The sequence below is a fragment of the Pleurodeles waltl genome, chromosome 1_1, assembly GCF_031143425.1.
Source record: "Pleurodeles waltl isolate 20211129_DDA chromosome 1_1, aPleWal1.hap1.20221129, whole genome shotgun sequence".
Classification (NCBI taxonomy): domain Eukaryota; kingdom Metazoa; phylum Chordata; class Amphibia; order Caudata; family Salamandridae; genus Pleurodeles; species Pleurodeles waltl.
In genome coordinates, this window is record NC_090436.1 from 574,889,904 (window position 1) to 574,961,992 (window position 72,089).

Below are 72,089 nucleotides of genomic sequence, written 5' to 3' on the forward strand. Positions count from 1 at the left end.
ACCCAAGGATGGAGGGACCCACCCCAGGGACATTAAGGTAAGTCCAGGTAGGTATTATTATTATTTTTTTTGTGGCATAGGGGGGCCTGATTTGTGCCCCCCTACATGCCACTATGCCCAATGACCATGCCCAGGGGACAGAAGTCCCCTGGGCATGGCCATTGGGCAAGGGGGCATTACTCCTGTCTTTGCTAAGACAGGATTCATTTCTATGGGGGATGGGCATCGTAAAAAAATGGCGCAAATCGGGTTAAGACGATCTTTTTGCCTCAGCCTGACTTGCCCCATTTGTGGACGCCCAAACACCATTTTTCCCTACGCCGGCGCTGCCTGGTGTACGTGTTTTTTTTTCACGCACACCAGGCAGCGCCGGTCGGCTAACGCCGGCTAACGCCGGCTAACGCCATTCAATAAATACGGCGCCCGCATGGCGCTTCAGAATGGCGTTAGCCGGCGCTAATTTCTTTGGCGCAAAACTGCGTTAGCGCAGTTTTGCATCAAAAAGTATAAATATGGGCCATAATACATTGATCTAAAATTGTGAAATATACAAGAAATAATTATAGGAATTTATTTTGGCCATTTCAGCATTTCATGGGGCGAGTAAGCACATGTTTCAAGCAGGATTTGTCAGTGTGTCTAGCAGAATGTCAGTTAATGAAGATGGTGCGACTTTTTTATGTTTTGAATTGTTGCACGTTGAAGTAGCAAGTTTAATATAACTAGAGTGCCTGCTATGTAATAGTTTATTCTATCATAGATGCCTCTATTTATAACCGAATTGTAGGAACCACTTTTATGCCATGACACTGCACTAACCTGTTCCTGCCATAGCCACTGGTGGGACAATTACAGTATCACCTCGACTGTGGTAGGAGAATGGCGACGTGGTGAAATATATCAGCATGTCAGTGCTTTAATGCTCAGTCTACGTGTATCAACAGGTGGATCCATCTTGCATAGCAGAGAACTGGTAGATACCATTTGGTTGTGACCACCTGGGTACCAGAATCTCCTCAAACTGTTGTGTTTGTAATCCGATTGCCTAGGGGCTACCATCCCTGGGACGTGCAAGCACACACATCAAAGAGAGAAATGCTGGTGTTCTGCTACTATTACCATGCCTAATTCCCTTCACATTCTTGTGTACACAAGGAAAGGCCAACCTAGGTATTACTGAAGTGTCCCAGAGAGTTGAGGTGACAGGCCTAGGGTCCTCCACAGCAGCATTCAGGCAGTCACCAGGGACAGCAACCCTTGGAGTGGGGTGCAGCGCATGAAGCCGACTGAGACTGATGCTAGGGCCTTGGCATGGTCTGGTGATTTAACCACTCCACTACATTTGTGCAATTTTCATCAGGATAAGCTAATGATTGTGAATCATTTATGAGGAAGCACTGTTCACACAATCCTCTGTATCCGTAATTACACCAATACAGCGTTAGGCATGAGTTAATGAACGTGGACAGTATATATTATGTGTAAATTGGCGCCCATTGTTGCCCGTTATTACTACTGCATTTTATTCTGTGATTTGTTTATGCTTCTTAAATGTTTTAATTCCTGTTTAATTTATACCTTTGTTGAAAGTTCTATTAAAGAATTATTTATTTTCTAAACAGAAAGAACGCTGACGTGATACCCTATCTTTGTCACAGCTGTAATAACAGTTTAATAATGTATCTGAGGACCTTAGAGTTTGAAGGAGAGGGTACCCTGTCCACCAAATTTTGGCCCATATTTATACTTTTTGACGCAAAACTGCGCCGGCGCAGTTTTGCGTCAAAAATATTACCGCCGACTACGCCATTTTGGTGCACCGTGTGGGCGTCATATTTATACTTTTACGACACCGCAAACCGGATATGGGCAGTTTTTTTTAAAGCAATAGAATAAAAAAAAACAGCGAACACAGCCATTTCACCAGAGGAGAGCCAAAATGGATCCCAGATGCCACTACAGACCCCAGGAAGATGACAGCAGACCAGGAACCAGCCAGGAGGACCCACACAAGAACCAGGACACTTTTAAGAAGAAAAGAAAGTGTTGCTTTAGTGCAGAGGAGCAGGAAATTCTGGTTAAAGAGGTGACGGAACACCAGCACCAACTGTTTGTCACATCAAAGTTGCCAATCAGTAGGAGAGAGGCCATATGGCAACAAATTGTCGACAAGATTAACAGTGTGGCTGAAGTACGCAGAACAGTCATCGAGTGAAAGAAAAGCTGGCATGACTGCAAGCGCAGGACCAAGGAAAAGATGGCCAGGAACAGGAAGGCAGCACTGCAGACTGGAGGGGGGAGTCCAGCACACCAGGAGGCCCTGGACCACATGGAGGAGATGGTCGCAGCCGTCATCCCTGAGGAGATCGTCACAGGGATTCAAGGACAGGAGAGCGCAGACTACCAGGAGACAACGCACATGCAGGGTAAATCGCATGGGGAATTAAAATGCAATAATGTCATCTACAACCGGGGGGGGGGGAATACCGACCACTAAATGCATGGAAGTCATCTAATACATGGAGTGGCATGGGTAAAGGGGCACGGCAGGGGGGCATGGCCCATTCTGAGAAGACCTGGGGCACACCATTACACAACACCAACAACAGTCCCATGGGGGCATGCTGTCATGCCAACGATGGAGCAAAGGGAAAGCCACGCAAGGAGGGAAGGCCACTACGTCAAACTGACATCCCGGCACACGTCAGCCAACATACCCCCTACATTAACTAGGGCCCTATTAGCAATCCTCTAGCCATACCGACAACTGGAATGTAACTGCGACAACAGTTGCCACTACCACCTCTGCTCTGTGTGCAGCTCAAGTAGCCAATGGCAGTAACCTCCCCATGGATCATACACACCTAAATTAGGGGGTGAGGATGACAACTGCAACAATCCCCAGAAACAAGACAAAGGCCCCAGTACTCTCAAATGTCAATGCCCATAGTTGTCGCAAACATCAGCCAATGTAAACAACAATAGGATCTACACAGCACTGAGGACACACCCATGCTGCATATGTCAGGGTCCATCCTGTGCCTGGGTAACAATGCAACATCCCAAATGTCATACTGCTCAGGCAACAGCATTGACGAGGGGACACATGTAGCTGGTCACTGAAATACACCTGCACAGTCAAAGGATGAAATAGGACACTGATACGATAATCAGGGCAATCCAATGTAACACACATTCCCCAACATAAGCAGGACACATTAACAATGTCAACATCCATATCGGATCATAGCATTGCCATGCATAGGATATGCCACATGTCAATTACATTTAAGTGGATGTGAAAGATCAGCGATTGGGGCAGGTCCAGATTGTTAAGTGTGCGGCCAGGGCCATCAGTACACCCACAGCCAGTGAAAGGTCTCACCATGAGAATGGATGTACACGGAGGGTCGAGTAGGAAAAGAAGGTGGCAATTCTCTATTTGGCATAAATCAACACCTAGAGGCGATGAGGCTGACAAGTCTGATAACTCAATAACATACATGTGACACAGGTGGGCCATAGGCCTGGAAGAATGCCCATCTGAAGGACTGGAGAAATTAACACAAAACAAGATCACAAAGTGAATTCATCAAAAGGCAGGCACGTCACATCAAAATTGCCACAACACATACACACTAATTGTACCCTGTTTCATTGCAGAGGAAGATGGATCTCCTGCCGATATGCCTGTCCCAGATTTCCCTGATGACATGGATGACGAGCCGATAAACATTCCCCAGGAGACTATCCTAAAGGTCCTTGAAACCCTCCAGACCCCACCTTCAGTCACAAGGAGGAGCACAGAACAAGCAGCCATCGCAGAGGATCCACCCACCACCCCAATTGTAAGACCTGCCAGCTCCAATACAGCTGAGGACTCAGACAACACTGGCACCAGCTTTGAGAGAACTGTAGTTGGAGTACAGCTGGAGCTGGCCAAGGAGGTGCGGGTGGGGATGCAAACTATGGCAGCCAGCCTTGAGGGGGTGCGTTCGTGCATGATGTCATCTGCAGATCAGGCAGCAGCTATGCAAGCCCTAACATCCATACTGCAAGGACTACAAGAAACTGTCAAGGAATTCACCACTGCAGTAAGGGAGTTGCCACAACACCTCGCACCCCAAACCTTCCACTGCATGGACGAATGCAATCATGACTCCCTCAGGGCCGACCTGGCTGCTTACCATCGTGATGTGGCTGCTATTCTCAAGAACCAGCTGACCCTCCTTGCTGCAGTACTGCCCTTAAGACCTTCACAGGGAGCAGCGACCGGGATGTCTGACTCCATGTCTTCTAACACTGAGGTGTGTGTTGCCCCTTCACAACCAACAACAACAAGGACAAAGCAGGCAACACACACATCAGAAGAAGAAGACATGGAACAGATCACATTCACAAGGAAAATGACCTGGAAGCACTAGTCCCTGCCACATGGCCCACATTTACAAAGGTCCTGCGCATTGTAACTTGCCAGTCTAGCAACAACTTTACTCGAGCACTGTTCTACAAACCACTGTATATCTTGTCACCCAGCCCAGTGATTGTCCCTCTCCTACTCATTGCCAAATCCTGTCCCTCTGCACTGTCTGAAACATCAACCCCAGCATGTCAAAAGCATTTCCGTAAACCCTTGTGTTGGATCCCAATTTAAAATGTCACTATAATGGACTCACAATCATGGACAATGTACAGATAGCACTACAGCACGTTTCAATAAATAGCACTTACACATCAAATCTGTCACTGGGTAATGTGACATATCAACTGTGAAGTAGATAACTGAAATGTGCCTACTGTCAAATTACATAGCTTGTCAATACACCTGTCCTGATAATATGTAGTCAGAAAATTCTGCACAGTGCCCATGATTGCATCATACTCTGCCCTTCCTGAGGGACAAATCTGATGAAGTGAGAAACCATACACCACCATGCTGTGTTGGACAGAAGAATGCTTCTGCACGGGGAAAACTAAGTCATGAAATAGTGGTCGCAAAATGTTGCAAACATGCAAAAATAACACAATAAACATGCCACACTAATCTAAGTAAACACTAAAAAAACTGCACAAATGAAGGTGTCTGAGTTAACATACAAATAGGTAATCATGCCGAACTGTGTCACAAATGATGTATGAGGGTCATGGAGACAAGAATACAACATTGCCAATGAGAACTCATCTTATAAGGGTGTGCATGATCATCACACTGCAGTCAGACCTAAAACTGTTTCCCCAATATCAAGTCTGGAAGCACTGTTAGTGACTTTCAAAACACACTGATCAACAGAAACACATTGGGATCCATATTAACTGTGATTGGTGGTTGCAACAAAGGGTCGACACTTTGCAAGGTAGCTCTGGGCTAGCTGCCAATCGTACAGCTCAGTTGGGATTTGTTTGTAGCATAGGACACAGATGTTATAGTACCAAATTGATGTACACTGAATCCAAACCCACGATCAAGTACCATTCAACACATACTATTAAGGGGTAACCAAATATTTATTAAATGCTAACCACAGATGAGGAAACTGAGGGAAAAATCTTACCTACCCTAATCTACCCTGACTACTCATTACCCACAACTGTCCCTAACTAACCTAAGCTGCACTTACTTATCACATGTAACGAAACGTTCTAAACATCTACCCCCCACCCCCCTTATGAGACGGGACACATGGAGGACAACACATACTAACCTAAACACATACTATACTATCCTATACAAATATATATATATATATATTTTTTTTTTTTTTAACACACAAGAACCCCAACATAGCCCCCCACCCACCCACCCACACACTTAGTAAGTAAAAATATAAAGAATGAGGACCCCCCACCCACTAACACTAACTAAACTAACAGCCTATACTAACCTCACACTAAGCCCCCTAAGCCCACTAACTATAAGAACAAGGAAAGAGGAGGGAGGGGAGGGACTCATGTCCATCAAAGAAAGTGTCTAGAGGTTGGCCCTCCGGAGGGTCCTCTTAATGGACTTGACCCGCCGGTTACTGTGCTGCACGTCCCGGCTCAGGTGGCTCAACTTGCGCAGCACTTTGTCCATCTTATGTTCCATTCTGTTGAAGGCTGCAGGGTCAACAGATGGAGCAGTGGCAGTCTGGATACCAGTGGAGGAGGTCTGTGTGGGTGTGGTGCCAGGCCTAGTGGGCTGTCCTGCACCGGTGGCAATGCTGGGGCCAGGAAGTCCAGCAGATGTTGGACCAACAGTGGCAGCTGTGGGTGGGGCCACCTGGCTCGTATTGGTGGTTGTGCTGGTGGTGGCTTTGGTGGCCAAAGTAGGCCCACCCTGTGGGAAGGCTCTCCATGCCCCGGAGGCCCGTTCATGGCTGCATTGTGTGAAATGGCACAGCAAGTTAATCAGACATTACATCTACTGTACTTGTAACAGCTCATATCACAATACAGAGCATTGAATGTCCCTGAGGAAGTATGTGGCAGGCCAGACTACAAAGGTCACATCACACAAAGCACATCCATAACCTACAAGATGGGTAATAACTGGCTTTGACTTGCAATCTGAGTTCTGCCAGTTATCATCTAAGAATCATGCTGCATATCCTCCGCCAAGACCTGGGCTACAAATGTCAGTGTACGGAAAGCAAAACTAAAGCCACATGGTCTGCAAGTTGTAACTGGACTTGCCAGTATAGTACCAAGTGCCAAACCTGAGTGTGTATACTAGTATGCAACCAAACCGTCACTTATTCACATGTATGTGTAAAATACTCGTAGCATCAGTACTAGGTACCCCATTCACAAACCCATGGCCGTGTTTGAGGGGGGGCGGTGGATACACAACTATAATTTGCCAACAACATGTACACCGAGGAGTGTATAGGAAACTCCACACATGTTTGTCTCTACAGACACACAACAGGTAAGGTCTATCTACAATTAGGAGTCAGCAAACCCTAGAGCACTCATAGGGTCAGACATGTCAGGAAAAGCAGAAGTTGGTACACAACATATACTTCCAGTGAGGCCTGACTTACATCAGACACAGAGTTGCTAGAACACCCATGATCATGAATTGCATACACACCTAGGCCATTGCACTCAAGTTCCACATACTTCTTGCACTACATGTGGAAGTACATGCTGCTAGGAGGTTCTACCTACTGTTTCAAAATAACGTAGGTAAATAGGGAAGCAGATGTCTATTGGAAAGCTATTTGCTGTACCAATCTTAGAGAATGTGGGTCTGACAGGTTGACTAAATTGGGGCTGACTTCCAGTGCGACTCTTGGTGATACAAGTGTCATACACATGACTCTCCCCTGTACTCACAGTGGGGCCTACAGGGATGTCCTACAATCCCTACATGATACCATTGGATACGCATTGGCAAACTCAAAACATGTGAGAACTGCATTCCCACTCATGGAACAAGAGAAAAGCTTGCCCAACGCATCACACCTTGCTATGCGTCTAACTCACACAAGTCCATAACCAGCAAATACAACACATAACAGACATATCAACACTTACTGGAGTGGTCGGGGTCCTCAAATGTCGCCACCTCTCCCACAGTGTAGGGTGCCGGTCCACCTGTAAGGTATGGAAGGAAGAAATGTGCTCAAAATCTGTGCACAGTGCAACAATTTCATAAACATTTACAATGTGTAGGCTTAACAATGAAATGGCAGCCATTCAGACATGATGGTACTGCATCTGATATATCACGGCCAACTTGTACATAGCATGGGTCTCCTGTGACAGTTACACACATATCTGCACACATACATTGGCCCTAACTATCATGTGGTTGCAAACATGCCCCATAATTGGTGAGCACTAAAAAATATGGAGTGTAATCGTCTCATCATGTGCATCCAAGAGAGACATCCAACGCCTGGCTACTTGAGGACTGCATTACCAGTCAAACATGCCTTGTGGCCATGACACATTTATTGCACATAGGCCCAATGTACAGAGGGAGGGGTAGGGACTTTTGTAAGCCATCCTGTTGTTACAGTATAGTCAATTGATGTGGCCCAGCTATGGTGATTTGCACCAACCATGGAGATATGAGGCCATGTGCATACACTTGGACTGCCATCCATATTTGGATTGTGGCTCAACTAATTCCAACAAACATCTTAAGATGTTAGCTGAGGGCACCTTACACCTTTTCACGATGTTTTCAAATCAAGAACTGACATGTATCCAAAAAGATCAAGGAACACAATAATCCCACACATTCATAGTACTTCTGTGAACGCTTTCCTTCCACACTCACCAGACTCACATGAGACATATGTCTGAGCCACTTTGCTATTATCAATTGACGTGAAGGCAGCACTCATTTTCAGCATCATGTAGTGATTCTAAAGTCAGTCTAGCAATTGCATCAACACAGTTGGCCTAAATGTTGGTACATCTGTACTTCTCTGTCAATAGTACCCTATATAGACATGATTGGCTCGTATTTTGTTAGCTGTTCTGACAAAAAGGCCGCACCAATTTCCTTCATGGAAAAGTAACCTGTAAGTTTGCTGAGCACGTGCTACCTGACAGCTAGCAATTGTGATCCTTGCCATAGTGCATCAATGATCCCCTTATATTTCCCCAGCATTACACACAGTCAGCAAGTTAGCTGGCAGACATTGCACTAATCCCCTGATGTCACTACAGAACATTTAATCGTGCACATTAACATAATTTGTACTCACCAACAGTGCCACCAATCATGATTCCCAGGTGGTCCAAGAGATCCTGCTCCCTGGTGATGAGGTCAGCCCACCGGTGCTTCAGCTTGTGGTCACTCCTCTGGCTGGCATACACACGCTGCAGGTGATGCAGCACCTTTCCCCACCGGATTCTGCGCACCTCTGTCGGATACCCCCGTATCACCCTGCCCCCTGCCTGGATCATGAGCGGCAAGAAATGTGTCACCAGCCAGATGAAGCCCCCCAACTCCTCTTCCCCCATCCAGCCAAGACGTGGCCTACCAGACATACTTATAAGTGATATGGAATAGGGGTAAAAGAAATAGAAAGGGGAAAAGGGGAAAAGGGGAAAAGGGGGAAAGTAGGGGTAGAAAGACAGAACAAAAGTAAACCTAAACACTAAAAGAGCCCAACTATCCCCAAACTAACACTACCCACAAGAGACTCCCACAAACAAGAAAAACACAAGATAAATGGACAAATGTAGACAAAACACAGTAGTACAGTATACACCAACAATATTTATTTCACAAATTGACAAAATAGATAGCACACAGGACAAAACAGCACAAAATCTCAGGACAACACTCTCTACACAGCCACACAGTCTAGATGGATCATAGACTGCAAAGTGAAAGTGAAAGTACACCCACTGTACATGATCTGTAAACAGGATATCCTATTACATCACTTCCTGTATGAAAAGTCCCGCCTTTTTCGCATTATGCGTCATTTTTTGTTTACCAAAACTGTATTTGCGTCATTTTTTTTGACGCACAGACATGAATATTAACCCGCATCCACATAATGATACATGGACTGTACAAATATCTGGATGCAGGCTAAATTTCACTCCTGCGCATCCCAAAAAATGACGCAAATACAGTTTTGGTTGTCACAAAATGACGCACAACGCTAGGGACGTCAAAATTACAGTGCATTAACTGGTTTGGGGCATTTTTACTTGTTTTTTGGTTATTTTACATTTGGAACACATCAGAGATTGGCCAATTGAAGACGGTATGGTGTTGATGGTGTATGTTCACATGTGTGACATCATACTGCAGCGGAACATGATCCACTACTCCCTTCACAGTATTTTAACAGTTGGCTGACGCAATAGATGGTCATAAGTGTGGCCTACATATATGTGTTGCACAAATTGTGCATGTTTGGCATAAGGAGAGGATAGCAATGTGACGCACATATGTACAATACCTAAATGCCTTTGGCTCAAATTGTGTGCTTTGACAACTAATGTGTTGGTTGACCAAGTGTGTGTGTGTGTATCACATGAAGCATAATTGTACATATGATTGTATGAATGTGACGTCCATGGGTCCAATCCTTAGATGCAAGTCATATTGGAAATGAGCGAGGGCATGTGTCAGTCATACAAGTAACAACACCCGTAAAGTGTACTTCCAAGTTTTAGGGTCACGTAGACACCACATGTGACATAGCATGCACCAGATGGATGGCAGACGCTTGTTCATGTCAATGGTCCACATTTTCTACATCCTATGTCCTAGAGTATTGGTAAGAGCTTCCTAGGCACTCGTTGGTGAATCCCACAGTGAGTCATACACATGCATTGAGGAAGTGGGTACCATGTTGTTTGCACAGACAGACAAGGGTGAATCTCATATGTATGATGACACCACAGTTGAGGCCATAGAAGTGAGCCCCAACTATCAAGTGGCTGTGGTGGACCAGCATACAAGACAGCATGTGTCCACTTATTTCCAGTGATCAATTGCACATAGGTGTCTTGTTCATGTGTGTGGTCCAATGATGATCCTGTAGATTGTTGGGGTGTTATTTGTCACAGTTCGGTCCAGGACTCATCATGAGTCAGTGGCAGCTATTCCTGTATCTACTGAGTATCCTTGGTTGATCAATGTGAGTAAAGTAGATGTGGACATGTGAACCAACATGTGGATGGTCCCACCCTGTCACTAAAGACGTGTAATGAGACAGTCAACAGGGCAACCTTGGTGTGCTGAGTGAGATAATGTCTCAGGTGTCATGTTCCGGCAGGTGTCATTACAACATTTGTACACAGGTTGTCCTCTGCACTTCCCACCGCATCTGGGAACATCATAGCCTCTGTGCTGATTATTCTCGCAGCTGTTCACCACACACGGCCCATCACTATGTTGTGTGCACTGTGATGCTGTGTGTGAACTGTCAGGGTCCTGACATTTGTGTATTATATATGGACATTATCAGAGGTTGCTGGTTGTGCTGAAAGCCCCGTACCCAATCCCTGCCTACAGCCCTGGGACACTGTCACACTTTGTCATTCATGCATAAATGCAACCCATACAAGGGATGGGCCATGAATTTTGGTTTTCCAAGAGGATGTAACTCAAATGGTACAGTTAAAAGGCAGATGATGCTATACAATGTATTTGGGTATGCATGGAAGAAGCCCATGCCCAATGCCCCCTGATGAATGAGAGGTTTGCTAACGCAAGTGTGGTACATATGTAGACACAGGGATACTTTAGTGTGACGCACAGACAGTTGCCAGTCAGGCTGACAGAATGCAAGGTGATTCAGGATCCAGTTACTTGACAAGTTACGTAATCAGTGGTCTGACTGAGACTGTTTTGAGGACAAACTAGACAGTTGACATGTCAAACTGTGTACGTCCTGTGTTTTTGAAGGTGACAAATGAACCCAAGGGCTGTGTTACACGGCTTAATTAGTATCAATGCTTGACGGTGTATTTGACATAATGGCAACTCCTATGCTGTTCCAGGCATCATCAGGGGCAGTGCTTTTTGAAATGGGTGTTATGCATGGAGGTGATCACAGGTGTGGGCTGCATCTGTTTCTCACCAGTCCTGTAGGTGAGACTTGCATTCTAAGGAACAACAGACATTTTCACAAGGGGAAGCAATCTACATGTGCTAACAGGGCTTTGAAACTAGAAGACAGTGTATAAATTGACCTGACGTCCTTGCAGTCAGATGTTCTATGACTATGGCATACCAGTAGAGGAGGTAATATCAGGGTACACATCTTAGTATTCCAGGGACCTCTTCCGACAGGTGGGTTGTGACCAGGTGCATGGGTGTGTCAGGAGTTAGGAAATGGGCTGACATGTATATGGAATGTCATGTGCGCAATGCTTGTCATATGTGTGGCACTTGTGCTGTCTATGTCCTGCTTCTAGGGAACTCTAGTCACAGATATTCCTTGCAAATATTGGATGCAGTTGGACTTACTGCTGTCAAGGGTCTGGTCAGGCATTCCTGTTACTGATGCCAAAGCACATTGACTGCCTCATGTATGAGGCTTGTTTTCCCCTTATTGAGTGATGGTGTCTTAGTTGTGTGCCATATGCTGCGTTGGACCTTGCTTTCAACATGTATGTGTGAAATAGTTGTGGTCTTCTGCTATTGGCCTTCAAAGGAGATATGTACATGATATATGTCATTAAGAGTGTGTGTGTATGTGACCATTGTATGTTTAGGCATCACATTAGCTCTGGGATGTTCTGTGTCCTACTCAGTATCTCAGCAATGCTCAATGAGGCAACACTCTTATTCTGATAAGTAGAGATGAAGGTGTGCAAAAAGGAATAGCCAGACCATGATATGGTGATTAGAATAGGTGTTTATTTAAATTCGTTAACTAAAGTGGTGAAGGTGATCATATTCAGAAGAAATTATTTACAATCTGTTGCCGCCTGCGTATACCAGCGGCCATGTTGTGTAGTTCCCCCTCCTGTTGCAGGCCAGCATCCTCCTCTTCCTCCTCTTCAGGCATGTGTGGCTCTGGTTCCAGGAGGGGAATGTTTCTTTTGATACAAATGTTGTGCAATATTGCACATGTGAGGATGATCCTACAGACCATCTCGGGGGAATATAGGAGGCTACCACCAGTGATGTCGAGGCAGCGGAACCTTGACTTGAGGATGCCAAAGGTCCGCTCGACAATGCTGCGTGTCCTCCTATGGGCGTCGTTGTAGGCATGCTCTGCAGCAGTACTTGGGTTACCAAATGGTGTCATAATCCATGGCTGGATGCCATACCCCTGATCAGCTGCAAGAGAAAATGATTGGGATCATGTTGATGTAGCTGGCACTATTGAAAAGACCTTTCTTGGCAGTAGTTGTCTTGTGTTGTCTGTGACTCTTTTGTGTACTAATGTGGCATCCTATGCTTGTAGGATGTACCATCTGCATTGTGTTGTTTCCTTGGCTGAACAAGTGTTTGTCTGCTAACCGTTTGTCAGCAGTATGTTTTGTGATTTGCAGTACAGTGTGCCCTCCCTAGCATTGTGACTTGTGATACAGGTGTCTTCACTGGGGGTGAGATGATAGTTCCATGCACAGTTAAAATTGAAAGTGTTGTTAACACGTTCATATCAATGTACCCTGGACCTCCCATACCTTGAAACTTATGCAATGGATTAATGTAAAGGTCATTGGGACACTTACAATTTGCAAGGTGACATTTAGGCAACCACACTCATTGATGTCTTAACATTAGGCTATACAGTAATATCCGATGTGTGACAGGTTCAATGGTGACTTAAGAAACATGGCTAGCGGTGTCACGACCTCAGTGTGTTCCTGTTCACATGTTGCTGTTGTGGTGTATGTGTTGTGTGTGCTAGAGGGTTGCTGTGCAGTGTGTATATAAGTAGGATTTTGTACTTACCAACAAGTAGTCCATTGCCATACCGTCCATCCTGGAAGTGTTCATTGATGGTGCAGTGACGGAAGGTGTATGAGTCATGTACACTCCCAGGATATTTAGCCACGATGTTGGTGATCAATCCCTGGTGATCGACTATGGCCTGCAAATTGATGGAATGTGTGTGCTTCCTGTTGCGGTAGAGGTGTTCAGTTGCAGCAGGTTGCACAAGGCGTACATGTGTGCAGTCGATTGCACCAGGGACGTGTGGGAAGCCACTGATGAGGTAGAACCCCTGTTTTGTTTCCTGCTGCTTCTGCAGTGTGTTAGGGAAGCAGATGTGGCAGGGTGTCAGTCGAATGATGGCATCCAGTACTTTGGGCAAAAAGGCGGAGAATGATGGTTGTGATATTCCACCAACCAGGGCACCAGTTGTTTGGAAAGAGCCACTTGCCAGCATATGAAGTACGGCAAGCAGCTTTGTTTCTTTTGGGATGGTGCGGGTGTCACCAAAGTGGGGGCCAACTGCTGTTCAATGTTGCGCAGCAGCTGCTGAATGGCCTGCCAGTTCAACCGGTACCTCTAGATGATGTCGTGTTCACTGAGGCCCTGAAGGGTGGTTCTTGGGTGGAATATCCTCTCCTGCCTTCTGCGCTGCCTTTGTGGTCCCTGCTGGTGTTGTTGTAGCTGCTGTTGTTGCTGCTGGGCTCTGCGTCTGCGTGCACGCTGGATTAGTATCACCTCCATAGCTCCCTGTTGCTGCTCTGCTGTTTGTTGTGTGTGTTCTGATTAAATACAGGTGTGTTTGCCCCATTTTAACGCCTGCCCGACCCAGGCGTTAATTTTTGACACAAATCGGGCTGTGCGTCATTTTCTGGCTCTGCCTCCCGGCAGTGCGTCATTTTTGCCCGAAAGCATAAATACGACGCACGGCCCTTTAAGCCATTTTTTGGACGGGAACGCCTACCTTGCATATAATTAACGCAAGGCGTGTTACTGCATCCAAAAAATGACGCACACAGTGGAATTTTTTCGTCCGCGGGCTGTGGGCGTCAAAGTTTAAATACGGGGCAATGTTTGCGCTGACTGTGCGTCAAAACTTTAGACGCACAATCGGCGCAGGCGGAGTATAAATTTGCCCCTATCTACCTGCCTGTTCTACTGTGAGTCGGGTGGACTGTCAGTTTTCCATAGGAGGCGGCCTGATTGGCTCTGTCGATGTAAAGTTTATTTCAGCAACCTGACGGAGTGCTGTCTGTCTGAGTTAGGGCGTCATACTGCCTGCTCTGCAGAGGCCAATGGTCTGATGTCATATTTTATCTGCTAGGAGGTGACAAAAAGAAAATGAAAATAATGACCACACACATCCATGGGAAAAAACTCCCTGGGTGTATGGGTCATTAATTATTTGTTTTTCAAAAACAAACTCTCATTCTGGGAGTTTGTTTTTGAAAAACAAAGGCCCATATTTAAGAAAAATGCCACACAACTGCCTGCCATTCCCTAGCACCATCTGTGTGCCATATTTATAAAATCACACACGATGGAGCTAAGGAATGGTCAGCGTAAAAAAAATGATGCTAACCTCTGCGACATGACATAAGTAATAATTGTGCAAAAGTGGTGTTAGAATGTTTTGCGGCACTTTTTTAGACACAAAGTTGAATAGCGCCATATTTAACAGCATTAGCATGAAAAAAAAATTGCAAGAAAGAAAAAAATATGGGAAGACAAGATGGAGAAGGTAGGCCAGGACAGACCCCAAGGCAATCATAATCTGTGAAGTACCAGCCAGGAGGGTCCAGAAAAGTCCCAGAAAAAGAAGAGGAAGCTGAAGTGTCGCTTTAGTGAGGAGAATGACATCTTGGTCAGAGAGGTGACAGAGCATCAACACCAGCTCTTCGTCAACTCCAAATTGCCAATAGGTAGGTGAGAGGCTATACAGCAGGCAATAGTAGACAAAGTCAACAGCATGGCAGAGGCGAAGAAGACTGTCACTGATTGCAAGAAGCACTGGCAGAACTGAGAAGACACTGGCAAGGAACCAAAAGGCAGCACTGTAAACTGGAGGTGGAAGTCCTGCACCCCAGGTGGACCTGGATGAGTTGGAGAAGATGGTGGCAGCGGTCATCCCAGAGTCACTGGAATCGCAGGACAGTGCAGACTGCCAAGAACCACCACAAATGCAGGGTACGTTGCAGGGAGGGAGTATCTAGAATCTCACAAATGGCAGAAGGGGGAGGTACATAGGACACACTGAATGCATGCAAAAGGGTTGCATCAGGACACATAGAGTGAGAATCTAAAGGTCCCATCTCCACCTGAGCCTCACTTTTGGTGATGCTCTGGTGGAGCTATGCACTCTAACATATACACAATGTGGTCTTAAGCCACTTACTGTGGCTTAACACCACTTTGTAAATATTGCCCCTACACATGCAGCACTTTGCCTGGAAGGGGCATACAATCAGTGTGGCTGTGCCACAACAACACCCATTGGATATTGTTGTTGCCCCAGATCCAAAACAACATGTTCACCAGAGACTGTGACTAAAGTCAACATCACCCCAGGAGTGGTGTCAGGATTGCACAACAAGACACAATGCTTTCCATCGTCCTCGTGTCATTGCCCTTCTAATGTGTGCTGCATCCTGCAGCACACATAAAAATGCCAATTTGCAATTATAGATTGTTTGTGTGCAGGAAGGGACACCTTCCTGCATACAAACAATCTATCCCCTCAACGCAGGCACCCTTGCCTTATGGTGCAAGGATGCCTGCGTTGGTGCATGGATTTCAAATCTGCCAGGTGCTGGGGGAAATGCATGGGTGTGCCGTATACCAGACAATATGGTGCATCCCTGCATTTCAAAAGTGGCACAGAGCACTGCAACTATTATTGCCACTGCACTAAGAAAAAATCAGGGCCTCAGTGTACAACATGTGGAAAGCAACCCGCACAGGGTAGGCCAACAACAACTCTCACACATCTCCATGCACCATTTGGGAATCAGCACAAAAGTGAACTCATACAACATATGGGGCATGTCTGTGATCATCATTTGTGCTGCTGTACAGTCGCTTCAATTTCACCAAGTAACAAGGTTGTCTGTGTTGCATGAATGGTTGGTGTCGTGCATAAAAGGACACCCTCATGCGTAAGAACAGGCACATGTGCCATCAATGTTGCACTATGGGCACAATGTAATTAGCCCGTTGTGCAACAGTAACATTATACAAATAGTTTCCCATGTGGGTCCAAGCTGCCTCTTCCTCTCGTGCCACATTAACAAAGTCTCAAAATGTATGCATTGATCCACATTGTACATCTTTACAACAACATATACCCTTGGCATAAGTACTGTATGCAAGGAAATGTCCCTAATGTAGGGAGGGCAAACTAATAGGGCTGACAATCCATAACGGTTGCACTGTGCCATCCAATTAGCACATGTGTGAGACCTGTTCAAAGCAGATGACAAAGTAACACAAGCATTGTAAGCAATGGACCTCCCTGTGCTTTGCTGCACTAGTGCCATCATTCATGGTGCCAATGCAGTAAAGCACCAAAATAGTGCCAACACTCATTACACTACTGGTGAATAGGAAGGTTAATGGCATGCTACCATGGTGTCAGTGGCTGGGACAAGGGGCATGCTAGGAATATGATGGTGTAGGACCAATGCACAAAATTCCTTGAAAGGTTGCCCGATGTGTGATGCACATTGAAACACATAATTAACAACTACAACCTGGGGTCTGTAACATGTCACTGAGCCTCCAGTAGCAAGTAAATGAGGAGCCATGTCAATGACTGACATTTCACTATCCCATTGCAGAGGATGATGCCTTACCTCCTGCTGACCTGCCTGCCTGGATTTTACAGATGACATGGATGACCAGCTGCCCACCATCAATGAAGATACTCTCAAGGATGTCCTAGGTTCCCTCCAGACACACCTCCAGTCACAGGGAGGACACACAGCATTGCAGGTCTTCACATGACTCACTCAACTACTAACACACAGCACCAATTAGTCCTGCCACAGCCCAGGACTCCAAGCACCCAGACATCACCTTTCAGAGGACAGTGGTAGAAGTCCAGCAGGAGCTGGCCAAGCATGTACGGGTGGGGATAGAGACCATGGCAGGCAGCCTAGAGGGAATGCAGAGGTGCCTCAGTCCAAATAGGGACAACTCAGCTGCCATCAGCATCACACATTCCCCGCTACATGTACTTCAGCAGTATACCTGGCTAACATGGCTGCTGTCATGAGGCAGAGGCCTCAACAATAACCCTCCCAAAGTGGAGGCAGAATGATAGATAACAGGCTGGGGGCTATACAAAATACCCTGGAGCCCATACAGTGGGAAGTGGCCTCCCTCAGGGAAAACATGGCTGCCTACCACCGTGATGTAGCTGTGGTGCTGAGAAATCAGCAGTTCCTCCTTGCTGCAGTGATGCCTTATGTGTTCCCACAAATGATAGCTATCTGGACCTTTAATTCCACATCGTAATCCCCTGATATGTGTGTAGACCCCTCAACTTCAACAACAGCACCATCCATGTCACAGAAGGCACTACACACGTCAGAGGATGAAGATGTTGAAGAAACAACATTCACACAGAAAACCACTGGTATTACCAGTCTGTGCCACATGGACATTATCTCCTTAGTTCTGGTGCTTAAGATCATTCCAGTGTTGTGACAGCTGGCGATGTGCCCTCTTCCCTCAACCACTGTTGACCTTTCTGCTATAGAATATCATATCTCAATTCCAATATATTGTCAATTTGGACACCTCCTCACTAATGCTTACTTCTCCTACCCATGTCTCATGACATGTCCCCCCCCCCCTTGGACTCTGAATGCACAACAAATGGCTCAGGATCTCTCATGGGGTCTGTGACCTGGACATTGTATTGCACAGGAAAATACACTTGCACAAGTAAATAAATCTCCATATTCACATGTATCATGTCATCTTTTACTGTGATCCATCAACTCATCTAAATGTATGCATTGTATGAAGCTATATCAATGAGAACAGAACCTAATTACATGTGTAGCTTACTGTCAGACACAAAGCCATGCACTAGGACCCTTACATGAAAAAGGTGACTGATGGTGTTGTGGGCTACAACCAACTTACAGAGCCTTAAAAGTATGTATTGAACAGATATCCATGCAAGTTGACATAAGGCATGTATGGGTTGGAACCAAGTGTCTGGAATTTTCCCTGATGAGAGTACCAGTACAACTAACATGTGTAAAACAAAAACCGCAAAATTGATACAAAATTGATCAGTGACGGGCAGCTGTCAGTGTGCCAGGATACATACCCCAATTAAGTTTAAGTAATTTGTGCCACACTTTACAAGATTATTTCTGACAGACCTCAGCGATGACAGTTGAAGTCCCATACTTACCTGTCAAAGATCCCATATACATACACAATGTGATTGTCAGGAACTGGGGATGACAAATGTTTTGAGTAGCTGATGTCATATTGCAGCCAATCTGACAGCTTCTTGGTCATGGGGGATACATATAGTCATAAATGTAAATCAATACAGAAAGCATACCCTAAGGCATTCCTCTAACTTGGCCAGTGAACACATGAGAACTCCCAGACACTCAATCAACATGGGCGCCTAATCATCTAAAACTAACAGGATTTATTGGAACTTAAAAACAACAATTTATTAAAACCTAACTTAAACACTATCCTACACTAAACTAACCTATACTAACTTATCTAAACATATCCCTACAGCTATATATCCTAATCTAAACTTATCTTAAACATTTAACACCACACACTCAACTTGTCCCTCCCCCCCTTAAGAGACAAGATATGAGTAGGAAAACATTAACTAAAGCTACACATATACGAACATAACCTATATCCTAAACAAATATATATTTTCTGTACTTTTGTTATGGATTTTTTCATTTTTCATTTTATTTTTTATTTTTATAAACATAGAGCCCTATACATAACCCCCAATACAATCCACTAAAACAAACAAACAAACAAAAAACAATACTAGAACCCACCCCCAACTAAACTTACTCTATTCTACAACTAACCTAATCTATTTAACTAACCTATCACTACTCACCTAAAACCCACTAAAACTGATTACAATATACAACAGGAGAAGGGAAGGAACTGGGAGGCTGTGCATTAACGTCCTGCTCAAGTTTGTCCTCGCCATAATGGCTGCCATGTCCCTTCTCATATCTACCTCAAAGTTTGAGGATGTGGATGCTGCAGCTGGCTGTTGCGGTGGCTGTGTAGGCATAAATGCTGTTGATGTGGAGGGGGTTGGACCAACAAAGGCACCCCTGGCCCCTGATGTCGTGGCCGATGTGCCCTACGCAGTTGCACCTGTCTTGTGGTCCCCCATATGGAAAGGCAAGCCAAGTCCCCAAAGATTTTTCCTGCTAATATCTCCTGGCCATCTTCCGGAACCCTGGCTGTACCTCCATGATGTGGCAGAAACAATCTGCCCTCGTATCAAAAGCACGCTTCTGTGCAGTGGTCATATTGGTCATATTGGCAGCTAAAACATGAGGAGAACATGGTATAAAATACTGATTGGGTATAGGGAGAAACAAACATGCAATGTACACAGCATTCACAGGTGACACAACAATGTAAATTACCAATTCAAGACTAAACTTCCTACCAGCCATCAACTGTATCATGTGCATGTCACTGGGTTAACAGCTATCCATTGTTGACCATTAGGGCCCAGAGGTAAGTGAACTAGTGCCTCCTTGCGTAACATTTGTGTCATCATACTTGTGAGGATCAAGTGGCCCAGCAAGTCCTAATTCCCTGTGCCATAGTCACAAAGTGGCATTCCACCACTTTGACACCTCTTGTTCTACATTAAGCCTTGGCAGGGCATCTTGGATGCAAGGTTGGGTTCGCTTGGCATGGGGACAGGAAAAATGGCACCTGGAATTCTAAGGAATGTCAATACATCATTCATGTGTCCTTGGGTTAACACCTGCTCAGAGCAGGCGTTAGAAGGGGGCACACCATTGCTTACAATGGGCCCCCATGTTCAGTTCAGGGTTAGTGACAATATTGTTTGTCCTAAGCCTGAACAGTACATCTATATTGCCTACATAATTTGTACCTATTGCCCCCTACCCTGTGGCATGGTGTGCAAAATGTCTTATGAGGTGCACATATTATGGCTATATGGGTGCCCTAAGGGGCACAGGAAGAGTGCACTGCACTGGGTGCAGCAACAGTATTCCTTCTTATTGAACTATCTGTTCACATGCATGTTTAACATCTCCTAAGTGCTAGGTAGACATTCAGTGTCCACATTCTATACACACGTGATGTGACCAAGCTCACTCATGATTATCATGATGGGTAGATCATGTTGGTAAATCTGCACACATCTAGTTTTTCTACAATCGGTAGACATGTCCCATATCTATCATGAGCAAAGTTGTAGTCTCATTTCGTACTCATCTGACTGCTGCCAAGCACAATAAGGCTCCTTGCACGGCTGCTGCCTCACTTAATTTCTGAAGAGTAGTGAGGCACCGGTGGTGCAAGTGTCTCCTTCATAAACCCCCTAGAGACCTCAACACATGTACATCATTTGGACCATGTACTGAGCAACTTAAAGCAATGTGTGGCACACAGTGCTGCAAAATGTGCTGTGACAAATGTGTTGGCAACAGGCATGCTAATCAGATAAACAGCACCTCTGACACATATCTTGACTGACATCACTGGGTATGTGGGCATGTTTTCTTTTTCCTAACACCCACAATTCCATAGCAGCACAGGTTGGCACTTGCTCAATAGTCAACTTAATCTACATCCTCAACATTCCTTCAGACACGATGTCAATACCCTAGCTCAGATGATGTTCTCTTATTGGTCACACATGCCATTTCAACATTGCATTGCACACATTATAACATCTCACACAAAACCCTGGAATGACACTTGTGTAGCACAAAGTGGCACTTACTGGCTGCATCGGGGTCTTCAAGCTGGGACACCTCTATAATTGTGTAGGGTGGAGGTCTACCTGCAAGACATGACAGGAACACATAGCATAATGATTTTTTTAATTGATGGACATGGATAACTGTTACACGTTCAACTAGTTAAGCTGAGTAACCAAGTCAACTTTGTGTTAGGACTGAACAACTGCCAGCCATTATATTTCTGTCTGTAAGGCAAAGGGCCAGATTAAAGAGGCCCTGACTCCACCAGAGCTTTCCCTGATGCTCCTGTGGTGCTTTTCACTGCACTATATGCACAAGGATCTGTTATGCAGATTTTTGTAGCATAATACTGACCTGTAATCAACCAGCCTTAGGCAGATATATAAGTTGACTCCAATAAAGGAACAGTGTGACCAAGTTGATGTTAAGGCTATAGTTTTTTGGGTGCCACCATCAGCAGAAATACATAACTTCCATTCCTTGGGCCTGGTTCTGCCGTCATGTGGCACCAGCCTTTCACACAGACACAATGCTTGCACTTGTCAAAGTTTTGACATATGGTTAGGTAGTAGATGCACCATTGGCAACATTAACTTTAAAAATATTTAGACACAGATGTAGCATCATGAGGCAATCACTCCTGCTTACATTTGTGTAACTGTCATGTGACTCTGCACATACATGACTGACAATACTCCTGTGTCATGTTTCCCATCACTTCAACTTTACTTACCCCATTTACACAGTTATAATGACCGTGAGGGACATGTACTTTTGTGGTTATGAAACACGTACCCATGCATCATTGCACATATGTGTCTGATGTTTGACACTTTATGGGGTATATGTGATATACAATGTACACAAGGAGGAATCTGCAATTTGTCTACACCGGTGCATAGCTAAACTCTCTTAAATGCTGTTTGCTTAGGGCACAAAACTTCCTGTCCTGACCCTTGACAAAACATGCTGCAGTCAACCTTATGTCCCCCTGTCATGCACATGAAAATGAGGATGTTGCAATGCAAAAGGGGTAACTACCAACTGGTCCACCAATGTGAATCTCGTGCAATGAGGTCTGCCCAATGTTGTTTGATTTGGTGGTCAGTATGCACAACACCAAAGATCCACAATAGGTGGTGGAGCACCTTGCCCCACCGAGCTTCCGTGCCTCCCTTGGGTAACCCCAGATGACCCGGCCACCTATACTCAACATCATGAGGAGGAAGTGTTTAACTAGCCAGGTGAACCCTCCCAGTTCATCTCTACTCATTTGCTGTGCTCTCCCCTTCCCCGAGATATCGCAGTCTAGCTCCACTGCAAAAAAAAAGCCCCAAAAATAATATAACACTTCCCCACCTAACCCCAAATACACCAACATACTATGCTACCCCAAGACAACCACCCGACAAAACAACTACTATGACAGGACAAAAACACTACACAAGGGTCAGCAAAATGACACAATTGACAGAAAAGCAACAGGACACAGCACAAAACTCTCAAAAACCACCTCGCCTCGACCAGCACCAGCTCCTCACACCCTCTCACAATCAATCAATCAATCATGGATTTGTAAACCGTGTCTAATCACCCATAGGGTCTCAAGCTGCTGCTCAGTTGAAGAGCCAGGTCTTGATGTCATTGGTGATGTGGTCTGCCTGAGCTTGAAGGGTAGCGTATTCCATGTCCGGGTTGCTAGGTAGGAGAATGATCTTCCTCCTGCTGTGTTTTTCCAGATCTTGGGGACGGCTGCAAGGGTGTGCTAGGACGAAGGGAGACGTCTGTTGGGTACGTTTGACAACACCACTTTAGATATGATGGGCAATGTGCAATACATGATCCAGTGGACTACGTCTGGGTTGATTTCACGTAACCACGGCAATGTGAGTACATGTGTGTCCACACTGTGCTGTGTTCTATGGTTCCGTGTTCATGAGGTTGTGCTAGAGGTGTAACATATAGTTACTGTTAGACCTGACAGCCTTAGGGTGGTCATCCTGCAACTTTTGCCTGCCTCCCTCCACCTTTCTGACACTGTTTTTACTGTTTTTAGGACTCTGCACACTTTACCACTGCTAACCAGTGCTAAGGTACATATGCTCTCTCTCTTAAACATGGTAACATTGGTTCATTCCCAATTGGCATATTTGATTTACTTGTAAGCCCCTAGTAAAGTGCAATACATGTGCCGTGTGCCAGGGCATGTAAATTGAATGCTACTAGTGGGCCTGCAGCATTGGTTATGCCACCCACATAAGTAGCCCCTTAACCATTTAAAAGTACTTGCCAAACCTTACACTCCCTTTTTTTCTATATATAAGTCACTTAAAGGTAGGCCTTAAGTAAACCCATAGGGCGGGGTGCTATGTAGGGAAAAGGCAGGACATGTACATGTGTATTTCATATGCCCTGGTAGTGAAAAACTCCTAACTTAATTTCCACTACTGTGAGGCCTGCTCCTTTCATAGAATAGCATTAGGGCTACCCTCATATACAGTTTGAGTTGTAGATTCTGATTAGAAAGGGGTAACCAGGTCATATTTAGTATGGCAATAATGGTATTAGAAAATCCTGCTAATTGGTGAGGTTGGATTTCATATTACTATTTTAGAAATGCCACTTTTAGAAAGTCAGCATTCCTCTGCACTTAAAACCCATCTATGCCTTACAGCTGTCTCCAATCCATGTCTGGCTAGGCTGGTTGACAGTTCCCTCGTGTATTTCACCCAGACAACCACAAACACAGGATACTCACTCACACCTGCACTCATCTGCATACTGAATGGGTCTTCCTGAACTGGAAGGGTGGATGGTCTGATACTTACATTTCAAAGGCTAGTAGCCTGGCCACGCACAATGGACTGCCAATCCCCTTACTGGTATCCTGGAAGACAGACCCGTACTGAAAGGCTGCCCAAAAGACTCATCTGGACTGCTTTGCTGAGAAGGACTGCTGTCCTGCTGTTTCCATGCTGCCTTGCTGCCCTCTGGCTTTGCTGAGAATAGCTCTCGAAGGGCTTGGATAGAGCTTGCCTCCTGGCCAAAAAAACTTCATCTCTTCAGGAAACTCCTTGTGCGCCAAAAATCTACACATAGCCTGCCAGAAACGATGCATAGCCATTTTGTGACTGACAAATCACTGCACAGCCGAGCCGGAACAACACAGTCTGACTTCTTGAGTGAAGAATCGATGCAGTGCCTGCTTTGCGGCTGGAAATTTGATGCACAGCCCTACCGGATCGATGCACAGCTAAACCGGAATGACACACCCTAACTTCCCGACTAAAGAATCGTCGCAGTGCCCGCTGTGCGACAGAAAATTCGACACATCGCCATACTAGATCAACGCAACGCCTGTGACTTTGTCCTGCACTCCCAGTATTTCATTGCATCATCCCTGGTTGTCAAAAGCCCTTTGCGGCATGGAAAGAAACAAAGTATCATTTTTTTGAATCTGGCAAAAGTGATATCTCAACTTGTGTTTATTGAATCGTTATCGTTTTGACATTAATTTAACCCGATAAATCTCATATATTTTTTGAAAACTTTGTGGAGTATTTTTGTGGTATTTTAACTGTCTACTGTATGGTCTATTGCAGTGGTTCCCAACCTTTTGACTTCTGTGGACCCCTCCTTTATCATTACTGGAACCCGGGGACCCCCATTGAATCTTTATTGGTATCCGGGGACCCCCCAATTAGTCATTACTGAAAGCCGGGGACCTAATTTGTTAGTATTATATCATTTTCTAAACAGTCGCGGACCCCCTGAGGACGCTTCGCGGACCCCCAGGGGTCCCCGGACCACAGGTTGGGAACCACTGGTCTATTGCACAAATACTTTACACATTGCCTTCTACATTAAGCCTGACTGCTCTGTGACAAGCTGCCAGAGTTTGGGCACAGGATAATTTGGATTGTGTGTGACTTTCCCTGGCTAGGATTGTGGTCCTTACTTGGACAAGGGTGTATACCTCTGCCAACTAGAGACCCCATTTCTAACAGTTATCCATGCATCTATGATGCAAGAGTAAGTGAACTGATATGAGTTGTTGTACTGACGAGTGTCAGTGAAGGCTGGTATTTGACATGTGTATAGAAAGATATCTGTAGTGTAACATGTGTAATGTATGCCAAAGCGGTATGTTAATGGGATTTGAAACCTCACAAATCTATCTTCCAGCATGGATATATGTTGGCCATGGTTTCATGGCTGTGCATTCATATCAGTGCCACCTATGTTTCCCTGTATACTAACCTTTCTAAAGGTCATTTATGTCTATGTCTGATCATTTGATACATATACATTTTCATTAGTAAAAAGTTGACTTTTGTCCATTATCCAGTACTGTGGGAGGCTGGCCTGGTTTTTAGTGGGTACCTATGGTACTTAAACCTTATACCAGGTCCAGTTATCCCTTAATAGTAAAGTGTAGGTAGTGTCTAGAAGCCAGGCTCTCTAGAGGTAGCTGTGGATGAGCAGCCAAGGCTTATCAGAGAGAAATGCAAAGCTCATGCAATACCACTGTAGTCACACAGTATTCACACACTTGAAAGAAAATACTTTATTTTGGTGACACAAATACTAAAAATACCATAGATACTATAGTCCCTTAGGAGGTAAGTAAAACACAAATTAAATACACTAGTATGCAGAAATAGGCATAAAATCAGCTAGTGCAATTAGTGAACATTACAATAGTTAGAAATGGGACTAGGGGGAGCACAAACCATATACTAAGAAAGCGGGATGCGAAAGTTGGTCTCCCATTTAAGCAAGTGCAGTGAGTAGAGAGGAGCTGGAAGTACTAAAAAAACCCAAAGGTAAGTACTAGAACCCACCCCAGTGACAATGAAAGCAGGAATAAAATACAGTAACTTTCCCAGAACACACAGAAACAAGAAGAAGAATTATGCAAGAACCAGAAGAGACTGTAAGACACCAACAGTGGAGTCCTGGACCAGAGGACCTGTGGAGGAAGAGGACCAAGTCCAAGAAGCACAGAAGAGTCCAGGAAGAACAGGAGCCCCTGCAAACCCAGATGAAGGTACAAAAGAAGAAGCCCCGGTAAAGAAGAACAGTCAGTACTGCACCCAAGAAGATGAAGTTGGGTTCCTTGAGGATTCAAGTGATGTCCCACGCCGGATGGAGGATTGCAGTCTTCTTTGCATCGCTGGATCCGCCAACAAGCCTTGGCACAGGCAAAGCTTGCACTTAGCCAAAAATGGCGCTGCCCGGGACCAGGAGGGACCAGGTGGACCCTACCCAAGAGGGAGTCAGAGGGCCCACAGAAGACCAGGCTGCGAACACAGGAGTCACACAGCACTGGGACAAAAAAGTTGCAGAAGAGGCCCATGCAGCACTACAACAAGGGCTCCCACGCTGCTGGAGAACCACTCAGGAAGCTGTGCGTCGCAGGATAGAGTGCTGAGGGTCAGAGATACAAAATGTACAAAGGACTTGGAGGAAGGATGCCCACAAGCCTTGGCAGCTGCAAAACACACTGTGCACAGGGGTACTGTCTTGCGTGGGGTGGCAAGCTCTTACCTCCACAAAAGTAGGACAGCTGGAAGAGAGGGCTGTCGGGACCACTTCAGTCCATCACCTGTGATGCAGGATCCACACACCTCAGCAGGAGAGGGGATCCACGCAGGCCGGTCGTCGTTGCAGTTGGTGCATGCTGAAGCAGGGGAGTGACTTCTCATCTAGTGCAGGCTGAAGATGGGCTGTCCTCAGAGGATGCACGACCAGGAAACAGTTGCAGTGGCTGGTAGGAGCTGAAGATACAATGTCACAGAAGGCGTCTTGCTTCTTTGTTGCAGGTTGTAGAGTTCCTTGAGGGTCCAGATGCAGTTTCTTCAGTGAGAAGTCGAAGTGGAGAGTGCAGAGGATTCCTGCTGGAGTCTTTAAATCTGAACTTGAGGAACCACCCAAAGGAAAGACCCTAAATAGCTCTTAAAGTGGGATTGGCCATCACACCCCCTCACCCTCACTCCCATCACTCCACTCCATCCCACACACTGCACCTACACATATGACTAACCCCAATGCCTAGCCCTGCCTGCGATACCAATGCATGGACATCCCTCCCAGCTCTGCTCGGATGAACTACCTGACCACTGGTCAGTCGGAAACCCCAGCCCACTCACAGTCCACCATAGAGCCTCCCCCATCAGTATATCTAGCACCACAGCACCCAGCCAACGTCCCCACACCTCTGTCCCCAGGACACGTCAATCAGCAGTGTGCCCACCAGTACAGGAACCCCAGTCCACACCTCACTCACAAGACATTCAGAATCCTGGGGTCAGTGGCAGTGGGCACACCGTTCAGGAGGACAGCTGTGTGCCAGGGGGAGGACAGGCAGAGGGAACCGACTCTCCAGGAGGCACTCACTAATGTCCTGGGGGCTTACCAACAATCCCAGGACAAGATGGGCCAGATGCTCACCAACATGCAGGAGAACAAGCGGCTGCAGGAGGAACACCATCAGGAGATCAGGGAGGATTTGCAGACTATCAACACCACCATGATCTCCATAGCAGGGGTGCTGGCAGACATAGCCAACATCAAAAGGGAATGGACAGCACACCAGCGGGCCCCTACCATCAGCCAGCCTACTGATCAATCCTCCACTTCCGCTGCAGCTTGTAGGAGGAGACCCTGCCACCGGACCGACAGGCCACCAGCACCCCTCCTCATGCAAAAGGTGAACCACCCCGCAAATGTTTCCTGTGACCCAGACAGAAGCCAGAGACACTTGCCAAGACCAAGTCCACTGGCAGGAAATAAGACCCTCTTGTATGTCCCCCTTGTGTCCCACTCTATCACCTTCTCCACTTTGAACTGCCTTTGCTTCCCTTTCTATGGCCATTGGACACTGGACCTGTGCTACAAACAGGATGGAACCATACTCTGGACTTTCCTCTACCATCACCCCAGTCCATCGCACTTTCCTGTCAATTATTTGCACTACAATAAACACCCTTGAACACAACTTGACTGATAGTGTTTAATGTGATGAAAATGTGCATTTATGGAAACAGTCACATCATGTGCAAATGATCTGAAAACTGTGATAGCATACAATTAATGACCTGTAGCTGTCTATAGTCATCACATCAGTACAGTGTTGTAATATCACCAACATCTGCAAAATTAGAAGCCATTGGTGACAGTGAGTAGAGATAGGAAGTGAATGCCATCCTGCTACAGCCACACAGATAAAAACATAGTGCATGGAATGGTAGGTTACACCTTCTCACTGTAGGAGGCTGGCCTTGTTTGTAGTGGGTACCTTGGGTACTTACACCTTATATCAGGTCCAGTTAGCCCTTATTAGTGAAATGTAGTAGTGTTCTAGCAGCTTAGGCTGATAGAGGTAGCTATAGAAGAGCAGCTTAGGCTGATTAGGAGACATGCAACGCTCATGCAATACCACTTATAGTTACACAGTACTTATACAAGAGTAAAGACAATACTCAGTGTTACCACAAATAAAGGTATTTATTTGGGTGACACAGTACCAAAAATATCTTAGGGACAATAGTCCATCTGGTGGTAAGTATTATGCACAATATATACACTAGACACCAAAATTAGACAAGCAAATAGACATAGAACAATGCAAACAGTAGGAAATCCTATAGAATGCAATGGAAGAAAATAGGTCTAGGGGCAACAAAACCATATACTAAGAAACTGGAATGTGAATCACGAATTCCCCCAGACAAGTGTAGTGTGTGCAGAATCACTGGGAGAGTAAGAATACAGTAAAGGTAACTAAATTATCCCACCCCAGAGCACAGAAAAGCAGGAATAAAGTACTGCAAGTTTCCTTACGACACACTACACTTCATTTTGGGGATTTTGCAGCAGCCAACCAAGTCTGCAAAGAACAACTGCTGGATTATTGGACCTGAAGACCTGCAAAGGAAGGCAACCAAGTCCAGAAGTTGAAAGAAGTTCCAGGAAGGACAGGAGCCTCTGCCAACCCAGAAGAGGGTGCAAAAGAAGAGTCCCCAGTTAGTCAAAGACTGCAGGAATGCACTCTAGGAAGATACCATGGGTTCCTACATGATGCAAAAGATGTCACAAGGCGTGGAGATTGTTGCAGATGAGATTTCATGTCAGAATTTGCTAACAAGCCTTTTTTACGACAAAAGTCAATTTCTTCATCAAAATGGCGCTGGATGGACCCAGGAGGGACCTGATGTAGCAGGCTGGTCTGGCTTATAGTGGGTACCTGATGGTACTTACACCTTGTGCCAGGTCCAGTTATCCCTTATTAGTAGATTAGTAGTGTTCTAGCAGCTTAGGCTGATAGAGGTAGCTATAGCAGGGCAGATTAGACTGAGCTAGGAGACATGCAAAGCTCTTACCATACCACTTATATCATATAGCACTATGGCCCTCATTACAGCCCTGGCGGTCGGTGGTAAAGTGGCGGTAAAACCGGCAACAGGCACGTGGTAAAATAAATGGAATTATGACCGTGGCGGAAACCGCCAACATAGACAGCCACTTTAACACTCCGACCGCCACAGCGGTACAAACAAACACTGCGGCGGTCACTGCCAACAGACAGGCGAAAGGCAATGTACCGCCCACACTATTATGAAAGGCCAATCCGCCACCTTTTCCGGGGCAGATTCAACGCGAACAAAAACACGGCGGAAACAGGACTTGGAAGGGGAAACACTCACCTCTACACATTCCATGAGGAACCAGGACGCCATGGAGCCTGAACTCCAAATACTCCCTGCGATTGTCTTCCTGCTCCTCTACCAGGAGCACGACCGACGCGGCGACGACCACAGTGAGTACTGCACCTACGACACAGGGGAGGGAAAAGAGAGTGACACACACACGCAACACACCCACCCCCACCCTCACCCACAACAACACACACATCAATATATGCTTAAACATTACATTTACACCCCCCAACCCCCCCTGGAAGAACGCAAGGACAAAAGGAAATGAGTTGAACGATTGTAATTATGAAAAATCCATTAATCAAAAACTTATATACACTATAAACAAATATGTACACCAAGAATTAAAGTCCAGGTACTGCACCAATATAGTCCATGGACCACTGGGCCCAAAATGCATGGGCGAGGCCCACACAAGATACCCGATCGAAATGGAGAGAACACTGCAGGGGCATCAGATCGAAATAAAACAGGCACCTCAGGGGGAAGGGAAGGGGGGGACTTCATCCGGATGAGTGCACGACGCCAGCTCCACGAGGGGGCTCCATGCTCATTGATGTATCCTGAGGAGTGCAAAGCCACAGTCTCTCAAGTCTCGCCAGTGGGTGGTTTGCCCACTGCTGCATCCTCGGGAGTGCAAAGCCACAGTCTCTCAAGTCTTTCCAGTGGGTGGTTTGCCCACTGCTTTAACCTGGGGAGTGCAAAGCCACAGTCTCTCAAGTCTCTCCAGTGGGTGGTTTGCCCATCGCTTTATCCTGGGGAGTGCAAAGCCACAGTCTCTCAGGTGGATAACAGTCTCCACTGGTTCTGGAGTGGGCTTTGTGCCCAGAGTGCTTCATACTGCCAAGGACAGAAGTAGTGGATGTGATACTCCACTGGTTCTGGAGGGGCCTTTGTGCCCAGAGTGATTCATCCTGCTAAGGACAGAGGTAGTGGATGCCTTTCTCCAGTGGTTCTGGAAGGGGCTTTGTGCCCAGAGTGCTTCATCCTGCCAAGGACAGAGGTAGTGGATGTGACACGCCACTGACGGTGTGCAACATGCAAGCTGGCCAGGCCCCTGGAACGGACCACCAGCCTCGTACGAATGACCACTGGGGATGGCAGCCATGTCTGCGGTGGTGCCACTGGCTCAGGATGTGGCGTGGCCGCTGGCGGTGCTGACAGCGGGCTCAGTAGCGGCGATGCTTGCAGCGCTCATTGGGCATCGGTGCTGGTGGAGGGCTCACTGACCTCGGTGCTGGTGACTGTGTCATGAGTGGCGGTGCTGGTGGAGGGCTCACTGACCTTGGTGCTCGCTGCGGTGTCCTGAGCGGCGGTGCTGGTGGCCGGCTCACTGACCTTGGTGCTGGCGGCAGTGTCCTGAGCGGCCGTGCTGGTGGGCGGCTCACTGACCTTGGTGCTGGCGGCGGTGTCATGAGCGGCGGTGCTGGTGGCCGGCTCACTGACCTTGGTGCTGGCGGCAGTGTCCTGAATGGCGCTGCTCGTGGGGGGCTCACTGACCTCGGTCTTGTCCGCCGTGCAGGTTGGCGGCGACGTTGACTTGCCTTTCTTTTTCAGGCCCTTCCCCACCTTGGATGGTGGCGCAGCTGTCTTGCCACTCCCAACTGTTGTCCTGGCTGAGCCCTTGGTGGCAGGTGTTTTGGCCTTCTCCCTCCAGGATGTGGGCAACTTCTTCTGTTTTGGAGGTGGGGGAATGTCCTTGGCCTCTCTCCTTGGGACGCTGGCAGCCCTGCTGCTTGGCGCACTCCAGAATCCGGTTACTGCTGGCACCACTGTGCCCGGTGATGTGGTGGCGGAGGTGCTGGGTAGGGACCTGGAAATGCGGGACCTAGGAGACGGAAGGGATGGGGGAGGTGAAGGGAAGAAGTCAATGTTTGACAGGAAAAGTTTTTTAGACACACTGGGACGGGTAGATGGAGGGGGTTTGGGAGTGGAGGAAGAGGTAGTGGTTGTAGGAGGTGTTTGTTTGCTGACTTTGGGTGAAGGTGCATGGGCTGGAGGCTGTCGTGAGGTGGGTGGCTGTTGGGTGGGTGTGTGACTGCGTTTGTGTACTTTGGGAGGAGGCTCACAGACACACTGGTAGAGGACACAGGGGATGTGTGAATGGTAGTGAGGGTGGTGATTGCACGTGATGGGTGTGCTGGTGATGGAGGTAGTGGCTGAGGATGTAGTACATGCAGGTGTGAGTGGAGACGTGACAGGGAGGGAGGAGGGAGACGTGGAGGAGAGGGACACAGTGGAGGCAGTGGATGTTGGTATGTGTGCATGGGTATGATGCTTGTGTGAGTGCCTGTGGGATGTGTGGTGCTTATGTTTGCCAGAGCTACCCTTGTGTGTTGAGGTGTATGCATGCTGGTCTGATGGTGTGCTTGGGATAGGCTGAGGTACTGGGGATTGGGTCTGGATGGAGGAAGTTGGAGGGGGGAGGTTGGACACAGGGACAATGGCTGCCATCAGTGCTGAGGCCAAAGTCTGAAATGCTCGCTGTTGGGCTGCCTGGCCAGAATGAATGCCCTCCAGGTATGCATTTGTTTGTTGCAACTGCCTCTCTACACCCTGGATGACATTAAAAATGGTAGACTGCCCAACAGTGAGGGATCTCAGGAGGTCAATGGCCTCTTCACTGAGGGCAGCAGGGCTGACTGGGGCAGGGGCTGAGGTGCCTGGGGCGAAAGAGATACCCACCCTCCTGGGTGAGCGGCCACGGGGCACAGACTGAGGGGCTGCTGGGAGGGCAGTGCTGGTAGGGGGGGTGGCGGCTGTACCTGTAGATGCGGGGGCACAGAGGGGCCCGCCACCGCTAGGTAGCTCCCATCAGAGGAGGAGTCTGTGTCGCTGGTCTCTGCTCCAGTTCCCACTGTGGAGTTCCCCTCGCCCTCTGGCCCACTGGTGTATTCTGACTCTGTAGTGTCGCCCTCCAGGGCCATGTGGGATGCAATGCAGCTCGCTCCTGCTCCGGTGGCACAGCTCCTCTGCCTGATGATGCTAATGCACACAAGAACAGGGAGACCACAAAAAGGGGGGGAAAGAAAGTAGAAAGACATGTTCAGTACATGCAATACCGCTACCGTTGGCGTACACTACAGACACAGCAGCCCTCTGCACAATGCCATGTACTTAGAGTTCCCTAATTCCTCACAGGGACATGGGGTACATGGCCTATGCCCGATTGCTGCACACCTGGAAGTCACAGGAGCCTGACTAGGTGAAGATGGCTCTTACTACTGGTTGGGTAGGGGTGCCACTTAGCCTGCCTCACAAAGGGTCCTTGCCTACAAGGCTCGCTCTAGCCTAGGGGAACCCACAGCCCACCTACCACACCCAGACACCTCCAATGCGCGCAGTCAGATGGATGTGACTGTACTCACCCCCCTGTGGCTGTTGTGATGCCCTCAAGCGCCCATCCAACTCCGGATATGCCACCACCAGGATCCGGAACATCAGGGGGGTCATGGTGCGATGGGCACCCCTCCCACGTTGGGAGGCCATCCCCAGCAGGGCCTCCGCCGTCTTCTTGCTCCAGCGGCGAATGTCCTCCCATCTTTTACGGCAGTGGGTGCTCTGTTTGTGGTGGACCCCCAGGGCCCAGACGTCCTTGGCGATGGCACGCCAAATATCCTTCTTCTGGTGGGCGCTGACCTACAGGAATAGTACGGGGGAAAAGGTACAACATTAATCGTCCGGACCGTCACACTCATTGGCCCACATTCCCACCCTTGCCCTGACGCACATACACTCACTGTCGGATCATGCACGCCTCATCCCCCCCATCTCCCATCACTCCAAACAGGCATTGCCCATACAGCATGCTCACAGTGTACTCAGCTGTTTGTCTGGAGGACCGTAGAGTATCGTGTGCTGGGGAGGACCCCATCCACTAGTTGATCCAACTCCTCAGATGTGAAGGCAGGGGCCCTTTCCCCAGACACATGAGCCATCGTCGCTTCCAGACTGAGGTCACAGCAGCACTTGCAGTGTAGGTCCTCTCCTGTTGACGATCAGGTATCAAGTGAGTGAACACAGAGAAAATGGTGGTCACGTCCGCGGCGGTGCGTACCGTCACCGCCAGTGTACATCGTCATTGGCTCCTGGGACCCATAGGGTCCAATGTTAACCAATGCAGGATTGCGCTGCGGTCTTTGACCGCCTACTGCGACGGTGTACAACGCTAGCGCAGTTACCTCATATCCGCTTGTCCCACATTACAGGTCAGGCAGCCGCCATTTCAGGGGGCCTCATGCCTTTATCTTTAAATGCGTCACACATTTCTAGGCCTTGCATACACACTAAGACAGGCACATAGCGGATTGACAGATGTGTGCAATAAAGTTGTTGGTTTAGTACCTCAGTGTTGGCTGACCCTCTGCTCACTGTTCTCATCCATAGAGCACGTCCGTTGTGGCAGGTGATGAGATGGCGGCATCCTCCGGTGTACAGACCGCTGGTGGACCTGTCAACAATGGAAGATCGACATGTAATTGTCACCTACAGACTTGATCGTGCCACAATCCAGGAACTGTGTGCCCAGTTGGAGCCAGACCTGATGTCAGCTATCCGCCATCCCACAGGAATCCCCCCTCTAGTGTAGGGCCTGTCAGTACTCCATTTCCTGGAAAGTGGCTCTTTTCAAACAACAGTGGCCATAGCATCAGGGATGTCCCAGCCTATGTTCTCAAACGTGTTATCCAGAGTGTTGTCTGCCCTGCTGAAACACATGTGCAGCTACATCGTTTTCCCTCAGGTGGAGGATTTGCCTACAGTGAAAGGTGACTTCTATGCCCTGGGACATATCCCCAACATCATAGGTGCCATTGATGGGACACATGTGACCTTGGTACCCCCCGCAGGAGTGACCAGGTGTACAGAAACTGGAAGAGCTACCATTCGATGAATGTGCAGATGGTGTGTATGGCCGACCAGTACATCTCCCATGTGAATGCCAAATTTCCTGGCTCAGTGCATGACGCTTACATTCTGAGGAATAGCAGCAACGCTTATGTGATGGGGCAACTCCAGAGGCACCGTGTGTGGCTATTAGGTGAGGACAAGGACCCTATACAGTGTGAATAGTTGTCTGGGTCTAGGGTTGTCCCTAATGGTTAGTGTGTGTCCCCAGTGAGGAATCCCAGGACAAGGGCAGAGGAACGCTACAATGAGGTACATGGGCGAACTAGGAGGGTTATAGAGAGGACCTTTGGCCTCCTGAAGGCCAGATTCCGGTGCTCCATATGACAGGTGGTTCCCTATACTACTCACCAAAGAAGGCGTGCCAGATCATCGTGGCCTGCTGTATGCTGCACAACTTGGCTTTACGACGACAGGTGCCTTTTCTGCAGGAGGATGGTCCAGAAGGAGGTCTTGTGGCAGCTGTGGAGCCTGTGGACAGTGAAGAAGCGGAGGCAGAGGAAGAGGACATAGACAACAGAAACACCGTGATCCAGCACTACTTCCAGTGAGACACAGGTAAGAAGACATCACTGCCTCCTACATCTGATAAAATTGTTCAACCTATCATCTGTCTGTCACATTCACCCAGTGTATAGACACTAATTTGTCACTTTCCCTTTCGATCTCACAGATGTGGGTCCCATTGTGTGACCTCTGCTATGTTACCTCATGGACTAGAGCTATGTGACATAGGTATGTTGACAATACAATGGACATTGCTATTTCCCTCAGTTATTGAAAATACACATTTGTGAAAGCACAGACTGACTCCAGATTGTTTTGTGATTCAAGGGTGTTTATTTAAGTGCGAAATAGTGGAGGGGGTTGTAAAATGGGCAGGGGTGGTGGTGGAGGAATGTCCATGGCAGAGTCCAGTGATTTGTCTCACCGGTGCATTGCCCAAAGGGGCATAGAAAGTGGAGCTAGGGCAGTTTACGGATGGACAGGGTGACAAAGTGGGACAGAAGGATGACATTCAGGGTGGTCTCATTTCTTGGCGGGGGTCTTGGCATTGTTCTATGTCTTTGTCCTGGAACTCAGGGACCGCTAGCGGGGTGGTTCTCCATCGGCAGGGGGTGGGGTGCTGGTGTCATGGTCCTGTGGTGGTGCCTCCTGTCCACTAGCGCCGGCGGAGGTGGTGGGCAGTTCATCATCCAGGCTGGTGTCAGGGGCCCCTTGTTGTGCCACAGTGTCCCTCCTGGTGTTCACAAGGTCCTTCAGCACCCCTGCAATGGTGCCCAGGGTGGTGTTGATGGACTTGAGTTCCTCCCTGAACCCCAAATACTGCTCCTCCTGCAGCCGCTGTGTCTCCTGAAACTTGGCCAGTACCGTTGCCATCGTCTCCTGGGAATGATGGTACGCTCCCATGATGTTGGAGATGGCCTTGTGGAGAGTGGGTTCCCTGGGACTGTCCTCCCCCTGTTGCACAGCAGACCTCCCAGTTCCCCAGTTTTCCTGGGCCTCTGTCCCCTGAACCGTGTGCCCACTGCCACTGCCCCCAGGTCCCTGCTGTTCTTCAGGTGGTGGCTGAGCCTGGGTTCCCTGTAGTGGTATACACACTTCTGCTTGACGTGTCCTGGGGACAGAGGTATGGGCCCACTGGGTGGGTGCTGTGCTGGTGTTTCCTGAGGGGGGAGGCTCTGTAGTGGCCAGTGACTGTGTGAGGGGAACCGACTGTCCTGAGGTCCCAGATGTGCCGGGCTGGTCATCTAGGTCTAGTTGGACAGAGCTGCTGTCATCACTGTGGGCCTCTTCTGTGGGGGAGTGGACATGTCTGGAACCTCCTGTCCGGTGGCGTTGGGTAGGGGTCCTGCAGGGGTGTAAAGGCATGATTATTGCATCTGTGTGTGCCATGGTGTGAAATGGGTGGGTGATCCTGTACCCCAGTGCTTACATTCTTGTGTAGGACCTTGTATGATAATTGTTTAGGGGTCTGTGTGGGTATCTGTAGTGGGCATGAATTGGTGATGGGTGTCCATGCTTTGTTGTTGCATGCAGGGCTTGGTGTTGGGATGTGTGGTTTGTGATACTGGGACATATGTGAGGAGTTGGAGTGATGGGGGTGAGGGCGAGAATGTGGGTTTGTGATAGCATTCAGGTAGGGTGGGGGATGAAGTAGTGAAAGATTTGACTTACCAGAGTCCATTCCTCCAGCTACTCCTGCGAGGCCCTCAGGATGCAGTATAGCCAAGACCTGCTCCTCCCATGTTGTTAGTTGTGGAGGAGGAGGTGGGGGTCCGCCGCCAGTCCTCTGAACCGCAATGTGGTGTCTTGAGACCACGGAACGCACCTTCCCCCGTAGGTCGTTCCACCTCTTCCTGATGTCATCTCGTGTTCTTGGGTGCTGTCCCACTTCATTGACCCTGTCCACGATTCTGCGCCATAGCTCCATCTTCCTAGCTATGGAGGTGTGCTGCACCTGTGATTGGAATAGCTGTGGCTCTACCCAGATGATTTCCTCCACCATGACCCTGAGCTCCTCCTCAGAAAACCTGAGGTGTCTTTGCGGAGCCATGGGGTGGTGTGAGTGATGTGTGAGGTGGTGTGTGTTGTGATGTGTGGGGGGATGTTTAGGGGTGTGTGTTTTTTTGTGTGTGGGTGTGTATGAGTGATGGTGTTGTGTGCTCTGTATGCTGGTGTGGTCTTTGCTTTGCTGTCTCTCTGCTTCTTCCAAATTGTTCGTTGTAAGGGTTTGTGGGCAATGTGGGTGTGTGTTTTATATTGTATTGGGTGTGTGGGACTGGTGTGTGTATGTGTATCAGGTGTGTGTATTTGGAATTTTCCAATGTGGTTGTGTTTTGTAAATGTGTGTGTATTTTGAGTGCGGAGGTGTGTACCCGCCAATGGAATACCGCAGTTGAAAGACCGCCGTGTGGATTCATGGGTCGTGATAGTGTGGGCGTATTCCTGTTGGCGTGACGGTGGAGGTTTTGTTATCGCCAGTTTGTCACTGACCTTTGGTGTGGCGGACTTGTGTGGGTGTCTAGATTTTGGCGGATTCTGAGCTGTGGGTCGTAATAGCTGTGGCGGGATTCCGCGGCTGCAGCGGTGTGTTGGCGGTCTTCTGCACGGCGGTAAGAGGGATTTACCGGCAATGTTGTAATGAGGGCCTATATCATAAGAAACACAATACTCAGAGTTACTAAAAATAAAGGTACTTTATTTTTGTGACAATGTGCCAAAAATATCTCAGAGGATATACTCCCTTAGGAGGTAAGTAAAATACACAAAATATACACACAAACCAAAATCAGGTAAGTAAACAGTTAGAAAAATAGTGCAAACACTGTAGAATACAATAGGATGCAATAGGCCTAGGGGCAACACAAACCATATACTCTGAAAGTGGAATGCGAACCACGAATGGACTCCTAGGCTAGTGTAGGGTGTAGAGGGTCACTGGGAGTGTAAGAAAACATGAAGGGTGTCCAAGATACCCCACCCCAAGACCCTGAAAAGTAGGAGTAGAGTGATACTACTTTCCCAGAAACACACGAAACTCGTGATAGAGGATTCTGAAAAGACCACAACAGACTGCGAAACACTGAAGATGGAATTCTGGACCTGAGGACCTGCAAGAGAAGGGGACCAAGTCCAAGAGTCGTGAAAGTGTCCAGGAGGGGCAGGAGCCAACTAAACCCCGAATGAAGGTGCAAAATGGCTGCCTCTGTACGGAAGAAGCTGAAGATTCTGCAACCACAAAAGGTGCTAGGAACTTCTCCTTTGTGCAGAAGATGTCCTACGGAGTGCTGGAGGAAGCAGCACTGTTTCCTTGGAGAAAGACGGCAAACAAGCCTTGCTATCTACAAAGGTTGTGGTAGGAGAAAAAGGGTGCTGCCTCTAAGGACCAGGATGCCGCCACTTCAGAGAGGAGACAGAGGGGGCCCTCAGCAACACAGAGAGCCCATGCACAAGAAAGCAGCACTTTCAGAAGTCCTTGAACATGGGTTCAAGAAGACTGAACATGGTGGTCATCTCAACACTACAAAGGAGGGTCCCACGAAGCTGGTGGTCAACTCATTGAGTTGAGCAATGCGGGACAGAGTGCTGGGGACCTGGGCTAGGCTGTGCATGAAGGAGTCCTTGCAAAAGTGCACAGAAGCCCTAGCAGCTGCAGTTCACACAGTGCACAGGATTACTGTCAGGATTGGAGAGGCAAGGACTTACCTCCTCCAAATTTGGACAGTTGGACCACTGGGGTCCACCACCTGTTTTAAAGGGGCCACGCTCGTCAGGATGAGAGGGGTCCCAGAGTACCGGTGACTTTGATGTTTGGTGCCTGCTGGAGCAGGGGGAAGATTCCTTTGACCCACAGGAGATTTCTTCATGGCTTCCAGTGCAGGATGAAGGCAGGCAGCCCCCAAAATATGCACCACCAGGAAACAGTCGAGAAAGCCTGCAGGATTAGGCGCTACAATGTTGCTGGTAGTCTTCTTGCTACTTTGTTGCAGTTTTGCAGGCGTCCTGGAGCAGTCAGCGGTTGATCCTTGGTAGAAGTTGAAGAGGGAGATGCAGAGGAACTCTGGTGAATTCTTGCAAGTCGTTATCTGAGAAAAAGCCCACTGGAGAGACCCTAAATAGCCCTTAGAGGAGGATTGGCCACCTAGTCAGGTAAGCATCTATCAGGAGTGGTCTCTGACGTCACCTGCTGGCACTGGCCACTCAGAGGCCTCCATTGTGCCCTCATACCTCTGGATTCAAGATGGCAGAAGTCTGGGACACACTAGAGGAGCTCTGGGCACCACCCCTCTGGTAGTGATGGACAGGGGAATGGGCATCCCCCTTTCCTTTGTCCAGTTTCGCCCCAGAGCTGGGCCTGGGGGTTCTCCGAACCAGTGTAGACTGGCTTATGCAAGGAGGGCACCATCCGTGCCCTTCAAAGCATTTCCAGAAGCTGGGGGAGGCTACTCCTCCCCAGCCCTTAACACCTATTTCCAAAGGGAGAGGGTGTAACACCCTCTCTCAGAGGAAATTCTTTGTTCTGCCTTCTTGGGACTGGGCTGCCCAGACCCCAGGAGGGCAGAACCCTGTCTGTGGGTTGGGAGCAGCGGTAGCTGCGGAGAACACCCCAAAGAGCTGGTTTGGCAGTCCATAGTGGAGCCCCGGGGATGCATGGAATTGGCACCCCAATGCCAAATTTGGCATGGGGTGACAATTCCATGATCTTAGACGTGTTGCATGGCCACATTCGGCGTTACCATTGTGAAGCTACATATAGGTATAGACACGTGTAATGGCGTCCCGCACTCACAAAGTCCGGAAAAATGGCCCTGAACTATGTGGGGGCACCTTTGCTAGTGCAAGGGTGCCCTCACACTTATTCACTTTGCACCTATCCTTCAGCAAGTGAAGGTTAGACATATAGGTGACTTTCAAGTTACTGGAAAATAGTTTATGCACTATTTCATGCAGGCTGCAATGGCAGTCCTGTGTAAGGGTTTGTCTGAGCGCCCTATGGGTGGCAAAAGAAATGCTGCAGCTCATACGAATCTCCTGGAACCCCAGTGCCCTGGGTACCCAGGTACCATATACTAGGGACTTATAGGGGTGGTCCAGTATGCCAATAGAAATTGGCAAATTAAGTCACTGGCCTACAGTGACAAATTAAAAAGCAGAGAGAGCATAAACACTGAGGTTCTGGTAAGCAGAGCCTCAGTGACACAGTTAGGCACTACACAGGCATACACATTAGGCCATAAGCTATGAGCACTGGGGTCCTGGCTAGCAGGATCCCAGTAAAAACATACTGACACACACTCGCAAACAGGCCAAAAGTGGGGGTAACCACGCTAGAAAGAGGCTACTTTCTCACACTCACCTGTGTGTCATTGAAAGTATTGATGTATAACTGATGTTCTGTTGTCCACATCCTCATCCTCTGCCTCCTCATCCTCACTGTCCTCAGAGTCCACTGCTGCCACAGGGGCATTTTCAGTCTCCTCCTCCTGCAGATAAGGCAAATGTCGTCTGAGGGCCAGGTTGCGCAACATGCTGCTTGCCACTACTATCTGGCAGACCTTCTCGGGTGAGTAGCACAGGGATCCTCCTGTCAGATGCAGACATCTGAACCTGGCCTTCAGGAGGCCGAGGGTCCTTTTGATAATTCTCCTGGTTTGCCCATGTGCATCTTTGTAACGATTCTCAGCCCCTGTCCTGGCATTCCTCACAGGGGTCAGAAGACACGATAGGTTTGAGTAGCCTGAGTCACCTGCAAGTATTGAGGGGCAAACATTAGGCTTACACAATGGTATGGGGTTAACACCAGAAGGCAAACACTGACATACATTGGGAGGGCACTCAGGCTCACCTATTAGCCTAACTATGTGCCTCTGTAGTTGTGCCATCAAATTTGGGATGCTGCTAATCCTCAGAACAAAGGCATCATGCACCGACCCAGGATACTTGGCAGTGACGTGGGAAATGTACTGGTCCGCCAGGCACACAATTTGCACATCGAGTGACTGGAAAGTCCTCCAATTCCTGAACACCTATTCATTCTGGGGGGGGGGGAACAAATGCAATATGTGTTCCGTCAATCGCCCCAACAATATTTGGTATATGTCCCATTGCATAGATTCATGCCTTCACAGTGGCCAAATCTTCCACCTGTGGGAAACCGATGTAGCTGCATATTTGTTTGACCAAGGAACCCTTGCCAGCACGACTGAGAACATTGGCTGTGACATTCCTGCTGCCAAGCCCATTGTCACTTGGAAATAACCAGTTGCCAGGATATGGATATGGAGCACTGATAGAACTTGCACAAGAGGGGGGATCCCAGTGGCATGACGGATAGCTGATATCCGATCAGGCTCCAATTGGGCACAAAGTTCTGTGATTGTGGCTCTGTCCAGTCTATAGGTCAGTATTATGTGCCTGTCCTCCGCCAAGTTCACAAGGGGTCTGTACACTGGGGATTGTCTCCTCCTCCTATTCATCTGCAGTGGTAGGTATCTAAGGGACATAAGAGTGAGTAGGCTGTCACAATTTGAACTATGGAACCACCACCTCAGTGTACATTGAGCATTAATGTGATGGGACAGTGGGAATGGCAATGTACATGCAATCAACAGCAATGACACAGTTATGAATTATCTAAATGTTGTCCACCACCATTAAATGGCGACCACCTGTCCTGTATGTAGGGACAGGTGGAAGGGAGGTAACTCCACCAACGTTGGGCGTTGTGTCGGTAGGCAGACTCACACCGCCGTGCAATTCCTCATTGGCTAATATGGGGCTCTATGGAGTACAGTGGCTAATGTGGATCAACGGCGATGGTGACGGTGTACATTGCTGTTGACGTGACCTCCATTTTCTATCTAAATACTCACTTGATTCCTGACTTTCCGCAGGACAACACCTACACTGCGTGTGCTGCTGTGACCTGTGGCTGGATCCTGCCATGGCCCTTGTGACCGGGGAAAGGGCCCCTGCCTACACTTCGGAGGAGTTGGAACATTCAGTGGAAGGGGTCCTACCCCAGTATGGACTGCTGTATGGGCCTCCAGGCCAGTAGGTGAGTACCCCTTGGGCACAATGCATGTGGCAAGGTTGCATGGAGATGTGTGTGCATGCATCGTGTCATTTGGGGGGGTGGTATGTCTGTTGGCAGTGTACATGGTGGCCGTCAGGTGATATGTGTACCAATGGAAATGGAAATGGGATTTGTGGCCATATGTCTGACCGGCTGGATTGTATGTGTAAAGGTGTCCTTCCATCTGTATTACCTTTGCAGGTCAGCACCCATCATAAGAAGGAATTGTGCCATGCCATCGCTAAGGACGTGCGGACCTTGGGGACCTACAGCAGGCGAATCACTGACTGTCGGAAAAGGTGGGAGGACCTGAGACACTCGGCACGGAAGACTATGGAGGCCCAGCTAGGGATGGCCTCCCAACAAGGAAGGGGTGCCCGTCGGAACCTGACCCCCCTGATGGCCTGCATACTGGCAGTGGCCTACCCAGAGCTTGATGGGCACTTGAGGGCATCACAGTAGCCACAAGGGGGTGAGTACAGTAGGCGTAACTACAATCATTGGTAGGTGGCATGGGATCCGAGTGGTAGTTGTGAGTCAGTGGGTGCCCCTTAATGCCAGGTCAGACATTGCAGCGTGACCCAACTAAAGGAACTCAAGGGTAATGGGTGTATAGCAAATTCAGGAAACCTAGCTAGGTTGTATTCCATATTAGACAGGGCGTAGTGGGTCCCAGGAGGACTGCAGTGGGCAGTGTTCCGCCCTCATCTTGCTGTGGCACCTAGCCAATTGATTGCCATGCATGGTGCTCTAACCTGAACCCTGTGTGTGATGGTAATGTGTATGCCAACTGTGGCGTTGGTGCTGTAATTGACCCAGTGTTGCCTGTCTCTCTCTCTCTACCCCCTTTTTTCTTCTGTCATCCTGTCTATGTGTGCATTAGCATCATCTGGTGGAGGAGCAGGGGCACCAGTGACTGAGGGAGCTGCATCCCACAGGACCCAGGAGGCTGAGTCCACCGACGCCGAGGCAGAGTCCACCAATACCGAGGGGACCAGTGGGAAGGAGGACGAGAGGAGTACCACGGCAGAGACAGGAGGTGACAATACTGACTGGGATTCCTCCTCCGATGGGAGCTCCCTGGTGTTGGCGGATACCTCTGGGACGACCGCAGCTCCAGGTACCAGCACCGCCTTCTCAGTAGCCCCTCGCCGAGTTGCCTGTGCCCGCTCACCAAGGAAGGTGGGCATCTCCTTTGCCTCAGGCACCTCAGGTCCTGCCCCAGTGAGCCCTGCTGCCCTGATTGATGAGTCTATTGACCTCCTGAGAACCATCTCTGTAGGGCAGTCAACCAGAGTGAATGCCATACAGGGGCTGGCATCCCAGATGCAGCAATGCAATGCATTCCTGGAGGGCAGCCACTTTGGATTGGCGTCCAACAGAGATCGTTCCAGGCTCTGGCCAAGCTCTGGCCTCCTCTCTGATGGCAGCCATTGTCACTGTTCCTACCGTCCCCCCTCCAACTACCACTTCCCAGACCCAGTCACCTCAACCCCAATCCATCCCATGCACACATACAGACAAGCATGCACACAAAACATCAGACAAGAGTAGCACAGTCAAACACAGGCAGCACACTTCAGGCACAAGCACTGACACAAACACCAGACAGTTGCACACACAATAACATCCACTGCCTCCATTGTCCCCCCTCCTCCCTCACAGTCACATCTGCACTCACGCCTGCATGCACTGCTTCAACAGCCAGCACCACCATCACCACACCAAGCAGCACACACACCTCACTAGCAGACACCTCCACAACATCCATCCACGCATTCCCCTGTACCCTCCCACCCTGTCTGTCCCTCCCCATCCTAAGGGACACAAATGCAGGCACTCAGGCACCCAACAGCCATTCACCTCACATCAGCACACTGCCCATGCACCTGCACCCAATTCCAGCAGACGTACTCCTCCAACAACCACTCCCTCAACCTCCACTCTCATCCCTCCTCCCTCATCCCAACCCACCGTCCGTACAAAGCTTTTCATTACCCAACTTGACCTCTTCCCTCCCCCTCCACCCCCCATCCTGCCCATAAGAGCAGGGTCCCAACGACCCAGCCCAGCACCTCAGCCAAACAGTCCACGGGGACAATGGAGTCACCTCCCAGTCATGGAGGCAATAAAGTGAAGGATCCCACTCCACCACCCAAGAAAGGGAAGGATCACACTTCACCAGCCAGAAAAGAGAAGGGTCCCACTCCACCAGCCATGAAGGGTAAGGTTCCCATTCAATCACCAATGACAGCAGCGGTTCCCACACAACCACTAATGACAATAATGGTTCCCACTCAACCACCAATGAAAGGCAAGAAGCCCTCACCTCCAGCTGAGACACAGCAGCCCTCACCTCCAGCAGAAGCTGCCCAGGAGACACCTTCCCTAGCAGAGACAATACAGCCCTCACCTCCAGTAGAGGCTGCCCAGGAGACACCTCCCCCAGCAGGGTCAATGCAGCCCTCACCTCCAGCAGAGATTGCCCAGGAGACACCTCCCCCAGCACAGACAATGCAGTCCTCACCTCCAGCATAGGGCATATAGGCCACCCTCTGGCCTACATGTGACTGTTGTACAAGGAGTCCCCTCCAGAAGCAGTGGGTGAGTTCCCCAGTTCAGAGACTGTGACCTGGCACTCCCCAGCATTGGTAAATGGGCATGGAGCCCCCTCCAGAACCAGTGGGCAAGTTCCCCACTTCAGTTGATGTGCCCCTCACCCCACTTAACCCTGAGGTGCATGCTCACTTCTAACATGTTGCCCCTGCACAGTTTGGGGCGGTGAATTTCAGGATCAAGTTGGGGCTTTGACACTGCCCTGTGGCCATGTGGGCCTTTTGTACTTTGGACTGGGCATTGGCCCTTTCTGGACAATGGTTCATGTATAATATTTGTCACTTTGGTACTAATAGTGGTTGTTGTCATGCGAATACAATTTCAATTCTGCCTTACTGTTGTCCTTGCATTATTATAACGTGGGTCCTGTGACATTGCTTTTCATCTGCAGCTGGTTGTGTGTATTGTGTTTGTGTGAATGGTGTGTTGTACGTGTCACTCTCCTTTTCCTCCCTCCCTCCCTTGTGTGCTAAGCGGCTGTACTCACCATCTTCGTCTTCGTCGGCGTTGGTGTTCCAGGTGAAGCATGGTGTAGAAAAGCATTGGGAAGTCCTGCAGTTCCGGTTCCATGGCGGTGTTGATCTTCTCTGTGTCTCTAATGGTGAGTCTTTGGTCTTCTGTGCTGGGTTTCTGCCAGGCTTTTGATGGCGTTGGCACCGCCCCGGAAATCGTGGCAGTTTGCTGTGTCATAATATGGTGGGCGGTACCTTGTCTTCTGCCTGGTTGTTGATGGCTACCGCCATGGTCAGTGGTGTTAGCACCCTGGCGGTTGGTGTGGTACATTAGCTGTCTATGGGAGTTATCACCATCATGGTAATAATTTAGCAGAAATTACAGCCAGACTGTTGGCAGTATTACCGCCACTTTATCACCCACTGCCAATGTCATAATGACCACCTAAGTTTTCAGTGACTATAGTGATACTGGCACCTGTGTTCCTGTAGACCTAAGCCTCAACACCATTTATTTGTATTTGCTGCTTGTACTTATCCATATTAAGGGGACAAGCAGCTATGGTGGCAAGGCCAGTGCCACCTGGTGAGACAGAAACTACACCTACCCCAGTTTCTATTATGGACCCAAATGTGAACCCAACTACACCTTTGTTTTGACTATTGCCAGTAGTCCCACCACTATTACCACTACTACTACTAGGGACACTAAGAGTGAATGTGGAGTTATTAGTGGTGGTATGCTCAGTGGCTTTACCAGGACAGGATTTGTCCCATGGCATATGGTCTTTATTTCTGCACACATAGCACCAAGGCTTTTTACTGTGTGCAGAAGAAAAAGAAAAGGGTTTTTTCCCACCCCAGAGAAGGTTTGAGGACCTGATGAGGAGTCTTTACTTTTGTCATTGTCCCCACCCCTGTCCTGAATCTTACCACCTTCTTTCTTCTTTTTGTGTCACCCCCTATATGAGCGTTTCTGCTCACCCTTGTTCTGACCTATTTGTCTGCCTTCTTTCCTAATTCTTGGGTAGAGGTCATATCTGAGTCTACCAAGTATTGGTGCAACATGTCAGACACACAGTTATTTAAAATATACTCTCTTGGTAACAGATTATACACACCCTCATAGTCAGACATTATGCTGCCATGTAACCAGCCTTCTAAAGCTTTAACAGAAGAGTCCACAATGTCAACCCAATCCTGTGAGGCCTCTTTTCTGGTCTCCCTGAACTTGATCCTATATTGTTCAGTGGTGAAACCAAAATCTTCTAAGAGTGCTGCTTTTAAAATACTGTAGTTGTCTGCATCCTCTTCTCTGACAGTAAGAAGTCTATCCCTCCCCTTGTCAGAGAAGGACAACCAACGAATAGCAGTTCACTGCCTTTGAGGGACCCTCTGAACTTTATAGGCCCTCTCAAGTGCAGCAAACCACTTTTATATGTAATCTCCTACCTTGTATGAGGGAACAATTTTGTGCAGGTTTCTGAAATCTATGGAGTCCTCCCTAACTGTATAATGACTGAAACTGCTGCTGCTGCCACCATGGGGCGCGAACCCCAACCCATGCCTCTTCCTCTCCACTTCCAAGTCCTCCCTATCTAGGGCTAGCTGTTGCTGCTGCAGCCTCAGCCTGGCCTATTCCAGGCTCAGCTTTCTGAACTCTCTGTCTGTAGAGTTATCCCCTGGAGTTGTGCAGTGTGACCCCTCAGACACTGAAGTGACAGAAATGAGTGGGCAGAAATGGATCTTTCCCTAGTCTTGGTGACCCTAGTTACCTGTCCTATGGGTGTAAAGGGAGCCCTACCTGAGTGACGTCCCCTCCCACTACCAGCTACACTAGTTGGTCCGCTATGAACAAGATCCTTTGAAGAACCCTCCCCTGAACCTGGAAGATTATCTTCTAACTCAAGGAGGTTAGAGTCTCCCCCCTCCTGGCTACCTGCAGGTTCCTGTTCATCCTGAAGAAGGAGGCTCAAAATGAAATTCTTATTAGGATTCTTCTCCATGTCTAGATTCCTCATTGAACACAGCCCCTTCAATTCCTTGAAGGTCATGCCCTCATAAGGAGAGTATATGACCTCAGGGTGTAGGGTTTACCTAACCTACCTAACTTCTAGTCTCTCATAAAGAAGTTTAGAGACTAGATTCCTGTACTATGTACTATATATTGTCTCTAGGTATAGAGGAGTCTTTCCTGTGGAAAGCATCGGGTGACAAAGTGATAGGGCAATTGCAAACACTTATCCCACCGCTGCACCACCAAAGTAGGAAGCTGGCCTGGTTTGTAGTGGGTACCTATGGTACTTACTCCTTAAACCAGATCCAGTTATCCCTTATTAGTAAAGTGTAGGTAGTGTCTAGAAGCCAGGCTCTCCAAAAGAAGCTATGGCTGAGCATCCAAGGCTTATCTAGGAGACATACAAAGCTCATGCAATACCACTGTAGTCACACAGTCCTAACACACATGAAAGAAAATGCTCAGTGTTACAAAAATAAAGGTACCACAAATACCATAGAGACTATACTCACTTAGGAAGTAAGTAATACACAAATTATATAGACTAATATGTAAAAATAGGCATAAAAAGTTAGAAAACAGTGCACTTAGTGAAAATCACAATAGTTAGAAATGGGCCTGGGGAGCACAAACCATATACTAGGAAAGTGGAATGCGAAAGTTGCTCTATCACCGAGGAAAGTGTAGTGTGTAGAGAGGAACTGGGAGTACTAGAAAACCCTAAAGGTAAGTACTAGAACCCTCCCCAGTGACCAGGAAAGCAAGAGTAAATCACAGTAACTATCCCAGAACACACACAGAAACAAGAAGAAAAATTAAGCAAGAACCAGAAGAGACTGCAAGACACCAACAGTGGATTCCTGGACCACAGGACCTGTGGATGAAGGGGGCCAAGTCCAAAAAGCACAGAAGAGTCCAGGACGAACAGGATCCCCTGCAAACCCGGATAAAGTTGCAAAAGAAGAACCACTGGTGAAGAAGAATGGTCAGTACTGCACCTAAGAAGACGAAGTCGGGTTCTTGGAGGATGCAAGTGATGTCCCACGCCAGGTGAAGGACTGCAGTCTGGTTTGCGTCATTGGAGTCCAACAAGCCTTGGCACATGCAAAGCTCACAGTTAGTGGAAAATGGCACTGCCCGGAACCAGGAAGGACCAGGTGGACTCTACCCAGGAGGGAAAGTCAGAGCGAGCCTTCAGCAACTCAGAGATCCCACAGAAGACCAGGCAGTGCACAGAGGAGTCCCACAGCATGGGGAGAAGAAAGTTGCGGAAGAGGCCCATGCAGCACCACCACAAAGGCTCCTATGCCGCTGGAGAACCACTCAGGAAGCTGTGCGTCGCAGGATAGAGTGCTGGGGGATAGAGCTGCAAAATGCATGAAAGACTTGGAGGAAGGATGCCAATAAGCCTAGGCAGCTGCAAAACACACGGTGCACAGGGTACTGCCTTGCTTGGGGAGGTAAGCTCTTACCTCCACCAAAGTGGGACAGCTGAAGAGAGAGCCGTTGGGGCCACTTCACTTCACTACCCGAGATGCAGGATCCATGCAGCTCAGCAGGAGAGGGGATCCACGCTGGCCGGTCGTCATTGCAGTTGGTGCCTGATGAAGCAGGGAAGTGACTCCTTCACCCCAAGGGAGATTCCTTTGCCCTTCTGTTGCAGGCTGAAGATGGGCTGTCCTCAGACATGACTGGGAAACAGTTGCAGTTGTTGGCAGGAGCTGAAGATACAATGTTGCAGAAGACGTCTTTGTTGCAGCTTGTAGAGTTCCTGAAGGGTCCAGATGCAGTTTCTTCAGTGAGGAGTTGAAGTGCTGAGTGCAGAGCGCTCCTGCTGGAGTCTTGCATTCCGAATCTGAGGAACCACCTAAAGGAGAGACTCTAAATATCCCTGAAAGGGGGATTGCTCAGCTAACCAGGTAAGCACCTATCAGGGGAGGAATCTGACGTCACCTGCTGGCACTGGCCACTCAGATGCTCCCAGAGTTCCCTGCCAGCGTTGAATCAAAGATGACAAAACCCAGGGACCCTCTGGAGGAGCTCTGAGCACCACCCCTGGGGTAGTGATGGACAGGGGAGTGGTTACTTCCCTTTTCTTTGTCCAGTTTCATCCCAGAGCAGGGACTGGGGGTAATTGAGCTGGTGTAAGCTCGTTTATGAAAGGAGGGCACCAAGTGTGCCCTTCAAAGCATTTCCAGTGGCTTGGGAAGGCTACCCCTCCCAAGCCTGTAACGCCTATTTCCAAAGGGAAATGGTGTAATACCCCTCTTCCAAAGGAAATCCTTTGTTCTGCCTTCCTGGGCTTGAGCTTTTCAAGCAACAGGAGGGCAGAAACCTGTCTGTGAGGTGGCAGCAGCTGGAGCTGCCTGGAACACCTTAGAAGCCTGGAATAGCAATACTGGGGGTCCTCTAAGGAGCACTCAGAGTGCATGGAATCATACAACCAATGTTTGCACAAACCTTGGCTATGATTCCAACATGTTTGATACCAAACATATCTATGTTGGGAGTTAGCATTATGTAGCTGGACATAGGTAGTGAACTATGTCCAGTACATGGGGTCCCCACACTCACGAAGTCCGGGAAAATGCTACATACAATGACATACTGCTGTAAAGCAGGGTTGCTGTCAGGCAGTGAGGACACCCTAGTCATCATTACTCCTGTAGCACTTTGTGTGCCCACACAGACCCATGGTTGCATATACTGACGCAGGTTGGCAGTGCTCCACTCAGCTCAGTCCACTGTGCACAAGCGTCAGGCCTCTGACTGTGTCAAGAGTCAATGTAGCCTCAGCAGAGGAGTTAGGAGGTGTAGGGTGGGATTCTACCTTTATGATGATAGCTCTTCAACAGCGCAATGTGCAGTCCCCTACAGGCAGACACCTGCACAAATGTGTGGTCTGGCATGTTTTTTTTCCTTTGGGTTACTTGGGGGCATATTTATACTCTGTTTGCACCGAATGAGCGTCATTTGTTTTTACTCTAAATCGGTACAAAACTAACTCCATATTCATACTTTAGTACTAGACCCGTCTAGCACCAAATTTATGGAGTTAAAGTAATTTTTTGGAAGTGGAAACCTACCTTGCCTTAATGAGATGCAAGGTAGGAGTTCCCGTGCAAAAAATGACTCTATGGCCTTAACGCCATATATATAGTCCCGTGCAAAAACTGTGCACGGGAGGGAGGAGGGGTCAAAAAATGGTACAAAGCTTGCTTTGCCCCATTTTTTAACTTCACTGTCAGGGCAGGCGCTATGGAACACCATGGATATACGCCCGCAGGTGTCCTCCCCAGGGGCATCCCCACCCACACCACAGGAACTGGGGAGGATGGGGGACACCATCCCAGGTAAGTACAGATAAGTACAGGTAAGTATTGCATTTTATTTTTTTTAAGTGCCATAGGGGGCCCTGTAATGGGCCCCCATACATGGCACAGGGTGCAATTGCCATGCCCAGGGGACCCTTGTCCTCTGTGATGGCCACTGGGGTGGTGGGCATGACTCCTGCCTTTTCTAAGGCAGGAGTCATGTGGCAAGGTAGGTTTAGCACAATAAAATGACGCTAATCTGTTTAGAGTATTTTTTTTTACTCTAACCTGCCTAAAGTCATTTTTTGGTGCTAAACCCCCTTCTTCTATACCGCAAGCCCCACCTGACTAAAGTAAAAAAAAAATATTCTAGCCTACCCTTTGCACCGGCTTGCACCATTCCATAAATATGGTGCCCGGCTGGTGCACAGAAATGGTGCAAGCTGGTGCTAAACTTTTTGGTGCAAAACTACTTTAGTGCAGTTTTGCACCAAAAAGTATAAATAAGGGCCTTAATGTCAGGCTTGCCCTGTCATGTACAGGGTACTGGTTGCTTGTTTATGCAGGACATGTCTCATCATTTTGCACGGTCTGACACAAATGTTTATATATTTTTTGTATTTTCCATATGCAGCTTGGTTAGGGCATGTATCTCTAGTGTAACTTGTTTATGTTTTCCAACTCAGGTGAGAGATTATGTCATCTATCACTGCCTTCTGTCACAATAGTATGCAATGGGCAACTGCATTGTTGCTGTTGTCGCAAACATAAATGAGTTATGTACTGACCTAGACATTCTCTGTGAATATATGTCGGGTGAACACATGGTAACAGTCAGTATTGGTCTATGTGTGTACCTTCTCCAACATTAACAGCACATCTTGTTTGGAATTGATTTGGTCCTACATTGCTGGCATTCTTTAAGCTGCTTACCCTTTGTACACATCTTCTACTGCAACATTGTCTGGTCATACATAAACAGTATGCTAATTGTGACTTCTGTAATGGCTATGTGATAGTATCCCTCCCATTTCCAGGCTTTGCTAGATTACATGACTTCCACACACACGTGACAGTACACTAGCCACAGCACTTGTATAGTGTCCAATTGACTTCCCCATGTTGTATCTCCAAGTGTCTGAGGGAGTCTCTCAGCTGTTCGTCCACATCCTTTGTTGTACATGGACATGCACTCACATCTGCATTCCACACTCTATTACATTTTCACCATGAGCATATCTTGTTAGTGTGTGAAGTCATCTCAGCTATGATTATGTGATTTTCCGCATGCAACATTTCTGTCTCTTTCTTCACCGATCTAATTGTGGAAGGGTCTGTGACATGTTTGGACATTACTAGACTTACATGCACATTCCAAACAGGATTGGCATAGGGGAGACCTAGACATTTTAGGGTATTGGTCCTAGTAGGTCACTTTCTTTTGGCCAGATATGTGAGTGTCAATCAGAGGTGTGTTTTCATATGTGGTGTGTGATAGTATCATACAGACTATACTGGGTTACCTTACAGATGCATATCAACCATTATAGGTGTAGGAGGCTGGCCTGGTTTGTAGTGGTTACCTTGAGTACTTACACCTTTTACCATGTCCAGTTATCCCTAATTAGTGAAAGGTAGTAGTGTTTTTGCAGCTTAAGCTGATAGAGGTAGCTATAGCAGAGCAGCTTATGCTGAACTAGGAGAGATGCAAAGCTCATGCAATACCACTTATAGTTATAGAGTACTTATACACAAGTAAAGACAATACACAGTGTTATAAAAAATAAAGGTATTTATTTGGGTGTCACAGTATCAAAAATATCTTAGAGACAATACTCCTTCTGGAGGTAAGCATTATATACAATATATACACTGGACACCAAAATTAGACAAGTAAATAGTCATAGAACAATGCAAACAATAGGAAATGCTATAGAATGCAATGGGAGAAAATGGGTCTAGTGGAAACACAAACCATATACTAAGAAAGTGGAATGTGAATCACAAATTCCCCCCTAGACAAGTGTAGTGTGCAGAATCGCTGAGAGAGTAAGAATACAGTAAAGTTAAGTAAATTACCCCACCCCATAGCCCAGAAAACCAGGAGTAAAGTACTGCAAGTTTCCTTAGGACACACTACACCTTGTGACTGGGATTTTGCAGCAGCCAACCAAGTCTGCAAAGAACAACTGCTGGATTCCTGGACCTGAATACATGCAAAGGAAGAGGACCAAGTCCAGAAGTCGAAAGAAGTTCCAGGAAGGACAGGAGCCCCTGCCAACCCAGAAGAGGGTGCAAAAGAAGAGTCCCTGGTTAGTCGAAGACTGCAGGAATGCACCCTAGGAAGATGCTAGCGGGTTTCTGCATGATGCAAAAGATGTTCCATGACGTGAAGATCGTTGCAGATGAGATTTCGTGTTGGAAGTCACGAACAATCCTTGGCTACAACAAAAGTGTGTTTTGCGTCAAAATGGCGCTGGATGGACCCAGGAGGGACCTGGGGGCCTCATCTCTGTGTGAGGAGGAAGAGGGGGCTCTCAGCACTTTAGTGAGCCCTGAGGATGCCAGAGGAGTTGCAGGATCTGGGGACGAAGGAAGTGCAAAATGCAGTTGTTGCAGTACAAGAAAAGAAGTTCCCACGCCACCGGAAAACAACTCAGCGAGTTGAGCATCACGGGATGGAGTGCTGGGGACCTGGGCCAGGCTGTGCATGAAGGAATTTTGCAATTGATGCACAGAGGCCTCAGGAGGTGAAGAAGACACAGTACACAGGGGTACAGTCGCTCTCAGGGAAGGCAAGATCTTACCTCCTCCAAATTGCATCAGCAGGACCGCAGGACAGTTTATGTCGATGATGTTCATCCTCTGTGTCTATAGGAGCACGCTCATCACTGTGAGAGGAGTCCAAGGGTACTGGTTGTCATCTTGAAAGGTGACTGCTTGGAGCAGGGGAGTGACTCCATCACTCCACGGGAGATATATTTGGCTCTTCTGGTGCAGGATGAAGACAGGGAGTCATCAGAGCATGCACACCATGGAAACTGTTGCAGTTGCTGACTTGGAGCTGAGGTTGCTGAAGAAAACTATCCCTTGTGGATACTTTGTTGCAGTTACAGCATTTCTTGGAGCAGGCTGCGGTTGATCTGAGGTCAGAGGATGCTGAAGTTATTGCAGAGGATTCCTGAAGGAAACTTGCAAGCAGAATTTGAAGAGAACCCACAGGAGAGACCCTAAATAGCACTGAGAGGGGGATTTGCTACTTTACCAGGTATGGACCTCTCAGGAGGGGTCTCTGACATCACCTGCTGGCACTGGCCACTTAATGCCCTCCAGAGTGCCCCCACACCTTGCAAAGCAAGATGGCTGAAGTCCAGGACACACTGGAGGAGCTCTGGGCACCACCCCTGGGGTGGTGATGGACAGGGGAGTGGTCACTCCCCTTTCCTTTGTCCAGTTTCCCGCCAGAGCAGGGGAGAGGGGTCCCTGAACCAGTGTAGACTGGTTCATGCAAGGAGGGCTTCATATGTGCCCTTTAAAGCATTTCCAGAGGCTAGAGGGGGCTACCCCTCCTCAGCCTTTAACACCTATTTCCAAAGGGAGAGGGTGTAACACCGTGCTCTCAGAGGAAATGCTTTGTTCTGCCTTCCTGGGACTGGGCTGCCCAGACCCCAGGAGGGCAGAACCCTGTCTGTGAGGTGGCAGCAGCTGTAGCTGCAGTGGAAGCCTCAGAGAGCTGGTTTGACAGTTCCCAGGGGTCCATGGTGGAGCCCCCAGGATGCATGGAATTGGCTCCCCAATACCATATTTGAATGGGAGGACAATTCCATGATCTTAGACATGTTACATGGTCATATTCAGAGTTACCATTGTGAAGCTACATATAGGTATTTACCTCTATGTAGTGCATGCGTGTAATGGCGTCCCGGCACTCACAAAGTCTGGGGAAATGACCCTGAACTATGTGGGGGCACCTTTGCTAGTGCAAGGGTGCCCTCACACTTAGTAACTTTGCACCTAACCTTCAGCAAGTGAAGGTTAGACATATAGGTGACTTATGAGTTACTTAAGTGCAGTGAAAATGTCTGTGAAATAGTTTATGCACTATTTCAAGCAGGCTGCAACTGCAGTCCTGTGTAACAGTTTGTCTGAGCTCCCTGTGGGTGGCAAAAGAAATGCTGCAGCCCATATGGATCTCCTGGAACCCCAATGCCCTGGTTACCTAGGTACCATATACTAGGGACTTATAAGGGGGGTCCAGTGTGCCAATTGAAATTGGTAAATGAAGTCACTGGCCTACAGTGACAAATTTAAAATCAGAGAGAGCATAAGCACTGAAGTTCTGATTAGCAGAGCCTCAGTGACACAGTTAGGCACTACACAGGCATATAAATTAGGCCATGAACTATGAGCACTGGGGTACTGACATACAGGTAAAAATGGGGGTAACATGCTAAGGAAGATGGTACTTTCCTGCAATAGATAATTGCTAACCCTTTCCTACCTAGGCTATACACTGCCACATCAGTCTTCACATGTATTTCCAGATTAGCTTCAGGCATATGTTAAGACAACACAATTGTGTGACATGTGTCTAAGAATGTACATAGGAAGTAAAGACTCTGCCTACATTCCACCCACAAATTCATGTGGTGGTGCATTCTACCATTTTATTGATCATTCCTGGCTATGGGCATATGTGTGAAGAGTGGATCAGCACTCATTGCCGCTCCACTTGTCTTGCGACACTTGCACTCCACAACCAACATGTGTGTGCTATATTTGAGAGACAGCCGCACACTATGTGGCAGGGTTGGTGTCTTTAGCACTCACGGAACATAATGCCATTGATAAACGGTGCAGGGTTTTGTCCCTAACCCTGACCAGTCCATGATGTTCGATTAATACCAATGATGTTCCCCTTTGTCACACCTGCTCAGTGCTGGCGTTACAGCAACCCGCCTCAGATGTGACACAGTTTAGTTCCTTATTTTCAAGTACACCATTTTGAAACACCCCCTAAGGTATGTCTGCCCCCTTGCATACAACTTTCCTGGCTTAGCCGTGATGTGGTGCAAGGGGTTGGAATTGGCACAATGCCAACATTACACCACTTAGTATTTCTGGTGCGTAGATCTAGGCCTTCGAGAGCCAAAAGAGCATGAGTTAAGCAACGCTGATGTGTGGAATGGATGTGCTAGACTCCCTTACATCACAACCTATGTTCCAACATTCTTTGTAACTGTTGTGTTTTTTTCCTGCTCTCCGAGGTATCAGCAACTTTCCAATGATATATGTAGCAGAAAATGAGTACACCCTGGACAACCTTGTGCAAAGCGATTTAATGTTGATATTTACAGGGTGATTTTTGTTGTACAGCTTCAAGGTGTAGAAGTTCACTCCAATTCGTTGTCTCCTGCGTCCTCCTGCAGCAGTGTTTCATTGTTTCCCTCCAACTGTGCTGTACCATTGTCATCCTCCTCCTCATTGGGAACATCTACCAGTTCATCCCAGGGGGCATTAGTCTGAATACACATGTTATGCAAGATTGCACATACAAGGATCATCTTGCATATCAGGGGTGATGCATACAACAGGCTTCCTCCCGTCAGGGCTAGGTACCTGAACCTTGACTTCAGGAGCCCAAATGTCCTCTCCACCACATTTCATGTCCTTCTGTGCCCTTCATTGTATGCTTGTTGTTCCTCCGTTGTCAGGTTGCCAAAAGGAGTCATCACCCATGAATGGATGACGTAACCTTAGTCACATGCATAGGAATATGAAAACATGTGTCTGTCATGCATATTTGTGGTGTCATATGTGCCATGGCAGATGTCAGTTTTCAGTGGAGTGGTAATTCAAACTTGCATCTGGTATTGTGTGTGTGTTCCTGTATTGTTAAATAGCTTCATTGGTATGTGGTGGTGGACATTACTATCATGGGTAGCGGCTCAGGGACCTAGTGATTGTCAAATCTCGACTGACAGTTCGACCATGCAAATCATGTGTTGTGTTGTCCATATTTGAGGTTGTGTCCTAATGTTAGTGGAGCCTACCACCTTCTTGCACCACTATAGTGTCATTTGTATTGACACTATGGTACCCCTACCAGGCCAAACTCAGGCCACCATGTTACCATGTGGCACTACGCATGCAGGGCGACAGTGACCCTTTGTGGCAGATTATGCCTGTGCCAGCCATCATGTGTGCAAGGGTGCGATTCACACAATAGGAGGACTAGCAAAAAAGGTGCAGAGGATTCTCCAAACTTCCTAAACATGATTTATCACAGACATTTTCAACACCTGTACAGAGCAGGCATTAGGAGGGGGCACACCATAGTTTTGAATGGGTCCCGAAGTACTGTGCATGAAATGGTCAGGTATGTTCTCAGTACTCCTACAGGGTCTAACTATGGCATCTATTATCTTGACACTATCGCAACTACTCTGCACCATGGTGCGCCATTTATTGTACACGGGCCCACATGGTGGCAGTAGGGTGTGGCAAAGGGGCACAATTACAGTGGTGCTGCTGTTGATGCTGCACCACTTTCCTGACATGTGGCCCTCAGTCCCTTCAATTTAGACCTGCAGATGAGTGATGTTTTGTGGCTTTGAACCTATTTTGTGTGTTGCGTGCCATGACACAGGTGTTGTGCCCTGTATGTAGCATGTGATTTCCACCTCTTTTCCCTTGAAAAGCTCCCTTGCACAAATTGCTGGCAATTGCTGGCTGCCATATGTATCTGCATGTGAATCATGGACACAGTGGGGCCCCATTGTATGGTTTGTTTAGTGATGTATGCATGCGTTTTCAAACACCTGTGTGAAAGGAGAGGTAATGTTGTGTTTTTCTGCAATGCCCTGTGTCGCATGACCAGTCCTGCTAAGTCCCATGTCTCCTCATTTAGCATGCATCTCCGGTCTCTCCCAAATACAGTAGCCCGGCTGCACTGTTTGTACCCTGGTATCATGTTAGAGAGTTGTAGAATTACCAGATATGGTTGTAGGAGTGGTGTGAGGTGCCCATCCCTCCACGTGGTCTTTCGTTGATGTTGTATTCCTATGTGTGCTGCAACAATGCACCAGACAGGAAAAGGTGGACACAATGGGTACCTCTGGTATGTTTAGGTGATATGTAGTTGTTGATGGCAACACTTGGATGGTATTTGATATTGGTGCCTTCAGAGGCTTCAACACCATGACAAATGTTGGGCTGTGCCTTTATGTGAATTTCTTTACATTGACATGGCCAATGTCATTCACATCGCTGAGCTATTCCTGGTTTGGTGTTATGTGTGTGGGATCTGTATTTAGTTGTCAACCAGTGGCCACTGTAGCGGTTTGGGCCCAGTTTCTGTATGCAAAGGGGACATAGCTCCACCTGTCCTGCGTGTGGTGTGCCAGTGAGGTTGTGTCTGTATTATGTACATATGGGTGTATTTGTGTGTGATGTTCAATGAATGCATTGTAGTGTGGCATGTGGCATATGTGTTGCTGTCTGTACATCTGCATTCCCCTGTCTATGTGTGTTTAGCGTGGTGTATGTATTGTTTGTCCCACAAGGTTAGTGTGTTGTCTGTGTAATGATTGGTATGGTGGCTTACCTACGAGTAGGTCATTGCCATATTGTCCATCCTGGAACCGCCCATTGATGCTGGAGTGCTGGAATATGTAGGCATCATGGTCGCTGCCCGGATATTTGTCTAGGATGTTTGTGAAGAGCCCACCGTAGTCCACAATGGCCTGCACATTTATAGAATGGGTGTGTTTGCTATTCCTGTCAAGGTGACATAAGTCCCCTGGGCATGGCCATTGGGCAGGGGGGCATGACTCCTGTCTTTATTAAGACAGGAGTCATGTCCATGGGGGTTGTGTATCAAAAAATGACTCTAGTCAGGTTAGCGTCATTTTATTTACTCTAACCTGACTAGCACCATTCTTTAACGCACAACCTCTAGATATAAATAGAGTACTGTTGCTCTGTGTTCTGCCACTGCAGTACACCTGGATTTTTTTGCTTTTCTGATCACCCAGTTTTTGGACTTTTTACTGTCTCAGTACCGGTGTCTCACCCATGGTAATGCCATGGCAAATCGGACTGTACATTTTTACAGCCAATGTCCACCTTTTAGGATAGGCTGCTGTGATGCAGCAAGGGTAGGGGGCATTGGTTGGTTACACTCGAACCTGTGTGCACATGCCTGTGCATGTGTGCAGGCTATGTGTGGGAGACTACTGTTGTGCACAGCCCAATAGCAGCACACAAGTAGCCTGGCGCAATGGGGATTGTGCAGGATTAGGTATTTTTCCTGGGCTAGGCTTTATAATGGTAATGTGTACACAATTAGGGAATGTTAGTGTGCTTTACTTTTTTAACTGTAGTCCCACCCCATTATACAGATAGGGAGGGAAAGGCCTTAGAGTGTAGTATTACTCCCCCTTGGCCTACAGACCACCAAAGTCTTGTATTGAAGTATAACCTGTGTGAGAAAAGCCAATATATAACCTCCAATATTATGACTGTACATCTTATGGTTCATCTAGAGTTTCCTATTTCCCGGGATCAGCTCAAGATCAGAGCCCAGGCCTTGTGTCACCATGCTGTGCCCAGTAATTATATTTTCTCCAGCATCAGTCCAAAGGCCGCCCACACACGAAAGGAACAATAAGAACTTCTTTCTCCTTCTGTGGAGGAAAGCGGTGGGGTGTAATGATCTGTCTCAATCACTAAGCTGTCACACAATACCAGGGATGGGCCTGCCCAAGCCCAGTGATCAAAGAAGAGTGCCCTGCAAACTTCAGCCAACCCACTGGGGGGCTCCCTTTGAAATGCTAGTGTGCAGGTTCCTGGCAGTTTTGTCAAAAAGGTGTGGAGCTGAAACCCCAGGAGCTGAAGCTCCGGGATTACGCCATATTGGATTGTCCCAGCATGCTGTGCAGGTGTTTTGGGACAGGGGTGGAGAGGTGATGTGGCACCCCAGAATTGACTTGGGGTATTTGGGGGTCATTCTGACCCTGGCGGTAGACTACCGCCAGGCCAACGACCGCGGATGCACCAACAGGCTGGCGGTGCATCCATGGGCATTCTGACCGCGGCGGTACCGCCGCGGTCAGAAACGGAAAACCGGCGGTGTCCCGCCGGTTTCCCGCTGCCCTGGGGAATCCTCCATGGCGGCGCTGCAGGCAGCGCTGCCATGGGGATTCCGACCCCCTTACCGCCAGCCTGGCTCTGGCGGTTTTGACCGCCAGAACCTGGCTGGCGGTAACGGGTGTTGCGGGGCCCCTGGGGGCCCCTGCAGTGCCCATGCCACTGGCATGGGCACTGCAGGGGCCCCCTAACAGGGCCCCACCATGGTTTTCAGTGTCTGCAAAGCAGACACTGAAAATCGCGACGGGTGCAACTGCACCCGTCGCACCCCTTCCACTCCGCCGGCTCCATTCGGAGCCGGCATCCTCATGGAAGGGGGTTTCCCGCTGGGCTGGCGGGCGGCCTTCTGGCGGTCGCCCGCCAGCCCAGCGGGAAACTCAGAATTACCGCGGCGGTCTTTTGACCGCGCAGCGGTATTCTGACGGCGGTACTTTGGCGGGCGGCCTCCGCCGCCCGCCAAAGTCAGAATGAGGCCCTTTGTCTTCTAAAACCTTCCTCTCTTCTTTAAAAACTGTTGCAAAATGGGTGGGACACTCTCTTTCCTGCTGATTTCTACAAACTTTGCTGCTGGATCCTGGGATTGTCATGGAAAACTGGAAGGGGGGACCCCTGACCCTCATTTAATACCAAGGACTCTGCCCAATTGACCCCAGAATAAGTGGGTCTCCCCCAAAGCTGTTGAGGCTGGCTCCCTTATACCCATTGAGGACCAATTAGCAGAAGGCTCTGCACCCAAAAATAAAGATCAAGAGGAGAGTTGGCACAGGGAATAATGAAGACCAGCTCGTGAAGGAGTGCACTGCTTTGGCGGGATAGAGGTTGCCAAGAGGAGTAAAATAAGCCCAAGATTGTCCAAATCAGTCCAACGGGTCCCGAGTTATGGCATTGCAAAGTTTGTCAACCTTTGACCTACATTCCTGCCTCGAAGTGTGTGGGGCTGTACTGTCATTCCAATAATTTCTTCAATGGTAGGCCAGGGTCTGGGGAAGTGGAAAGGAGCTACTGATTTATAAGGCTGGAAAGAGGATGGGCGTGGGGCCTGATAAACAAGGCATCCTTGGATTGGTTTCCCCTAACTTTTTGCCCTCTGACCTCCTTTTTTCTGACTCATTTTGCTGTCTTTTAGGATTCTCTGCACCTTACCCCTGCTGGCCAGTACTAAAGTACAGGTGTTCTGTACTCCAAAACTTGGTATCATTAGCTTTCCCACAATTTTCATATTTAATTTGTTTCTAACTCCCTAGTAAAGTGCACTATATATGCCAGGGCCTGCAAATTAAATGCTACTAGTGGGACTGCAGCACTGATTAAGCCACTCAATACAGTAGCCTTTCAAACATGTCGCAGGTCTGTCACTGCAGAGCCTGCATGTGCAGATTTAAACTGCCACTTCTACCTGGCAAGTATACGCACTTGCTAGTATACGCACTTGCTAGGCACACACCTTCCTGTTTATAATATATAAGTCATCCCTAAGGTAGGGTGTGATTAGCACCAATGGCATGGTGCATGTCCTGTTTAGTTCAACATGTCCAGTTAGTGAACAACTCTTAAACTCTTTTTTCACTGTTGCAAGGCCTATATCTCCTATGGGTTAACATTGGGATTCCCTTAAAATACCTTTCAAGTGAAATCTCCAATTGGGAATAGATAGAAATGATAGAAATGTGGAGTTTTGGGGTCTCTGGACCCACAATTTAAATTTAAAACTGATGGTGAAGTTGGATGTTAAATTGTAAGTCTGAAATTGCCAGTTTTAGAAAGTTGGCATTTTCTTACTTTAACCAGTATGTGCCTCTGCCTATCTCTGAATAAAAGTCTGGGGTTGATGACATCTGGGCTTTGTGCATTCCCTCTAGACAGTCACACACAAAGGGAGCTTGGTTGTGACATACGCATCCTGATGGCCCATCACAAGGCTGATGGGTCTTCCTTGGTTTGAGGGATAGAAGGAGCTGACATTTACACTTAAATAGAGCTATGCCTCTATTCACAGAAAGGGTGTCTGGAGCCAGGAAGGAAGGGCAGGGACCTCATGATCCTCAAGGGCCTCTTTGAAATCATCCCCACCATAAAAGCACATTTGGGTATCAGTGCTGGACCCTAAACCCCACCAAATCAAAACTCTACTGGAAACAAGGATCCTCTGTGTTGGAGATTGGGCCACTAGTTGGTGGAGATATGCACACTGTCCAAGTAGGGACCACATTCCTAGTCAGAGTAAGTCACAACAAAACCTAGGTTATCCTGTGCTCACCCTCAGGAAGCTTGGCACAGAGCAAGCATGTTAATCTTAGAAGGTACTGTGTAAAGTATTTGTGAAATAACTCACAGAGTAACACAGTGAAAAGTACTCCACACCAGTTTAGGAACATAGATAATATTTATCTGAAGAAAATAAGACTAAAACGACAAAAATCCAATAATGCACAAGACAATATATCACTTTTTTGAGGTTTAAATGAGTCTTAATCCACAAGAATCAGTGGTTGTATCCATTTAACACACACTACCTGGGATGCATTAAAAATAACGAAGCAGAGGGCCGCAGAGTAGAAGATGCATTGGAAAGTAAAGCAATGTGTTGTTTTTTGCTGGCGCGGCAAAGGTGATGTGTCATTTATTTCCACATGGCAAAGTGATGAGTCTCCATGTGACCCATTCCTATTTGCCAGGAGATCTGTGGGGGCTTATCAGTCCTTTCTGTGAAGTCAGTCTATTAGCCTCTGAAGTGTAAGCGAGAGCCCCTTCACCCTTCCTGCCTTGGAAGACCCATCAGTATGCAGATGAATGCAGACACAGCTGAGTGTCCTGTGTTTATGGATGTCTGGGTGGAATGCACAAGGGGAGCTGTCAACCAGCACAGACCAGTTGTGGATTGAAGACAGGTTGTAAGGCACAGAGAATAGTAAGTGCAGGGAAATGACTACTTTCTAAACATGGTATTTTTAAAATAGTAATGTTAAATCCAACTTCAACATTAAGCATGAATTCTCACTACCATTCCAATCATACCAAACATAACAATGCCCCTCCCCTCAGATCAGAAAGTACCACTTATAAGTATATAAGGGAATTTCTAATGATGACCTATGAGAGGAGAAGGCTTCACAGTAGTGAAAACAACTGGGTGTTTTTCACTACCAGGACATGTAAAACTTGAAAGTACCTATGTTGCCTTTCACTTAAATAGCACCCTGCCCAACGGGCACACACAGGCCTTAGAATGGCAGGCCTGAGACATGATTAAGGGGCTACCAATGTGGGTGGCACAATCAGTGCAAGTAGTGTTTAATGTACAGGCCCTCAGCGCATATAGTGCAATTTACTAGGGATTATAGGTACATTAAATATGCCAATTGAGTATGAGCCAATATTGCCATGTTTAGGGGAGAGAGGACAATCACTTTAGCACTGGTTAGCATTGGTAAAGTGAGCAGAGTCTTAAAACGAGCAAAACCAAGAAAAATGGAGGGAGGCAAGCAAAACGTTGGGGGGAGATCACCCTAAGACTGTGAGGTTTAATACACTGCCAGGAAGAAGGATTGCTGTGCTGCCAGGAGGTGCTGCCACTCTGCAACTGCATTGCTGTGTTGGCCTACTGCTTGCTGTGTGCTGGGGGAAGGGACTGCCACTTTGCTATTTGCTTTTGGCCTGTTGTCTGCTGCATCTTGCCTGCAGTGAGAAGGACTGGACTTGTTTTCTACATCCTTGCACCCAATAGTCTTCAAGTGATCATTGGCTTGCCCCTTGTTTTCCTGCAGTCTAGAAGGACTCAAAAACTGCTTGCAACTCTCCTGATGCTGTTGGACTCTGCTGTCTGTAAGTCCTACCCTTGCCTGAGGTGCCCCTCGACAGTCTTGAGCCTCAGAGGTGGGTTCTGCAGCTAATTCCTGCAAAAGCCAATGAATCACCTCGACTGCATGAGACAAATTGGCAATGCAACAGCTTTTCGCAACAGCGAATTCACAGCCTGTCCGGGTGAGAATCCAGGGCTTTTTACAGTGTCCCCTGCATTTGCCCCTTTTTTGACTACTAGATGCTTATTTTCTGATTCTGAGGATGCCATGGGCTCTGTTAACCAGACCCAGAGCCTGTGCTCCGATTAAAAGTATATGCAAATTAGGCATAATTATAATTTGCATGACAACCTACCTCTAAATTCCTAGTATATGGTAGGGCATGTAGGTATAGAGGCCCAGCAGATTTAATACATTTAAATGTGCACTTCTGTGGTACCTGCTGTCAATTTAAAAGTTAACCCTGACTTCCCTCCCTCGGCTGACCCCACCGACCTCAAAAACTTCAGGCCAATCCCCCTACTTCCATTTCCTGTGAAAGTCATAGAAAAACAGTCAACAGCCAACTCACCACGTTTTTAAAAAGCCACAACATCCTTAAAATCTCGCAATCCCGGATTCAGGTCAAACCACAGCACCGTAACGGCCCTCCTGTCCGTAAACAGACAATGTCTGCTCCCTACTGGACAAGGGAGAGATGGCGGCACTCATCCTACTTGACCTCTCGGCAGCTTTTGACACAGTCTTCCATCACACCCTGATAAGAAGACTCCACGAAGCCAGCATCAGAGACAAGGCCCTCGACTGGATCCAATCCTTCCTCTCTGGCAGAACACAACGAATGAGACTCGCCCCCTTCCTCGCAGAACCCACATCCACCACCTGCGGAGTGCCCCAAGGATCCTCCCTCAGCCCCACGCTGTTCAACATCTACATGGCCTGCTAGCCACCATCGTCAGAAGCTAATGAATAAACATCAGCTCCTACACTGACGACACTCAACTCATCCTCTCCCTCTCCAACAAACCAGACAAGACCAGACACAACTTTCACGAATGCATTGAAGCAGTCACCTACTGGATGAGAAACAACTGCCTTCAACTCAACACAAAGAAGACCGAAGTATTCATCCTGGGCCCTCAACCCAACGCATGGAGTGACTCCTGGTGGCGACCCACCCTCGGAAACCTGCCCACCCCCGCCAGCCAAGCCTGCAACCTCGGAATCATCCTGGACCCCGACCTCAGCATGAACCATCAGATCAACTCAGTCACCTCCACCTGCTTCTGCACCCTTCGCCTCCTATGCAAAACCTTCAAATGATCCCCCTCGATCATAGAAAGACCGTCACATACACCCTCATCACTAGCAGACTGGCCTACGGCAATGCACTCACCCCCAAATTGCAAAACATCTAGAACGCAGCTGCCAGATTGACCCTCGACCTACCCCCACACTGCCACATCTTGCAACACCTACGGACACTACACTGGCTCTCCATAGAGAAAAGAATCACTTTCAAAATCTTCATCTACACACACAAAGTCCTCCACAACACCAGACCAGTCTACCTTAACCAGAGACTCAACTTCCATGAACCCCACAGGGCCCTACGCTCAGCCCAGCTCTCTCTTGCAGAAGTACCTCACATCAGGAAAACCAGAACAGGAGGACCCTTCTTCTCCTACCTCGCCGCCACTGCCTGGAAAGCCCTACCCATATACATCAGACAAACCACCTCCTTCCCCAGCTTCACGAAGGAACTGAAGACATGGCTTTTTTAATCTACCTCCGTTACACCGTACACTCCCCCCCAGCACCTCGAGACCCTAATGGGTGAGTAGCAGCGCTTTGTAAACACAGATTGTTTGATTGATTGAGCCCTGCTTTGCAGGCCACTTTCAAAATAAATCTAGATGCAAATTCGACTTTGGCATAAAAGGCAATTCCAAAGTCTCAAACTACCTAATTTTCACAAATAAGTCACACCTAATGTTTCCCCTAAGTGCCCAGATATAGGGTGCCTTGTAATTATAAGCAGGAACATCATAAAATATGTTTTATATGCCCTGGTGAGGGAAAAACTGACAATTTCGTTTTTCTCCACTGTAGTACATTCCACAGGCTAACATGGGGATACTTTATTAAAGTATAACTATTGCTAGAAAAGAGCTACAAAATGCCCTTCTTCAACTCAAAATGATAGAATGAATTTAACAACTTACCATTGTTGGATTTGTTATAACTATTGCAGAAAATAAGTTATATAAAGTTATTTTCTGTGAGCCAAAATCCAGCCTTCCAGCAGCTCGTCTCTGATTGGCCAGCCTCTGACAGGGTGACCCAAGGCGTCTTAATAAGATGTGAAGTGGCCTGCATTGAGACAAAGGATTTCCTGTAAGAGGAGAACTGCAAGCTGCAGAGCAAAAGGCATGAAGGGGGTTGAGGGGCCAAACTGGTCCTCAAAGAGGAAATTACAGTTTGGACAGGACACAGCCAAACAGGAGCCTTAGTAGTTAGATTATTGAGGGGGCTGGAAGGTGAGTGTAGCCACACCAGTGGGATGAAGTAGCCTCATTTAACCCTTCAGTAGAAAGTTTCCCCATCCTGGATTTCAGAGGAATAGTGCTTTCTGGGTTTGATTTTTGCCACACTTCACAGGAAGGGTCACCCCATGAAGTGGCACCCTGCATTCCATTGGTTAGGGGGTGCCCCCTGGCTTAACTGCCCAGGAACACTGAATAATTGTGGGAGAGTTTCCCAGTAACTCAGATCCCTGCCTGGTCCAGTGTGATTTTCTTTAACCCTTTGAGAGCTACTTGCTTTGAGGTTCTAGTTTTAGTTTTAGTCTTTACAAACGTATCTCTGGTTCCCTACATTGGATTTTTGTCGCTTTGGTGTCTATTTGTTCATAAAAATATATTCTATTTTTATAATGCGGTGTTGGATTTTTATTGTGTGCTGTGTCTTACTTATTTAATAAATTAGTGTTTTTCAATAGTTTACACACCTATCTCCTACATTAAGCCTGCATGCTCGTTGCCAGCTACCAAGGGTTGAGAAAGGGATTAATTTACTGAGACCTTGACCGGACCTTATATTGTGACCCACCATCACCACCACTGACGCAAGCAATCCCAGAGCACTCTGCCGCACCAACGTACTGAGCACCTGGACCCCGCCAATGATGAAGAAACCAGCAAAACCATGAGCTCCATCCACTCAGGATCCCCAACAGACCCCTGGAACTCCAACCCCACCAACCTATGCAAGACCCAGGTCCTCCTAGCCTTCAGAAAGTGCCTCAAAACATAGCTCTTCGAGCAGTAGCTTCCCTCCCTCCCCCAGCACCTTGAGACCCTACCGGGTGTGTAGCGCGCTTACTAAATTATTGATTGAGTGATTGTGGCCTTATTAGTAGTGGTGGGTACCTACCAGCTCCTACTAATATACGGCTTTCCAACAGACTGGCTTGACGACAACACTCTGATCGGCTCTAGGATGACACATTGATTGAGTTCAGTGGAGTTCAACGATGACGCAGTGACCTGTACCCAATCCCATGCCTTGTTACACTGAGGATGGGGAGATCCCGATGGACACACACTGTACATCTGCCTGTGGGCAGACACCAATGAAGGCTGCCAGCTCCAATGGAGGCCAGGGGTGGCTCATTCGCAATGACAAAGGAGCGTTGGCTAAGCCAGGAGATTTAAAATAAAACGATATTTAATGATCGTTTTATCGTTCGTCAGCGGTCTCAGCCAGCAGCGTGTTCAGGGTGGGGTGGGGCTGGAATGTGGGAGGTGAGAAGGGGGAGGAGGTAAGCGTGCACTAAGTGTGCATGTGTTTTTGGTCAGTCGTCTCAGGCGGCGATGACGGAAAAAATTATATATATTTGTATTTATCTCCCTGCCCCCCATCCCTCTCCCGACTCCTACCCTTTAGATTTGTGACAGGGGCCACTGAAGGTAGCACACAATTGTGCTGGCAGTGTGAGGAGTTGGCGAGGGCAGACAGGAGTGGGCTTATAAAGCTACCCTTCAACAAGGACAACCCATGGGGTGCCCGGTGGGACCAGGCACCCCGACAAAAAAGGAAATGCACTTAACAAACGAAAAATGTAAACTCATGTAACTGTTTCTACAACTCGCTCCATAATGCCTTGCTGCCTAGATGGTTTTAAACACATAGGCCCTGATTTATACTTTTTGACGCAAACCTACGTTAGTGCACCAGAAACAGTTGCCAAGACCAAGATCACTGCCGGGAAATGAGCCCCTCCTGAATGTTCCCCTTGTGTTCCACTGTGTCACCTTGTCCACTTTGAACTGCCATTGCTCCCCTTCCTATGGCCCCTTGGACACTGGACCTGTGTAACAAACAGACTGGCCCACTACACTGGACTTTTCCCAACCATCACCCCACTCTATTGCACCTTGCATTGTATATCAGATTAATGAATAAACACCCTTGGACACAATTTGAGTAATAGTGCTTTATCTGAAGTAAATGTACAATGTATTGAACTATTTTGAACTCCATGGTCCTGTGCAAATGTCCAGTAATATGTTGAACCATCCTACATATGTGTCTCAGCAGTCTGTACACATCACAGAATCACAATGTTGTAACCACACCTACATCTGCAATATGGAAAGCCATAGGTGACAGTCAGTTGGGATGCAGAGGCAGTGACTGACATAATGCTACAGCCACACAGCACAACACTGAGATGGAAAAATGTTAAGTTCAACAGTCTTACCTGAGTGTCATTGGAAGTACTGCTGTATCATACATGTCCTGTTTTCCACATCCCCCTCCTCTTCCTCCTCCTCACTGTCCTCAGTGTCCACTGCTGCCACAGGTGCATTGTCACCCCACCCCTCCTGCAGATAGTGCATGTGGCGTCTGAGGGCCAAGTTGTGCAACATGTAGAACACAACAACAATCATGCAGACCTTCTCAGGGGAGTAGCATAGGGATCCACCTGTCAGATAGAGGCACCTGAACTTGGTCTTCAGGAGATCGAAGGTCCTTTCAACAATCCTCCTAGTATGACCATGAGCATCATTGTACCTAAACTCAGCCCCTGTTTTCAGGTTCCTAACAGGGTTTAGGAGCCAGGACAGGTTTGGGTAGCCAGAATCACCTGCAAGAAGTGAGGGACAAACATTAGCCTTGCACAATGACAGAGGGTATGACTCCTGAAGGCATACACTGACATACATTGGGTGGAGACTCAGGCTCACCTATAAGCCACACTCTGTGTCTCTGTCGTTGTGCCATCAGCTGTGGGATGTTGCTATTCTTATGTACAAAGGCATCATACACCTACCCAGGATACTTGCCAGTGACGTGGGAGATGTACTGGTCAGCAAGGCACACTATCTGGACATTGAGTGAGTGGAAACTCTTCGTATTCCTTTACACTTGTTCATTGGCCTGGCGGGGGGACTAAGGCAATATGGGTCCCGTCAATGGCTCCAATAACATGTGGTATATGTCCCATTGCGTAGAATCCAGCCTTCACAGTAGGCAATTCATCTACCTGGGGGAATGCAATGTAGCTGCACATGTGTTTGAGCAAGGCTGCCAAAACCCTTGCTAACACAATAGAAAACATTGTCTGTGACATTCCTGCAGCCAATCCCACTGTCACCTGGAAAGAGCCAGTTGCCAGGAAATGGAGCACTGATAATACCTGCACAAGAGGGGGTATTACTGTAGTGCAACTGATGACAGGTAGCAAATCAGGCTCCCATTGTGCACACAGCTCTGTGATTGTGGCCCTGTCCAGACGATAGGTGAGTATGATGTGCCTGAACTCCAGTGTAGCCAAGTCCACAGGGGGTCTGTACATGGGTGCTTGCCTACTCCTATTCCTCCACAGTGGTTGGTACCTAAGGGACTCAAAAGTAAGAAGGGAGTGACAGCAGGAACTATGGACACAGTACATCAGTGTACACAGAGCATGTTTGCATGTTGGACACTGGAATTGTCTAGGTGTGTACGTTCAACAACAATGACGCACTATTAAATGAGTACATGTGTACTAGCAGTAGAAAATGGCAACCACCTGTCTAGTATGCAGGGACAGGTGGAAATGACCCCACTCTACCGGCGTTAGGCGTCATGACAGGAGGCGGTCTGCACTGCCATGCAATTCCTCATTAGCTAACCTGGGCCTCCATGGAGTATAGGAACCAATGATGATCAACACCAGCGGTGACGTTCACTGCCACGGCCGTGACTGCCATTTTATTTTACCACTTCACTTGATTCCTGACTTTCCACAGGACCACATCTCCACTGCATGTGCTGCTGTGACCTGTGTCTGGAACTTGCCATGGCCTGTGTGACAGGGGAAAGGGTCCCAGCCTTCACATCGGAGGAGTTGGAGAGGCTCATGGATGGGGTCCTCCCCCTGTATGGGCAGTTGTATGGGCCTCCAGACCAACAGGTGAGTACACCATGGTTACATTGCATGCACCATGGCTGCATGGACATGTGTGTGTGCTGTTAGTGTGTCATTTGAGGGGTATGGCTGGTGGTAGTGTCTGTGCAGTGGTACGGGTCATGTGTGTGCTTGATGAGGGGCAAATGCAGTATGTGAGCCATTTCTTTGACAGGCTGGATTGTATGGTTAATGGTGTCCTTCTGTCTGTGTTTCCTCTGCTGGTCAGCGCCCATCAGAAGAAGGGGTTTGTGGCGTGCCATCGCCAAGGACGTATGGACCCTGGGAGTCCATAGCCGGTAGAGCATGCATTGCAGGAAATGATGGTAGGACCTGAGACACTGGGCCCGGAAGACCGCAGAGGCCCAGCTGGGGACAGCCTAGCAACAAGGGAGGGGTACTCATTGAAACCGGACCCCCTAATGGCCCGCATACTGGTGGTTGCCTACCCGGAGCTGGATGGGCGATTGAGGGCATCCCAGCAGCCACAAGGGGGTGAGTACAGTGTGTGTGACTACCTTCTATGTTGCCTGGCATGGGATTTTGGTGCAGGACTCTAGTCAGTTGATGCCCCAATATGCCATCTTAGACATTGCAGCCTGGTCCAGCTTAGGTATTTTGGGTGTAATGCATATTTTAGATGGCTAGGTAGCAGACTTTCTATGTCAGACAGGGCTTAGTTGGTTCCAATTGATGTGCAAATGACTGTGCCTGACTCCTACCTGCTGTGGTACCTAGCCAATAGTATCCCAGTGTGGTCCATACTGCCCATTCATAGTCCCTGTGTGTGATGGTGATGTGTATGCTATCTGTGCTGTTGTTGCTGTGATTGACCCTGTGTTCCCTTTCTGCCCCCCTCCTTTTGTCATCCTGTCCATGTGTGCATTAGCTTCATCTGGCGAAGGAGCAGGGGCACCGGCGAGTGAGGGAGCTGCAGCCCACGGTACCCAGGAGGCAGAGTTCACCGACACCGAGGGGACAAGTGGGATGGAGGGTGAGGGGAGCACCAGGGAGGGAGGCAGGAGCTGATTAAACTGACTCTGATACCTCCTCCGTTGGGAGCTCCCTGTTCGTGGTGGACCCCTCTGGGACCACCCCAGCTACAGGTTCAACCGCCATCCCCGTACCAGCACCACCCTCAAAGTAGCCCCCCACTGAGGTGCCCACTCACCCAGAAGGTTGGGCGTCTCCTTTGCCCCAGGCACCTCAGGCCATGTCCCAGTCAGCCCTGCTATTGACCTCCTGAGATCCATCTCTGTAGGGCAGTCAACCATGGTGAATGCCATTCAGGGGCTGGCAGCCCAGATGCAGCAATGCAATGCCTTCCTGGAGGGCAGTCACGGTGGCTTGGCAGCCCTACAGAGATCGTTTCAGGCTCTGGACTCCTCCCTGACGGCAGCCAGTGTCCCCGTTTCTTCCATCCCCACTCCAACTAGCACTTCCCAGTCCCCTCAGCCCAAGCCCATCCCACGCACAGATTCTGACAAGCAAGCACACAAAACAACAGACAAGACTTGCATAGACAAACACCGGCAGTACACTTCAGTCCACAAGCACTCACACAGCCAACACACAGATGCACACACAACATAATCCACTGCCTCCACTGTCTCCCCTCCTCCTCCCTCACAGTCACATCAGCACTCACACCTGGATGCACTGCATCAACAGTCCCTGAACCTGCCATCTGCACTGCCTTGCCCACAGTCACCACAACAGCAGACCCGCAAACAT